The sequence below is a fragment of the Hypanus sabinus genome, chromosome 4, assembly GCF_030144855.1.
Source record: "Hypanus sabinus isolate sHypSab1 chromosome 4, sHypSab1.hap1, whole genome shotgun sequence".
NCBI classification, from domain to species: Eukaryota; Metazoa; Chordata; class Chondrichthyes; order Myliobatiformes; family Dasyatidae; genus Hypanus; species Hypanus sabinus.
In genome coordinates, this window is record NC_082709.1 from 118,164,143 (window position 1) to 118,236,231 (window position 72,089).

The 72,089-nt window shown below is 42.0% G+C and overlaps 1 long non-coding RNA gene across 1 annotated transcript; it reads left to right on the forward strand.

The window, feature by feature from the left end:
• Positions 1-5,062: 5,062 nt before the first annotated feature.
• Positions 5,063-40,752, forward strand: LOC132393143 (uncharacterized). The gene is made up of 4 exons (XR_009511765.1): positions 5,063-6,103; positions 32,926-33,333; positions 33,682-33,770; positions 39,091-40,752. It is a non-coding gene; the product is annotated as an uncharacterized LOC132393143 (long non-coding RNA).
• Positions 40,753-72,089: the final 31,337 nt, after the last annotated feature.

The following is a 72,089-nucleotide window of genomic DNA, read 5'->3' on the forward strand; positions in this document are numbered from 1 at the left end:
ACAACCTAAAAGTAGGTTAATTGGCTACTGTAAATTACTCTTAGAGGTGTGCAGTATTTGATGTACATGGGAGAGAGAACAAGTTGCAGGGAAATAAGTGAAATTAATAGACTGCTTGGAAAGACATGATGGGCCAAATGGTCTCCAGCTTTTTCATGAGAAAATGTGAATAAAGACCCAATGGCACTGCTTTGAATAAGAGCAGGGGAGTTATCTCTAGTGTCTTGACCAAATACTATTACTCACTCAAAATTGGATGAGAACATAAGAAACAGGAGCAGGAGAAGGCCATCCAGCCCAAGAGAGGGTTCCTTCTCTCGTTACGATAATGGCTCATCTTTTAGCTCCATATATTTTTCCTGTACTTTGCCATATTGCTTGATTCCATTTATGTTCAGATGTTTTAATTTTGAATGAACACAATGACTGAACCATCACTAGCATTTCTGATAGAGAAATGCAAAGGTTTATCATTTTATGAATGAAGAAAAATTTCCTTACCTCAGTCTTAAAGCATCTACCTTAAGGCATCAAGCATCTTAATACTTGTGCCCTGGTTGTAGTCTCCTCAGTCAAGTAAACATCCTCCCTGAATCCAGCCTGTCTAGTCTTTTACAGGGTTTGCAAAGTTCAGTAGGATTCTATCTCAATTTGCTAATCTCTTGAGAATCCATGCACAGTCTACTCAGTCTTTCCTGTTATGGCCAACTTGCCATCCTTGGAAACAACCTAATGAATTTTCTCTTCATTTCTTCTACAGCAGGTATGTTCTTAGCTAGGAGAGTAAAACTACATGATACTATTTGTAGGTACACAATAATCCTGGTAACCAGAGCGTAAAAGGTTGTACTTAGTTAATTTGAAGAGAAGTTGGGAGGCTTTCTTTGGTATCCAGCTCAAGATTTATCTGTCAACTAGCTGTTGTTTATGGAACCTTGGTTGCTTTCAAATTGACTACCAATGTACTGCATGGTGTATGATTTATTCTGAGCTAATGAACGGTTCAATACTTTCTGGTAATTTCTCCCTCCTTCTCTTCTTACATTTTCTTTTTTTTCCATTCTGGTTCCCCTCTCACCCCTTCTCTTCTCACTCGCCCATCATCTCCCTCCGGTGCCCTTCCTTCTTCCCTTTCTTCCATGGTCTACTGGCCTCTCTTATCACTTCAACCTTTCTTTTTACAATTTTTTTTTCAGAAGAAAAAAAACAAGATTTACAGAGTGCAACACATAGATACATCTCAACATAACATGTACATTCATATATTGTGATAAAACTGATCAAAATGTTATAGCATAATATATAAAGGTATACCACTCTGTAATCAAAAATTTAAAGATAGGTCATACATTATAAAAAAATTATATAAAAAAAGTCAACCCCCTACCAACTACCAAAGAAAAAAGCTGATGGATGATAATGGATAAATTAGAAAAGAAAACATATTCACTTAAGAAGAGATGATAAAAATATACATAAAAGTCTGTGCACTGTTAAACTTTATAAATTGGAAAAGTAATTTAGGAAAGGTCCCCAGATATCATAAAAAGATTGATTCGAATTTAAGACTGAGCAGTGGATCTTTTCTAAATTTAAATAAGACATAATATCACGTAGCCATTGAAGATGTGTAGGGGGTAGACTCCTTCCATTTAAGCAAGATTGCTCTCCTTGCTAAAAGAGAGGTAAAAACTAAAACCTGTAGGTTAGAAGTATTTAAAGTTACATCTTCATCTGCAATAATACCAAACAAGGCAGTAAGGGGATTTGGGTCAAATTGGACCCTAAAAAGTTGTGAGAAGGTATGGAATACTTCCCACCAAAACTTTTCAATTTTAGGGCAAAACCAAAATATATGAATTAAAGAGGCATCAGCAGAGTTACATTTCACTTCAACCTATCACCTCCCAGCTTCTTATTTCACCCCCTTCTGCCACTCCAACCATCTTCTCCCTCACCTGGTCTTACTTACTACCCGTCAGCTTGTAGTCCTTCCCTTCTCCCACCTTCTCACTCTGGGTTCTTCTTACTTCCTTTCCAGTCCCGATCATGAGTCTCAGCCCAAACCATCAACCGCTTATTCCCCTCCTTAGATAATGCCTGACCTGCTGAGCTCCTCCAGCATTCTGTGTGTCTTGTTCAAGATCTCCAGCATCCACAGAACCTCTTGTGTTTACGGAGTGTTTCTGACTGTTACTATTGAGGAAAATTAACACCTGTGTTCTTGTAAAATTTCTTGTGTGTCATTTCAATACTGCTTGTTGATCTTTTTGAACAGGAACTTTCACTAACAGGCCTGTCAGAGGGAACTAAATTACCTGATAGAAAATTGTTTGTTGTAATATGTACTTGGAGCATCACATTATCAATTTTACTTTCTGTTCCCCTGTTTGTGAACACTTCACAGCAGGGCTCTGCCACATTCAAAGAGCTTGTGAGATTTATTCCTATATGACAGATGTGGATGCAGAGTGATTGTGACAGGAATACATGGAAGCATTTTATGCTTCATACTTTCGAATGATATATTGCCACAATTCTTGAACACCAAACCCTTAAAGGGATGCCTCCAGGCAAGCCATTAGATCTTCAGAATTTGCCTCTGCATGAATGCTTACATACTGGTTAAGAAGGAATTAAAGTATATTCTAAATAAACATATGTACCTGTGGTTGGTACAGTGATTCCCAGTGTGAAATATGTGCTCTCTCATTTAAAGAATGTTATTGTTTTGGTCATTTTTATAAGTGTATTTTATAAGGAAAAGAATTTTCAGGAGTCACAAGGGCAGAAAGCATACTAAGTGTATTTTGTTTATTTTTTTTATTTTTGTAAACATCTTAACTAAGTTATTTCAACTATATTACAGCCTTGTGACCTTTGGCATTCTTTCCCTTTTCCTCCCCAAAGGACCTCAATACAATCTAAATTGGGAACCACAGCTCTAGAGCATTTCCCCAGTTTTGACAGAATTCAATCCTAATTTGTAAATCCTAAATCAAGCCTTGGATGCTACATTTTTTTAAATGTGTGCAAAGCAGATGTTCATGTAAGATCACAGTTGGAAATCTTACTTGGAGGCAGATATCATAAATGCACTATAGATTGGAGATAAGTGTGTCTTGACACATTATGAAGACTACATTAAATGCTGAAAATAGTCTTTCAAATGGAGATGTTAATTTTTCTGGAATGCTTGAATAATTGTGTTTCTTCTTCCACCCACTCTCTGTCCCTTTGCTATTGTACATCAACCTCCACTATGAAGTACAATTAAAGACAACACACAACCAAATTTCAATTACTTAGTAAGGGCAAATTAAATAAAAACTGTGAGAATATTCCAAATTAGCTGTTCATAATTTCAGATGTTATCATGGAGCTACATTGTCAAAAGTTTTAAAAAACAATTTGTAAAATTGCCTTTGCCATTACAGCTCCTCCCCTGACTCAAGCGTGGCTTCTTGTGAAGTGGGAAATTAAGTGTTAGAGGTACTGTAGATATCAACAAAGTGCTTGGGTGAGGTTTGTTGTGCCTTGGACAGCCATAGACAAAAAATGGAATTTGGGCTTAGACTGTTTTTTGTATTCCTTGTGTATAGAAAAGGTTGATTGACCCCATTGTATAGTGCAAATTGCAAAGATCCCATGATAGCTACACGTAGTGGTCATTTATAAGTAGTGGTAATGAATTTCAGGTGGAGATTCACTTCTGGTGCATTCAGCTATCTGGGAACAAACAGACTTTAATATTGTGTTGGCTTTTCTCAGTGAAGGTTTGCTACAAGTTTCTAATGATCCATTTATTGATTCATGGATGTTCACTGACATGCATGGGAATTTAACTTCAAAGCACTTTTGGAGGAACGTGTTAAGCATACAATTATAGATAAATGATCGTAGGTACATTTTCTCAGCAAGCTTAATGATTAGGATGGTAGTGATACTGGTAGCTCAGGTGGAGGTGTTTGATGTTTTGGTGTTCTCCAACCTTTGCAATTAGCTTGCAGATCATTAGCTTCATTTTCATCAATTAGCTTCATCACCAGTTGAGGTGACGTCCTCAAGTGTGCAGTTGTTGATGTTTCTCTCTGGGAGTGCTCGTATTTATGTAGCCACCCCCCCCCCCCCCCCCAATTTTCTTGCCTTGGTCCTGATTGGCTACCCCTTCAGTTGACCTTTGAATTCTATTGGCTCACATTCTTTTGGCTCTTAGGGGTTCGTAGATGGCGTCTATTTCGATATCAGTCAACGTTTTGGACTGAGATCCTTCATCAAGACTGGAAAAAAGATGAGAAGTCAGAGCAACAAGGTGGAGGGAGGAGAAGAAGAAATACAAGTTTGTAGGTGATAGGTAAAACTTGGAGGGGGAGGGGTGAAATAAAGAGCTGAAAAGTTGATTGGTGAAGGGCGAGTGGGGAATGACCAGAAGTACAAGAAATCGATGTTCATGCCATCAGGTTGGAGGCTACCCAGATGGAATATAAGGTGTTGCTACTCCAATCTGAGTGTGGCCTCTTTGCAGTGTTAGAGGAGGTCATGTACTGACATGTCGGAATGGGAGTGGGAAGTTGAATTGAAATGGGTGGCCACTGGGAGATCCCGCTTTTTCTGGCAGGTGGAGGGTAGGTGCTTGGCCGTCTCCCAATCTATATAGAGTATCACTGATATACAGGAGCAACAGGTACAGTAGATGACCCCAACAGGTTTTCAAATGAAGTGTTGCCTCACCTGGAAGGACTATATGGGGTCCTGAATGGTAGTGAGGGAGGAGGTATAGGGGCAGGTGTAGCAGTTGTTCTGCTTGCCAGGATATGTGCAGGAGGGAGATCAGTGGGGAGGGATGAATGGGTAACGGAGTCGCGTAGGGAACGATCCCTGAGGAAAGTGGAGTGGGGGGGAGTGGGGGGGGGTGAGAAGATGTGCTTGGAGATGCTGGGTTCCAGAGAATTATGTGCTGGAGGCAAAGGTTAGTGTGGTGATAGGTAAGGACAAGAGAGAGCCTGTCCCTGGTGGGGTGGTGGGAGGATGGGGTAAGAGCAGAGGTGTGTAAAATGGAAGAGATGCAGGTGACGGCAGTGTAGATGGTGGAGGAAGGAAAGCTCCTTTCTTTGAAGGAGGGCATTTCATTAGCTCTGGAATGAAAAGCCTCATCCTTGAGCAGATGCGGCGGAGACACAGGAACTGAGAGAAGGGTATGATGTTGCTACTCGTATCAGGGTGAGAAGAGGTACAATCCAGGTAGCTGTGGGAATCTATGGGTTTATAAAAGATATCAGTAGATAAACTGTCTCCAGAGATAGAGACAGAGAGATCAAGAAAGGAGAGGGAGGCGTTGGGAATGGACAAGGTAAATTTAAGGGCAGGGAGGAAGTTGGATGCAAAGTTGATGAAGTTGACGAGCTCAGCATGGGTGCAGGAAACAGCACCAATGCAGTCATTAACGTAGCATAGGAAAAGTTGCGGGGGGGTAGATACCAGTGCAGGCTTGGACTATAGACTGTTCCATGCAGCTGACAGAAAGGCAGGCTTACCGGGGACCCATACGAGTGCCCATGGCTATACCTTTGATTTGTGGGAAGTGGCAGAAGCCAAAGGAGAAATTATTGAGAGCGAGGACCTGTTCCACCAGACGGAGGGGAATGGTGTGGAAAGGAACAGATCGGGTCTGTTATCTAGAAAGAAGTGGAGAGCTTTAGGGCCCTCCTGATGGGGGAAAGAGGTCCATAAGAACTAGACGTCCATAGCGAAAATGAGACGGGGATCTTGAAGTCATTGAAAAGATCCAGAGTGTGTGAAGTGTCACAGGTGTAGGTAGGAAGGAACCGGAGGATAAAACAAAGTTGAGATATTCAGATACTTCACCGTTCCCCAATTCCCATGTCCCTCACTCACCTTATCTCCCTACCTGTCCATCACCTCCCCCTGGTGCTCCACCCGTTCCCTTTCTTCCAGGACATAAACTCTCAGTTTGTTGATGGAAGCACAAGGTGACGGCACGGAGATGGGATCCACTGCCACTGATATCGGTACACAAAGCCTGAGAAGGACACCACTTTAGCTGGGCCACAGCGGGTGTTTGGCGCAGGCAAACATGAAGCAGGTATGAGAATTTTTAGAAGCGTGGTTTTCTTCTGATAACTCTGTAAACCAACATACCGAAATAGAGGCCAGCTAAGATACCACTAAGAGCCAAAGAAACGCGAGCCAATAGAATTGTAAGATCAACTGAAAGGGTAGCCAATCAGGATCGAGGCAAGTGAATGGGGTGGAGGCTATAAAAGTCCAAGTACTCCCAGAGAGAAACACCAGCAAATGCACACTGAGGACGTCACCTCGGCTGGTGATTAAACGGCTGCAAACTAATTGCCAAGCTCAGTGAACACTGCAATTGTTAGAGCTCATGGTCTATTTTAGAGCCTGACCAGCTGTTGGTGTAAGAGCCTAAAGCAAACTCACATAAATTTTCACCACTTTTTATATGATGCCAACCTCACTGGTGTGCTCCCATGTCCCAAAGATATGTGGGCTGCTGCATTAATTGCCACTGTAAATTGCCTCCCAGTGTGTAGGTGAGTGGCAGAACCAGAGGGAGTAGCTGGGAAATGTGCAGAGGATAGAGCAGATTTAATGTAAGATTACTGAGCATGGTGAGTGAGAGGGAAATTCATGGATTTATAGAGGAATAACAGTGCAGGAACTGTTCAACATCAGCCAAAGTCATGGAATAAGAAATAGTCAAAATAATCACAATTAGATAACCAAATTGTATTTGAGGAATTTCAGAGTATGTACTATTGATTATAAATGTTTTAAGAGAAAGAACAGATCAATTCTTTTTAACAGGTGCATTCTGCAGTTTTTCCTCCATTGCCCCCACCCTACCTATCACAATAGTCCTCTAATCCCTTCTTCCTTACATACTAAATTCATGAAATCCTGAGTGGCATAGATAGGGTGAACAATCAAATAGATGGCATAGGTTTAAAGTGAGAGGGGAGAGATTTAATAGGGACCGAGGTCCATCTTTTCACATAGAGGGTGCTCTGCATATAGAAACATAGAAACCTACAACGCAATACAAGCCCTTCGGCTCACAAAGCTGTGCTGAGCATGTCCTTACCTTAGAAATTACCCAGGCTTACCCATAGCCCTCTACTTCTCTAAGGTCCATGTACCTATCTAGGAATCTCTTATCATTTCCACCTCCACCATCACCGCCAGCAGCCCATTCTGTGCACTCGCCACTCTCTGCATAAAAAACTTATCCCTGACATATTCTCTGTACCTACTTCCAAGCACCTTAAAACTATGCTCTCTCATGCTAGCCATTCCAGCCCTGGAGAAAAGTCTCTGACTATCCACATGATCAATGCTTCTATTCATCTTGTACACCTCTATCAGGTCACCTCTCATCCTCCATCGCTCCAAGGAGAAAAGGCTGAGTTCACTCAACCTATTCTCATAAGGCATGCACCTCAATCCAGGTAACATCCTTGTAAACCTCCTCTGCACCCTTTCTATGGTTTCCATGTCCTTCCTGTAGTGAGATGACCAGAACTGAGCACAGTACTCCAAGTGGGGCCCTATATAGCTGCAACATTACCTCTCAGCTTCTAAACTCAATCCCACGATTGATGAAGGCCAATATACCGTATGCCTTCTTAACCACAGAGTCAACCTATGTAGCAGCTTTGGGTAAGTGGCTGTAACCAGAGACATGATGTGAATGCAAGGAGAATAAATTGTAGGGAGAACTAATGGCGGAATGGGGTTTATCCATAACCTGGCACAGATGCAATGAGCTGAATTATTTTCTTTATCGTAGGGAAATATGAAACAGATTTTCTATTTGTGGCCCCTCAATTCTAGTGCAGTGAAAAATAAATCATCATATAAACTCTTCAAAGCACCTTCCTCCTCTTCACCACATCCATGGGGTTATAAGTTGGTTATTTATTTTCCAGAGAAAAAGGTTTCAACATATTCATAAGCCAATTGGAGAAGGAATTTGTTCTGGAGTAATGCAAAAGTATAATGCAATCATGGCCAGGTGATAAATTCAGGCACATAGTTTGAAAGCAAATAGCATTTTGCCTAAATCAGAGAGTAATAATAGATAAACTTGCTGGTGTACGAGAAATTGTATGTGGGCCAAATGTCTTCATTCTACTCCTATATTTTAAGAACTTATGGTCTAAATTGTTTCTAGTGGTGATGGAATAATTATATCTGGATTAACCTGAATACTCGTTGTGCACTTTGTATAGTCAGCTGCTTCTAGTATTAACTCAGTATTTTGCAGAACAATGTGTCCCAAACTGTTCACAAAATCATTACTGTATCTTGACTAACAGTGATTGAGGAAATTGTTAGGGCATCATTGTGACTAAAATAAGTAAGGGAATGATTCAATTAACAAGTTTATTTCAAGCTTTTTACATGTCAACCTGACATATTCCCATTGTCTCTTAAGAAACTGAATTAAGAATAGGTTTTTTACGCAGAGTGGTGAGTGTGTGGAATGGGCTGCCGGTGGCGGTGGTGGAGGCAGAAACGATAGGGTCTTTTAAGAGACTCCTGGATGGCTACATGGAACTTAGAAACATAGAGGGCTATGGGTAAAGCCTATGTACTTCTGAGGTAGGGACATGTTCGGCACAGCTTTGTGGGTTGAAGGGCCTGTATTGTGCTGTAAGTTTTCTATGTTTCTATGTTCTACACTTCTTCAGCCTGCGCTGAAATTCCAATATCAGGGCTGAACCCAATTAACCCTTACCTAATGTTTGTTTCCAACTGCTTCTCATATTGCTTAATACCCTTAATGCCCAAAAATCCACCAGTATCAACCTTTTATTGACTTGTTGACTGAGAGTCCACAATCCACTTGGTAAGAGAACATTAAAGTGTCATATCATTTGAATGAAAAAAAATCTGCTTACTTCACTCCCAAACTCCACTTTCCTTTGCTTAGTCAATTTTCTCTATCAAGCCTTCCTAGAACCTTGCATACCTCAATTAAATTTTATGCTTCTTTTTGGAAGTAGGGATATTGTCCCCAATTTCCCTCTAACCCTTCATCTCAGGAGTTAAACAATCCTATATTGTATTACTTTCATGTCTGCCTAGAAACTCCTCCCATCAGCAGCACAAAATGTGCTTGACCGCTGCATCAGCTTTTTTACTTTTGTTTCTAAGATTTATTTCATTTTAGTTAATGATGCTGTTGTTACTATATGTCATTTTTAGCTTCTGGCAAGATTATTTTTCCAGCCATTCCTTTTTCAAAGCCTTTCATACTTGAGGAGAGCTTTTACAGTCACAGCAAGACTTCCTTGCTGAGAAATTAGATCATGTGATCATAATTAATCACTAGGAATATTGGCATCGTATTTATTTTATTTTACTTAGTGATACATTGGGGAGTAAGCCCTTCTTGCCCTTCAAGCTATGCTGTCCCAGCAACCCCACAAACCCAATTAACCCTAATCTAATCACGGGACAATTTACAATGACCAATTAACCTACCTGGTATGTCTTTGGACTGTGGGAGGAAACAGGAGCATTTGGGGAAAACTCACCCATTCTACAGAGACTTTTTACAGAATGGCACTGAAATTGACCTCTGAACTCTGGAACACATCGAGCTGTTAGAAAGCATTATACAAAGCAGCCTCTTCAAGTGAACCAAAGTGAGCCAAAGTGGGAACTTCCCTTTGTCACTAATGAAATGAATCAATTTTACATTAGATTCCAAAATTATCGCAGAGAAAAAATGTTGCAAAATTTTAAATTTCAATTATTAAACAGCATTTACATTGAAGTGCAATTTGCAATTGAAAACATACCAGACATGCTATTCAGCACACAAAAAGTGCTGGAGGAACTCAGCAGGTCAGGCAGCATCTATGGAAAAGAGTACAGTGGACGTTTCGGGCTGAGACCCTTCATCAGGATTGGGGAAACAAAGAGATGAGGAGTTAGAGTTAAGAGGTGGGGGGAGGAGCGGGAGAAACACAAGGTGGTAGGTGAAACTAGGAAGGGTGGGCAGAGGAGGGGAACAGATGAAGTAAAGAGCTGAGAAGTTGATTGGTGAAAGAGGTACAGGGCTGGAGAAGGGGGAATCTAATAGCAGAGGACAGAAGGCCATTGAAGAAAGAAAAGGGGGAGGGGCACCAGAGGGAGGTGATGGGCAGGCAATGAGATAAGGTGAGAGAGGGAAAAGGGGATGGTGAATGGTGAAGGGTGGGAGTCATTACTGGAAGTTTGAGGAATCGATGTCCATGCCATCAGGTTGTAGGATTCCCAGATGGAATATAAGAATATAAGGTGTAGTTCCTCCCGCCTCATCACAACAATGGAGGAGGCCATGGATAGACATATTGGAATGGAAATGGGACGTGAAATTAAAATGGGTGGCCACTGGGAGATCCTGCTTTTTTTCTGGCGGATGGAGCATAGGTGCTTGGTGAATTGGTCTCCCGATGTATATCCGGTCTCACCCATAATCAGGATGCCACACCAGGAGCACTGGACACAGTAGATGACCCCAAGAGACTCACAGGTGAAATGTTGCCTCAACTGGAAGGACCTTTTGGGGCCCTGAATGGTAGTGAGGGAGGAGATGTAGGGGCAAGTGTAGCACATGCTCCACTTGCAAGGAGAAGTGCCAGGAGAGAGATCAGTGGGGAGGGACAAATGGACAAGGGAGTCACAGTTGCGCAGGAAGCAGAAAGTGGGGGCAGTGGGGGAGATGTGCTTAGTGGTGAGATACCATTGGAGATGGATTATCAGCCATGCTTCTTGCAGTTTGAGCAAAAATTCAATAGAAGGAACATTAGCCGTGTTTGGTATTCAAAATTAACTAACGTTTAGATTAAGATTTTTATTCCTTATTAAATGGCACTTCATATTTATTAGCACTGAATATGAGTTTAGAGCTGGTATGTATTTATCCTATTTGGTCCTCTTACTGTGCTCTCAGTGAGGTCAATAATTGTCTTGCATTGCCTTTGCCTTTGAACAAAGAAGGGTTAGTATTGCGGAGACAATACTAACTTTTTTTTGGAGGGGTTTATTCAAGCCAGGGAAAGAGCTGGATTCAAACACATTTACATTGCAAGTAGATTGTTATCATTTTGTGTGAAGTATGTGTCAGAGATACAATTTTCTAGCTGCACAAAATTGATTGTTTTGGTGAGGGTCAAAGTTGGGAATGACGGAGCAAGGTGATTCAAACAATATTCATTCTTCTGCTTCTCATTACAAGGTGTGACTGGTGTCATTGTATTGAGTCACAATCCTGATTAGCATAATCTGCATAGGTTTGTTATTGCTCAGATGGTTTACCCTTAACTGTCTTCACTGAAATGATGTGGTCACAGACCAGTTTGGTGCTTTGACATGCTACCTAATAGAATTTACTTTCTATTCATAGGCTTCATTACTCATAAAATTCTTCAACATATACTCTTTCCTTTAAAAATAAGGTTAGAAGTAAGTCTATTTTTTAATGATTCAGACTGAATGCAAGAGCTTGATCCTCATATTCATTGCCATCACATTCAAAAGCTGTTATTTCAATAACACCCATCACTATTTACAAACTTGTATAGCAGCTACTAAGAATGTATTGGAGAATATTTAAAAAAATATTTTAGTACAAGATTTGAAGACCATAAAATCTAGGAGCAAAGTTAGGCCATTTGGCCCATCACATCTACTCCACCATTTCATCATGGCTGATCCATTTCCCTCTCAGCCTGATTCTCCTGCCTTCTCCTCCTATACCCTCATGCCTTGAATAATCAAGAATTTATCAATCTCTGCCTTAAAGATACCCAATGACGTGGATTCCATAGATTCACCACTCTCTGGCTAAAGAAATTCCTCCTTATCTACGTTCTAAGTGGACATCCCTCTATTCTGAGGCTATGCCCACTGGTCTTCGACTCCCCCACCATTCTCTCCACATCTACTCTATCAAGGTCTTTCAATGTTCAACAGGTTTCAATGAGATCACCCGTCCCCACCATTCTGAATTCCAGAGAATACAGGCTCAGAGCCATCAAACGCCACACATGTGACAAGCCTTTCTTTTTTTTACAAATTTAATCCAGTTTTATTTACTTCAAAACACAGTTTAGCATACTAAACATACAAAAAAGAAAATATACCTTAGTTACAAGATCATTTGAAGTACAGAATTTTCAGGGTTGTCACTAGGATTTCAATGAAACAATGCTGGGAGCCACCGCTAAGCCCGAGAAGTATTTAGGCAGGTTCATGTAGCACCACAAGCAACATATAATGTTGATCTTTTTAATACATAAAAAGGAAAGTTTAAAAGCATCATGCTCAATTGTTCCCAAATTGCACCAACTGTAAAGTTGCAAACATTTTAAGAGAATGCATATTACCTAGACACTGTAGGTCTATTAGTCTCAAAAAAAATCTTTTTATTTTAATGGTGCAATTCTATTCTTAATACACAAATAAAAATCAATTTGCAGAAATAGGAAAATTCATTTGCCCTTTCACAGCCACTTGGATTTGGCTTTTGCATTCTATAAACCCCTTGGAAGTGCAGCAGAGATTATCTATGTGTAGGCACAGGAGACCAATGTTAAATTATTACCTCCTTTTCCTATACAGCAGCTCTTGTTAATTGTAGTTACTACCAGAGTGTGGCTACCATCTTGCGATTTTGCTTCAATAAACAAAGTTTAAATCCTGAATGAAGTCAAAAGCACATTGTATGATAGTTCTAGTATAGTAGACACAGTGATGTTGTTACAAGCATGGCAGGCTTCAAATATCTACTGACAACTCTGATTTTTTTAAAACTTTGATTGCTTCATTTCTCCTCATACAGCAATCTCAAATTGAATTGGCTACAACGGCACTTTAAACAATACTGCACTTAAACACAAAACACCACATAAATACAAGCCTCTCAATGCTGGAATCATTTTCCTGAACTTCCTTTGAACCCTCTCCCATGTCAACACATCCTTTCTTAAGGGGTCCAAAACTGCTCAGAGTATTCCAAGTGAGGCCTTAGTAGTGCCTTATAAAGCCTCAACATTACATTCTTTCTTTGAAGTAGAGTTCAAACTCACCCAAATTTAACACCGAACAAACATAATCATTTGTTTGTTCACCTAAATCACCTGGCAGGGTCAATGTTTGGAAAGAGCTTTGAAAAGTCACTACAGTGGCTGGTTTGTGTATTGTTCGATAAATATATGTACACACAGTGCAGCACTGAGCAGAGGGAAAGCTACCTTTTCTTAACCTAGTGATCAACTGGCATTTAGAGTAACTGTACATGAGCTACATTGTTCTTTAACATTGCTGCCTAGGTTCTGGCTACCTGCTCTTATTAATATGCAGCAGTACCAGTCATGCTCTTTTACATTTCTAGCTTTTCTAATGAGACAATGTGTAGAACAATGTGTTCTAACGTGTGGTGCCGTACCAATCTTGTGGTATCACACCTGGTGGACTGGAAGCAAACCTTTTGCCATCATCTCTGCAAGTGGTGAATTCTGTGTCCAGTGTTGCAAAAGGAGCATAACACTGCAAATGCTCTACTTCCCAACCAGTTCCCCTCCACCGCCACCCTCCTCCGTTAGCCAGATTGGTTCTCACCCTCAACAATTTCTCCTTCAGCTCCTCCTATTTTCTCCAGACTCACAACCATGTTCCCAGCCTTCCCTGGTAATGCTCACCAACTCTTACTCCACAACGTTGATGATTGCATTGGTGCTGTCTGATGTGCATATGCTGAGCTCAATAACTTCATCAATTTTGCCCCCAGCTTCCACCCTGCCCTTAAATTAACTTGGTCCATTTCTGATTATCTACCTTCCATCTCTACATTTCACCGTCTCCATCTCTGGAGACAAATTGTTGACCCACATCTTTTATAAACCTACTGATTCCCATGGTTATCTTGAGTATACCTCTTTCCACTGTCTCCCGTAAAAATGCTATTCCCTTTTTTTCAGTTCCTTCATCTTTACTGCTTTCCTTTCCAGTACATCAGAACTGGCCTCCTTCTTCAAAGAATAGGGTTTCCCTTCCTCCATCATTGATTCTGCCCTCACCTTCCTCTCCTCCATTTCCCAAACAGATGTTTGGCTCACACCACCTTCCTGTGGCCTTAACAGTGATGGAGTTCCTCTTGTCCACACCTACCACCCCATGAGTCTCTGCATCCCTCACATCATTATTTGCAACTTCGCCATCTCCAAAGGGATCCTACCTCCTGATACTCATTTACCAGCCCCCTCCTTTTCTGCAGGGATCACTCCCTCCATGATTCTCTCCCCAATAATCTCCCTGCCAGCATTAGGCCCTGCAAGTGGCCAAAGTACTACATTGCACACTCACCTCCATTCAGGGCCCCAAACGCTCTTTCTAGGTGAGGCAACACTTCACCTGTGAATCTACTGGGGTCCTCTGTAGTACCTAGTGCTCCAGATATGGCCTCTACATTGATGGGACCAGAGAGTCACCAGTGGCCATGGAGATTTGCATAGGTGTAAAGTTATTCCTCCTTTCAAAACCTGCATAAAAGGCATTGAGTTTACTGAGCATTGAAGCATCACTGCCATTTATGGTGTTTGGCTTCACCTGTTTAGAAGGTGAGAGGAAACCTTGTCACAGCTGTCGTGCAGGTCCAGATTGTGTCTCTAATGTCACAATGAATTGCCTTTTTGTTCTCACAATGGCCTTCTGTCGATTATAACCTGGACTTCTTGTAGGATTTTGATTGCCGGCTTGAACAGCATAGATCTAGCCCTCAGCCAGCTGTGAATTTCATGGTTCATCCAGGGCTTCTGGTTTGGGAAAACTTGGTATGTTCTTAAAAGCATATGGACATCCAAACAGGTCTTAATGAAGTCATTGATGGAATTAGCATATTCATTCAGATCCAAAGGTGAATACTGTATTTCCTGCATATAGTTTTATGAATAAAGTTTATCTTTGAAGTATATAAAATGTATTACATAGAAATATACTAATTTATATTATATTATAACATATATTATGAATATATAAACACAACTCAGGTAGCACAGTAAGGAGCAGTTAAGGATAGGCAATAAATGAAGATAGGACTGCATGATGGTGTAGCAGTTACATAACACTGTTACAGTGCAATGACTCGGGTTCATTTCCACCATTGTCTGTGAGGAATTTGTACATTTTCTCCACGACCAGATGTGTTTCACCGGGTGTTCCAGTTTCCTCCCACCTTCCAAAGACAGAAGTGATTGGTTACATGGGTACAAATGGGCGGTATGAACTCAATGGGCTGAAAGACCCTGTTACCATGGTGTATCTCTGAATAACAATCAGTCACATGGTTGTAATTTGACAGCAGGAACTCACTGGGTTTGAAGACCCTGTTACCATGGTGTATATCAAAATAATAAATAAATAAATAATCAAGTGAGGTTCACAATCCCATAAATACAAGAACATGACAATAGCGTGTTGATTTGATAGGTTTTTAAAATTATTTTTGTTTATTTACTACTTAAGAATGCTGTGTATTTCCTCTTTTTGGTCTGAACATGCCTAGTATCTCAGGTGTGGAGATTATCTAAGTAGCCATGGTTACGCCATGTTTGGCACTAATCCTGCATGATCAATGATAAATGCAGTTGCTGTTAGTTTCTGTGTGTAACATCCACAACAATTGTTTGCTCCCATTTTTGATCCTATAGGTAAGATTTCTTGAAATTGTACTTGATGACTTCAGGTCAAGATGGTGCCAATGTACAACACTCCCTCAGTCAACATCTTCCAGATAGCCCATGTAGATGTTTTTTTTTACTTCTTTTCTGTCTACTTTTCACCTTAAATGTGTTTCTGACACTGTTAGAGCATGTGATTCACAGTTTGGAGATTGATTGGGTGATCCGGCAATTCGCTGCCTCCGAGAAGTGAGCGTGCACTTGGACGGCCTTGATGGCAAGAAACTTTAAGATGGGGCGTGAGGCAATGTTTTGCCAATTAAAGTGTCCATTACTCACCGACTGAGGAAGCACTGAGGAAGATTGAGACATTGAGCAAATGCGGAAGGCGAGTGAGAGTTCAGTTCATACTGCCTTCCTTTTGATCACTGCTGAGAAGGAGTCTGTTAATGGACTATTGCTGTGTGGCTTGCTGTTGCAGGCTGGTAGGCCTCACTGCGTTCATGTGGTGTCCCTCTCTCGATAAATGTCAATGATATTGGAGGATGGTGTTGTTCTGCATTTATAGATTGGACTACTGTGTTTATGGACTGTGGCCTTTTTCAAACTTATGTTTTTTATAGTCTGTGTTTTTTTAATCACTTATTCCTTTCCATTTTGCTGTGTGAGGGAAAGGTATTTGGGAGTTGATGATCTGTTAATATTTTTTTGTGTGATGGAGGGGTTGTTTATTGGTGTCCATGTTCCTGTTCCAGTTTGTGCAGTGGGAGGAGGTTTTTGGGGTTGATCATTGAGATGCCATTCTTTTTTGTGTGTGGGGGGAGGGTGGGTTTGATGTTTCTCTCTGAATGACTTTTGTGTTATGTCTTTGTTTTGTGGCTATCTGGAGAAGATTAATTTCTCAGTTGTATATACATACATATGTGCTTTGATAATAAATTAACTTTTGAACTTTTGAACTTTGATGCTAAGTCAGCCTGCCAATTTAAGTCACGTGCTCACACAGACAGGACTGATGGTCAGGATTGAATCCCAGTAGTGAGACAACCGTTCTGCTAGCTGCACCACAGTGCAACGTGTTCCATTGTGCATGGCAATAAGCAAAATAACACTTGATCAGCATCACATGCTTCATTTACCACAAACTGCAAATGTTAAAAGCTTGAACAAAAGCCACCAAACACAGATTGTTGAAGAATGTAGATGAAAGTATTTGTGGACGAAAGCCTTTGGAAAGAGTATGAACCTCTCAGCTGCTTGAGCTAGCAAGATTATTGTCACTCGAGAATACAGCAGATGAAATGGAAAGGTCACAAAATCTTATTGTGAATTGGATAGGAAAGAAAAGAAATACCAGGGCCAAGCTTAATACTTGAAGAATTTAACAAGAACAATCCCATGCATTAATGAGATAAGAAATCAAAACAGTGTGGGTATTGTAGTGGCAGCATCTCCCATGGAGCAGAATGTCCTGCTCAAGGAAGATGAAGATAATTCATGTGAAACATTCAATCATTGTTTCAGCCTGTATGTTTCGTCAAACCCAGTGCATTCACATTTATGAAAGCAAGTATTGAATGTTGAAGCCATTGCAGAGATTAGCACCAGTTCTGATAAACCCGAGTCTGCTTTTGTTAATTTTTACACTTGTCAGAGTCCTCAGCTGCGGATGCAAGTAAACATTTAGAACATAGAACATAGCAAAGTACACAGATGGACAGGCCGTTTGGCACATGACATGATATTCTTGATGCTAGTTTATACTTAATTCCCCTACTCTTGAGATTCATCCACATTCATTCATTCCACTCATATTCATGTCTGTAATAATCCACTAATACCCCTTGTACTCTATTCCAGGCATCTACCACTTTCTGTGTGAAAACACTTGCCCCTCACATCACCTTTAAACTTCTCCCACTAACCTTAAAAACATGTCCTCCAGTATTTGACATTTCTACCTTGAGGGAAAGATTTTGATTATTTACTCTATCTATGCCTCTGATAATTTTAAGCACATCAGTCAGGTCTCCCCCTAGCCTCTGATTTACAGATCATGGATTAATGTTGATACAAGCACGTTGGTCAGTTCAATGAGTGAGCAGGCTTCCCACATTGTTTCAGTCAGAGAGCCATCATCAGATCCTTCATACTGTTTTCAACTCAAAGAGACAAAATATCAAGCAATTTCCTCATGATGATACTGTAAACGTATCACAAATTATATTCCAGTTCAAGACTGATAACAAGAGTTTCTCCTCTTACTGTGATTCTCTTCTGAGTTTGACATACAACTAGCAAATTGCAGAAGTTCAACTGCAGTGCCTATAGCTAATCGAATAGTCATGAATAAAAGGCTGCAGAACAGCGTACAAGTTTTATGAGCATTGTTAGGGAGTATTCTGGAGTTATGTGAATAGAGAAGATATTAATACAAGCAAGGACCAGGTTTCATATCTTATTGTAAATGTAAATAATTTAAGGAAGTTTGCAAATAACCTTCAGTTCTTATTGCAAATTGCAAGCCCTAAATTGATTAAACAATGTCATTGTAACTATTGAGATTGTTTTGATTCATCTGCTGTTACCTTTGATCTGAAGAGTATAAAAATGTGATGAACTTTTGGGTTTGGGATCCTCTGCCAATAATGTCTCCAGAACGATTCCTGCATGTTGTGCTGAATAAAGACTTCAATATCACCAGCTTCAGTGTCTCTCTGGTGACCTTGTTCACAGTCACAACAAGCATGAACAGGTACCCATCATGATAATAGAAATTACATAAATGCTGCAAAAACGCAAGATGTTGCTCTCACACTGAGCATGATAGTTTCAATCATGGAAGTGGAACCATGTCATGGAGAATATGCCTCTCGTGATGTTGTGTATAGACAATGTGCATCAATATCTCATGGTCCAGCTGACCTCAGATTTTGTGCTATGAAGCACTTGCATTGTCATTGCATATTAACCAGAAGAACTTAAATAAGGGCTAGGACCATCATAAGATGGGATGCCCATAGCAGGATAGTTCACAAGGACCATCAAGACATGTGGAAATAAAATACTTGTTAAGGGAAAGTACCTTCTCAGGTATAGATTGGTTGATCACAAAGTTGACAAATCCTGAGTTTGTCAAACAACAATGGTATCAATTTTTAAGAACTATTACAAATATGCGAGTGACCCAATGGAGCATGGCTTTACACTCTGGTGATTGTGTGTTAACAATTGTCTACAGCTTTCAGATTCCTTGCCGGGGAATTTGTCAGTTTCACGTTCACAGATGCAGGCTCTTGAATACATGATTGTCTCTTTGTGCTATCTGTTATGCCGTCTACAAACATTGAGTTCAGATAGGGAATGGAGCCCAACAGAGTGAGGGGATTAGAAAAATTGCGCCTGACTTAATATTTAGACACCACAGAATTGCACCTCTTTACCCCTGTGATAATGGAACTGAACATTTGTGCAAATACTAAATAAAGTCATCTGTACTGGTTGTAGATCATTGAAGCATTAACTTTATTGTTTCGTATGAAGGATATAAAGTTGAGAATGAGACCTCCAGAGCCTAGACAGAGTTCTGGTGAAACACAATAGTGTCATAGGGAAGCCAAAATTCCAAGTGGTGTGAAGCCACTTGACTGGCACAAAGTGAACATGTTCACAGGGTGCACACTGTGCAAATCATCACATGAAGATTGTAGCAGGTTTCACTATAAGATGCCACAGAATTTTGAACAAAATCTCTATTGGGAATGTTTTAATATGTCACATAATAAGCCCTTAATTGACAAACACAAGGAAATCCGCAGAAGCTGGAAATCCAAGAAACACTCTCAAAATGCTGGAAGAACTCAGCAGGCCAGGAAGCATCTGTGGAAAGGAGTACAGTCGATGTTTTGGACCTTCATCCAGATAGGAGAAAAAAAAGTGAGCCATCAGATTTAGAAGGTGGGCGAGGGGAGGAAGAAACACAAGGTGATAGGTGAAACTGGTGGAAGGGGGGAGGGTGAAGCAAAGAGCTGGGAAGCTGATTGGTGGAAGAGACACAGGGCCAGAGAAGGGGGAATCTGACAGGAGAAGACAGAAGGACACAAAAGGAAGAAAAGGGGTAGGAACACCAGAAGGAGGTGATATTTGTTCTGTTGGTAAAGGTGACAGTTCAAGTTTTCAATCCATGCTAACGTTTTAAGGTAAACCTCCTTTGAATCAAAAGCTGATAACTGACCTTCTTAAACAAGTGGACATAAAACTAATTCAGAACTCATGATTTTCAACATTCTGTTCCTATTCTGATCTTGGCCTAGGAACTGCTGTGTTAAATATAGTTCTCCATGCTTCTTACGAGAGTGAGAGAGTACAGGTAATACAGGCTAGAAAGTGATTCTGTGACAACCCACCACCCTCAGGTCCCAGTGTCCTTAGGCATTTAATCACTGTGTTATTTGGGTGATAATTGCCTTTATTTATTTCCTTTTGGGAATCTTTGTAATTAAGTGGACATATATGTTCTCGAAAACAAACAATGTTATGATGTTCATAATAATGAACACTACTCATAGTTTAAAATGCAACTTTTTTGACAAAAGCATATTATACAGACTGAACATATACAATTTAATAACTGAGGGAATATTAGTTCTGAATATTCCAGGGATGGTGGATTACAGCTCTAACGTTAAACTGGAGAAGCAGGATTGTTTTCTCTGTAGCAGATTGAGGAGAGATGAGAATTGCTCAGAATCAAGTCTGGTTTAGACAGGGCAGCTGGAGGGAAGCTCCTCATAGTATGCGTGGTTTAAGGATGATGGGTGGGGTGTGCCGCAGATTTAATGCGATGGTAAAAGACACCACTGAGATGTATCTAAGTAGTGTACAGCAGGAGTCAACAAAGACAAGATCGTGCTTATCTATAAAGTCAGAGCAGCCTGTGGCAACCATGCACTAACTTTACTGCTTATCGAATGGCGTACATCAGTCACAATCTTATAGCAACTGACCAATTAAACCATTATATCCGCTACAAGATCCATGCAACATACATAAAATTTACCCTTCATTGGATGAAGAAATAAAGAACATGTATTAAAGTTATTTGTAAGTTTATTGTTGGCTGAAGTATCGCTTTCTCGGCTGCCATATTTTTCCACTACAAAATGTTTCCAGTTTGTCTAGACTGCTGAGGAAATCTATCTTTGAACTGATTCATGAATCACTTCTTAATAACCACTTTCAAGAACATTGAATGAAGGCAGAAGATTCTTAAAACTTTCACGAAGCAGCCCACAGCAGTTTCTAAAATTCCATGACAGCCTGTTCAGTTCCATGCTGTCCATCACCCATCCACCGGTTCTGTATCCAAGGGCACATTTTCTGACTTCCAGAAGTTTGTATTTCACATATTCCAGCACCAACAATTCCAACAGGAAATGTCATCAGGAATTTTCCAGGCTTGCTGTAGAAGACCAACAGCAGCTTAAAGAAAAGCTTCTCTTCTTTGTCAGCGTGCAGGGTGCTGGAGCAGATTGAAAATGTTCTCTTGAAACTAAACTTTTTCTTATTTTACATTATCCATAAATATCCCAAGATCAACAGTTGATGTCTAGTGAAGCAGTGAAGTTGTCGGAGAGTGAGTAATATCAACATATCATAACTCACTGTCTGCAATGTCATTATTTTATTATACAAAGATTATAATAATATAGTGGGTTATTTTCTCAGTAAACCCCATAAATGAGCAGTCTGAGGGCAAGCTGGAAATAGTGGCTGAGATTATTTGCGTTGGATTGCTTCCCACAATATATGTGAGAACTGTTTTTCATGATGTATTGTAAATGCTTCTTGCAAAAAGATCCTCCCAGAAATAGATAGAGGTCTTGTAGCTCCAGCAGGTTCTCTTCAATCCTGACCTCCAGTGCTTTTTGTAAGGGTTTCTTCAAGGTTGTAGGTTAATTGGCCTATAAATTGCCACTCTTATGTAGGTGATTGAGAGAATCTGGGGAGAGTTGAAGGAAAGATGGGGAGAATAAAATGGGATTAGTATAATTGGGAGCTTGACTGTAGCAAAGGCTGTGAGCCAAGAGACATGTTTCTGTGCTGTATGACTCTGTTTTGTTTAAATACGTGACTATTCCAATACTCTCCTCACCTCAGTCTCCCACTTTACAATCTCCATGATCTTGGATCCATCAAGAAACTCTTATCTGTTAGTCTGCTTACTCTTCACTCAGCTAGCCGCAGAGCCTCAGTGGCTCTTTTCATAGATGGCTAATTTTATTTAAAAAATCCTTGCAGTCAAGTTCCTCCATATGCTTTTTACATAATCTCGACAAGCAGTCCTGTTCTGGTCTTCAGTGTACTGTTTCTGTCACTCCACCACGGCCAGACGTGCCTTCAGCTGCATGTCCACAAATCCCATCCTTTTCCTGCACCTTCATAACCCCTCATCTGGCTGAATGTCAACACTTGTTTGCTATCTTGCTGACTTGAGCAAGACTGCAGATGCTGGAACGAGGAAGTGGAATTAAAATGGTGGCCACTGAGAGATCCTGACTGCTTTGGAGGATGGATTGAAAGTACTTGCGCTGAAGGTCCCCCAATCTGTGCTGCGACTCACTGATGTAGAGGAAGTTACATCAAGAGACAACAAATGACATCAATGGATTCTCATGTAAAAATGGCGCCTCACCTGGAAGGACTGTTTAGGGCCTTGAAATGGTAGTGAGGGGAGAGGAGGGAGGCAGGTCTGCATGGTTATAGAGGTGCCTGATGGGGGATAGGTGGGGAGGGATGAGTGGACAGACAGTTGTGAAGAGAATGATCCCTGAGAGAAGTGAAGAGGGAAGGGAGGAATGGTGGAATCCAGCTGGAGATGTTAGAAGTTGCAGAAAATGCTCTGTTGAATGCGGAGACTCAGGGGGTGGTCAGTTAGGACAAGGGAAGCCCTTTCCTTGTTATGTCAGGGGAATAGACTATGAGGTGAAGAAAGATGTGCATGAAATAGAAGAGATTTAGATTGACAGCAGTGGAGGAAAATCCAATCCCATTCCCACGTGGACATATCTGTCCACAGCATCTTTTATTTCAAAGGTGCAGCTAGACACAAATTAGATGAACAACACCCATATTCCATCTTGGTAGTCTCCAAACTGATAGCATCACCATTGACGCCCCTAAATTCCTATAATCCTGCTCTTCTGTTCCCTTAACTCCTTTGTATTTCCTTATTGCTCTTTTCCTTTTATTCCTTCGCTTTCCCCTACCTCAACCCCATGACCTTCCCATCACCCAGGACTGTATCCCTGTGGCTTTCCACCCCCTTCTCTTTTTCCATGGTCTGCTGTACTCTCCTAATACATTCCAACTTATTGAGGTCTTTGCCTTTATGTTTCTTTCACCTGTCACCTCCCAGCTTCTCACAGTGTTCCTATTTCTCCCCTCTTCCTCAACAACCTACCTTCTCCTTTTCCCCTGGATTCATCTATCAGCTGCAAACTCCTCCAACTCCACCCTTTTATTCTGGCTTCTGCCCTCTTTATTTCCAGTTCTGATGAAGGATCTTGGCCTGAAACATTGACTGTTCATTCCTGTCCCTGGATGCTGCCTGAGTTCTTCCAGCATTTTGTGTATTGCTCGATTTGTTTACTGTTATTCTCTTGAAGCATCTACTGCCATCTTCCTTCATTGAAGTATATAAATATAAATTGTTGCTTTTACTGAGATAATCTCTTTCGTTATGATATTAATCCTCTTTTTGGAGGTATCTTGATATTTACTGTCATTCCTATGATTGGTGTGTGCAGAATTAGGATTGAATTCAAAGTCAAAATATAATTTATAATATTTTATTGCATCACCCAATGGTGTTTGAGGTGTGTTTCAGTGAATCTAGTTTTGCAACTTCCAGATGCAATGAAATTTAATCTTACAGAGTTCATTTAATCCTATGGAGCTGCTTAATCATCTTGAAAGACATTAAATATTTTATATGTGAGAAAGCCTAGTTTGATAGCTCTTACTTTTTGAACCAAAATTATTTGGTTACAGAGATATCTTGTTTTCAAGGAGTTTGGCAAAACTTGTTATAAGTTGTATTTAAGCAAAGTGGAGTCACTAAAGACAGCAAACAATGGTATTGCCTGGTCTGACTTGGCAGTGGTTAAAATTATGGTGTTCTTTAGTTTTTAAGTTATCCATATGACTCTTATCTTTCCCCCACCCCGGCTCTACATTAACAAATGCCTAGTATTGCTAACAAGGTTGAACAAGTTAGGTCTTTATTCTTTGGAGCGTAGAAGGTTGAGGGGGGACTTGATAGGGGTATTTAAAATTATGAGGGGGATAGATAGAGTTGACGTGGATGGGCTTTTTCCATTGAGAGTAGAGGAGATTCAAACAAGGGGACATGAGTTGAGAGTTAGGGGGCAAAAGTTTAAGGGTAACACAAGGGGGAATTTCTTTACTCAGAGAGTGGTAGCTGTGTGGAACGAGCTTCCAGTAGAAGTGGTAGAGGCAGGTTCGGTATTGTCATTTAAAGTAAAATTGGATAGGTATGTGGACAGGAAAGGAAAGTAGGGCTATGGGCTGAGTGCCGGTCAGTGGGACTAGGTGAAAGTGAGCATTCAGCATGGACTAGAAGGGCCGGGATGGCCTATTTCCATGCAGTAGTTGTTATATGGTTATACGTAACTGTTGCCAAATGCATCAGATTTAAAAATTCCCCTTATACCATTGGCTACATGGATATCATGCAGTTGTCCCTTTTCTCTTCTAACCCAGCACAAGATATTTTAGTGCATACCCAGATAGGTGATAATTCCCTGCAAAGATCTCCAGCACAAAGCCAATGTATAGCCGATGCTGGAAATCTGAAGTCAGATTGCTGGCGATCAGTTCCTTGGAGTGGGATGCAGAGTTGATGTTTCCAGACAATGTCCTTTCATTAATACTGAGAGCAGTCAAACAGGTTGAAATTCAGTGACCTGAAAGGACTCCTGGAGTACTCTCTCCGCACATGCTGGCTGACTCCATGAATCTTCTCTTTTAACATCAGTCTCATACATTTCAAAAAACTAAAGTAAAATGATGCACGAATAGAACTACAATCTCCCAAGACATGATTCTGAAATTAGTTATTTGTATTCTTCCAATGTCCTTAATCTTTTATATGCAAAGAAGTACAAATTCAGTGTGTGCAGCTGATTGTGATCAGTTAACCTTTTCAGACCTTGTCTAATTATTACAAAACTCAGCCAATGTAGCCTTTTAATGCAGAGAGATGAATACAGTAGTCCACATGTTTAATCAGAGGTTTATATAACTCTAATATAATTGCCACTCCATTGTGCTCCAGGTCCCTTGGGATAATTATCTGCTCTTATATGGCTGACAGATTACATGCTGCAAGCTCTTTTCTAACTAGGCCTAGCTTGGATGTGGATGGTTTTTTATTTTTCTTTGCACACTGATGCAATACTAACAGTCCAATGGTCAAACTTTCAATTGGAGCTTGCTAGCATCTCTACTCAAGACTGAACTCAAAAATGAATACGGTGAACAGCCTGATTCAGGTCCCAGTGGAAAATTAGATCACGTGTCTCTCCAGGTCTTCATTAAGTTGACCGGGCAGAACGGTTATGCAGACAACTCCCGAATTACTGTGGGGGCATGAAGTTGCATTCTGAGAAAATGACTTTCTGTAACGTGAAGCCTCATCATCTGTATGTGTCAAGAAATGCTGGCTGAAACAAAAAAAGAAGAGTGATTTATTTACCTTTTCACATAAATTCTGTGAAAACAAAATGATTTCTTGGTGCTTGGGGTCTTCCTTTGACATGGACACTAATGGTAATTCTGACCTTGCCTCACATTCCTAGTGCACTGTGAATGGCTGAATAGACTTAATGACATTTATTACTAATTGACTCAACTCTTATTAGCACCCTGCTGATTTGAGGCTCCTTGTGCACCTTTCCTGACCATACATGAGAACTCTTATTGGAATTACTGACTACTAGCAGCGAGGCACCTACCTATTCATTATCATGATGGTGCCTCCTCCTCTGGTTTCTATTTAGAACAAGGACAGAACAGAAGTTTCCAACCTTTTTTACATCATGGTCCAATACCATCAAGCAAGGGGTCCGTGGACCTCAGGTTAGGAACCATTGATCCAAAACATAAAACATAGAACAGTACAAGAGATGCATAATGTTGTGCCAAAGGAATTAAAGGAAAATAACACATAGAGTCTATATCCCTCCATTCTGCACCTGTCTAAGAATGCCTTAAATGTTTCTACCCTATCAGTCTCCACCATCTCGCCGGCTGCAAATTCCAGGCACCCGCCTTTCTTTGTGTAAGATACTCACCCCGCACATCTCCTTTGTTCTTGCTCTACTCATCTTAAATGCACACCCTCCATTATTAAATAATTCAGCCCTAGGAAATAGATACTGGCTGGCTATGCTAGCTGTGCCTTTCATAGCCGTCTAACAGATCTCTGCTGTTCCAGAAACACTAGTTTGTCCATGTTCTCCTTATAGCACCTACCCTCTAATCCAGGCAGCATCCCATTGAACTACTTCTGCACCCTCTCTATATCCATCCTGAAATGGGTTGACCAGAATTGAATACAAAACTTCTGTTTCCCTAAACAGTGTTTCATAAAGTTGCAACATAACTTCCTGACTTTTGAACTCAGTGTCTCAATTAATAAAGACAAGCTTGTGATACATCTTCTTTACCACCCTAGGAATTTGTGTGACCGCTTTCAGGGAGCCATAGATTTGGAACCTCTTGGTCCCTGTGTACATCATTGCAGTAGATTTCAAGATTGTTGCACCACACTTGCATCAATAAACAACGTTAATATCCTGAGTGAAATTACAATGCTTTTGTGATGATGCTCATGAATCTTCATTGAACTCACTTTCAGATTTGTCTGTACATCTCTGAAATGTTCTGAGAATTTCAGTTCTGGCAGACTGAAAAATTGCAAATGGTACTTCACTCTTAAGAAGGGAGAGAATCAGAAGAAGGAAGTTAGCCTGACTTCAGTGGTTGGGAAGATTTTGTTGATCATTAAGGATGAGGTTTTGGGATATTTGGAGGCACGTAATAAAACAGGCTGTAGTCAGCAGGGTTTCCTTAAGGGGAAATCTTGCCTGACAAACCTGTTGGAATTCTTTGAGGAAGTAACAGGCAGGATAGATAAAGGAGAGGCAGTGGATGTTGTTCACTTGAATTCTCAGAAGGCTTTTGATAAAATGCCGCACATGAGGCTGTTTAACAAGGTACAGCCCATGGTATTACAGGAAAGATACTACTATGGATTGCAGATTGGCTGACTGGCAGAAGGCAAAGGGTTGGAATAAAGGGGGCCTATTCAGGTTAGCTGCCAGTGACAAGTGGAGTTTCGCAGGGATCGGTTTTGGGACTGCATCTTTTCACATTATGTATCAAAGATTTGAATGATGAAATTGATGACTTTGTGGATCAGTTTGCTGACGATACAAAGCTAGGAGGAGGGGCAGGTAATGTTGACGATGCAGGGAGTCTGCAGAAGGATTTGGACAGATTGGGAAAATAGGCAAAGAAGTGACATATGGAATATAATTCAAGGAAGTGTAGGGTCATGTACTTTGGTGGAAGGAAAAAAGGTGTACACTATTTTCTAAATGAGGAAACAATTCAAAAATGGACTTGGGAGTCCTTGAGCAGAATTCCCTAAACGTTAACTTGCAGATTGAGTAAGGAAGCCAAATGCAATGTTGCATTCATTTTGAGAGGACTAGAATATAAGAGTAAGAATGTGTTACCGAGGCTTTATAATAAATTTTTCAAACTGCACTTGAAGTAATGAAAGCAGTTTTGAGCCCCTTACCTGAGAAAAGATATGCTACATTGGAGAGGGTGCAGAGGAAGTTCCCAGGAATGATTCCGGAAATGAAAGGGTTAACATATGAGGAGTGTTTGATGGATTTGGGACTGTACTCGCTAGAGTTTAGAAGAATGGGGGTGGGGGTGAGGGTTTATTTCATTGTATCCTATCAAATATTGGAAGTCTTAGACAGAGTGGAGGTGTGGAGAATGTTTCCTACATTGGATGAGTCTAGGACCAGAGTGTGCAGCCTCAGAATAGAGTGATGTTCATTTACAACAGCCATGAGAAGCTATTTATTTAGCCAGAGGATGGTGATTCTGCAGAATTCATTGCCACAGATGGCTGTGGAGGCCAAGTCATTGAGTGAATTTAAAGCAGATATTGATAGGTTCCTGGTTAGTCAGAGCATCAAAGCTTATGGGGAGAAGGCAGGAGGATGGGTTGAAGAGCAATAATAAATCAGCCATTATGGAATGGTGGAGAGGCTTGACAGATTGAGTTGCCTAGTCCTGCTCCTATGTCTTAAGGCCCTGTGGTCCAATTTACCAAAAAGCACTAATAAGTAAAAGTCACCAGTTCCTCTTGATTCCTCCTTTGGGAGTTTAACTTGGATGAACCATCTGCTGATGCACCATGCTTGCAGTGCATCCCTTGGCCCTGCATCTTTACTGTCAAAAAGTTTATCAAAAGACATCAAAGCTGACAGTTAAAAAAAATCAAAGCTCACATCCGCTTTTGTGAGATTCCTTTGGTTTGTGCATCTCATGGACATTCTAATGATCTTCATTTCTCTGAGTCATCCAGTTCTAATAATCGATAAATTTCTTTGTTATTAATAAACCTTGTCAAAGAAAAATAATAACATTTTCTGCAATATGTTTGTCACAAATATTGAGTGAATTCTCATAAATTCTCAAGGCAGTCGTCTCTGGTGTTAAAAGTCGTTGAATTTACTATTGATTATCTATCATCTGATGTTATTGTAAGTTGTTCTGATTCATACTTATCAGTAGGAAGGACTATGTACCAATTTCTGCAACCCAGCATGATATCAATTGAAAATGGCAATGGTGAAAAAGCCAGTGTAGGGATCTCATGCTAAACTATTACCACTGTGGAAAGACTTCGTGAGTGTCCCAATATTTTGCAGACAGATTGGTCCGTTTCCTGCTAAGTATGCTGAGACGGACTATTATCTAGAGTGGACCAGTGCTGACTATTCATCATAATGGCAAAGCACACAGCAGGGATATCAAACCAATCATATTGAGTCTGGCATTGTGCAGTCTCATTCCATCTATAAATGCTCCAACAAGGTAGAATGATGGAATGGATCACTGTTGTTAATGTGCTACCTGGTAGACGATCCATTCAGTGAATGACTTCTTCAAACTTTAATAAGCAGCCAAGCTGTTTCAAATTCTGAAGATCATACAAAACAGTTTGTATTAATTGTATTCCTCAAACTTCATGCATTTTCTGAATGCTTAACCTTAAAGTTATACATAAGGGTAGTTTTAAGTACATGCGTTGTTTAATATTATATGTTGCGACTTTTCGAGTAATTTTTGCAAATTGACCTTTTAACATACCAAGCTGTGGAAGAAAACCAGAATGCTCAGGAAAAAATCATGAGGTCTCTGAAATAACATGCAAACTCCACTGGAAGTCAGAATTTGAACGCAGGTTGCCAGAGCAGTGAAGTAGAAACTCACCCAGCTGCGACACTGAGTTGTCCCAATTTGAAATACAAAAGAAGTCTTTAGATGTTGTTGCACTGTGGAAAAAGTCTATTTAGAAAGGAGCATAAAAACTGTTGGCAATTAAATGTGGAACAGTTTGATCTTAGAAACGCTACAGCACAATACAGGTCCTTCGGCCTACAAATCTGTGCCGAACATGTCCCTACCTTAGAACTACCCAGGTTTTACCTAAAGCCCTCTGTTTTTCTAAGCTCCATGTACCCATCCAGGAGTCTCTTAAAAGACCCTATCATTCTTGCCTCCACCACCAATGCCAGCAGCCCATTCCATGCACTCACTACTCTCTGTGTAAAAAAACTTACTCCTGACATCTCCTTGGTACCTACTTCCAAGCACCTTAAAACTATGCTCTCTCATGCTAGCCATTTCAGCTCTGGGGAAAAGCCTCTGACCATCCACATGATCAATGCCTCTCATTATCTTGTACAACTCTATCAAGACACCTCTCATCCTCCGTCGCTCCAAGGAGAAAAGGCTGAGTTCACTCAACCTATTCTCATAAGGCATGCTCCCCAATCCAGGCAACGTCCTTGTAAATCTCCTCTGCACCCTTTCTATGGTTTCCACATCCTTCCTATAGTGAGGCGACCAGAATTGAGTGCAATACTCCAAGTGGGGTCTGACCAGGTACTATATAGCTGCAACATTACCTCTCAGCTCTTAAACTCAGTCCCATGATTGATGAAGGCCAATGCACCATATGCCTTCTTAACCACAGGGTCAATCTGCGTTACGATCCCTCTGATCCTCCACACTGCCAAGAGTCTTACCATTAATGCTCTTTTCTGCCATCATATTTGACCTACCAAAATGAACCACTTCACACTTATCTGGGTTGAACTCCATCTGCCACTTCTCAGACCAGTTTTGCATCCTCTCGTTGTAACCTCAGACAGCCCTCCACACTATCCACAACACCCCTAACCTTTGTGAATCAGCAAATTTACTAACGCATCCCTCCACTTCCTCATCCAGGTCATTTATAAAAATCATAAAAAGTGGGGGTCCCAGAACAGATCTCTGAGGCGCAAAACTGGTCACCGGCTTACATACAGAAATGACCCCTCTACAACTACTCTTTGCCTTCTGTGGGCAAGCCAGTTCTGGATCCACAAAGCAATGTCCTCTTGGATCCCATGCCTACTTACTTTCTCAGTAAGCCTTGCATGGGGTACCTTGTCAAATGCCTTGCTGAAATCCATTTGTACTACATCTACTGCTTTTCCTTCATCAATGTGCTTAGTCACATCCTCAAAAAATTCAATCAGGCTCGTAAGGCACGACCTGCCTTTGACAAAGCCATGCTGACTCTCCAAATTTTCATAATCCTGCCTCTCAGGATCTTCTCCATCAATTTACCAACCACTGAAGTAAGACTCATTGGCCTATAATTTCCTGGGTTATCCCTACTCCCTTGCTTGAATAAGGGAACAATATCCGCAACCCTCCAATCCTCTGGAACCTCTCCCTTCCTCATTTATGATTCAAAGATCATTGCCAGAGGCTCTGCAATCTCTTGCCTCACTTTCCACAGTAGCCTGGGGTAGGTCCCATTTGGTCCCGGTGACTTATCCAACCAGATGCTTTCCAGCACATACTCTTTTTTAATATCTACATTCTCAAGCTTTTCAGTCAACTCCAATTCATCCCTACAATCGCCAATATCCTTTTCCGTAGCGAATACTCAAGCAAAGTATTCATTTAGTACCTCCGCTATCTCCTCCCGTTCCAAACACACTTTTCCACTGTCACACTTGGTTGGTCCTATTCTCTCACGTCTTGTCCTCTTGCTCTTCACATACTTGTAGAATGCCTTGGGGTTTTCCTTAATCCTGTCCATCAAGGCCTTCTCATGGGCTTCTGGCACTCCTAATTTAATTCTTAAGCTCCTCCCTGCTAGCCTTATAATTTTCTAGATTCATATCATTACCTAGTTTTTTGAACCTTTTGTAAGCCCTTCTTTTCTTCTTGATTAGATTTATAACAGCCTTTGTGCACCACGGATCTTGTACCCTACCATCCTTTCCATGTCTCATTGGAACGTACCTACTCAGAACTCCATGCAAATATCCCATGAACATTTGCCACATTTCATCATAGAGAGAAAAAAAACTAAATTACTGCAGATGCTGGAAATCTGAAATAAAAACAGAAATGTTGGAATAGTCTGCAAGTCAGGTAATGTTGATAGAGAGAAATGAAATAATATTTTACATAATTCCAAGATTTTCTTTCATACTAGGCTCCCAGTAACTGGCACCATTGCAGTATTTCCTTCTCTCTTCTGCCCTTACCCATCTTCTTCTATTTCCTTCTTCAGGTGATCTGCAGTTAACAAACCCTTACCATCCTTTCTCATCCAATACTGCCATAGGTTCATATAGTTTCTTTTGGTCTTTGTTGTGACTTTGAATATAAAAGATCTTTATTCAAAATGGCAAAGAGGCATTTTGGAATGATCTCTCTTGGTGTATCTCTGAACTCAAAGTTTATACTCATTAAGATCACAGCTGGTGATTAAGTATTGTATCAATTCTTTAGCATTCTGGGTGGAGACCTAAGACTCTGTAGAATTATAGTTTTGCAATGGGTGCACATATCAACTGTCAAGAACAGCCCTGCATATTTTGGACACCTTTGTAGTGAGTCCAGACAATCTTACCACTGCATTGAGAGATGTCTTTTTCCACAGATTATTGCAAATTTATGCACCTATCCTTATATCAGATTAAATATTGGTTCTCTTTTATAAATCTGGCTGCTGCACCTATTCAATGAAAGATATCCCTTGCCTAACAACCCTTAACAGTCTCTGCCTTATCACAAACATTCCCTGTGCTCTTTACACGCTTGCCCCTTCTTCTCATACTAAAATACACTTGTATTCTAATGCTGGCTCGCTCTGGCAAAAGGTAATCAAGCTGAAATGTTAATTCTGTCTCTCTCACTACAGATACTGCCTGACTAACTGAGTACTTTCAGCATTTTCTGCTTTTGTTAGTGTTTACAGTCAATGAGCTCTTCTTAGAACTGAAGGGTTTTTAGGGACACTTTTACTGTTAGAGAACGTACAGTTTTGGTGCTTCAGGATTGTGTGTTGGCCATGGCTAACATCTTTCTTATGGCTCAAAAAGATCAGTGATGGAGTGTTCTGTTTTGGTGATCCCAACTGGTTTGTAGGTAACAACCTGCTGGCTGGAGGAACACAACAGCTTGAGAACCACCTCTAGGGGGTCGAGCTGTGCCCCGAAGCAGAATTTTGACTGAAGATATAGACAGTTCCTCGCCCACCACAGATGCTGCTCGACCCACTCAGTTTCTCCAGGAGATAATTGGTTGCTCTGTATTTTTGTATGTAGAAGGGTAAGGGGTCATTAGGTGCTATCAATCATTATAAAGCATGGATTAGAACTAATTCTGTGCTTCCCTTTCTGTACAACACTGCTGGTCTGGCATACACCAGCTTCAGAGCTTAAGGTGATGCCAAACAGTGACTCCTTTGCTTGCATCTTTGGAAACAGCTCTATTTCTATCTTTGATATCTCTCTTTTTCCTTTTCAAGGTTCTCTTGACGACCCTGACCTGGATTAATACTCTGACTCCGGTTCTTTGAGGGAATGAGACTTGCTCTCAGGGCCTCATGACCGGCCGCTTTCTGATATGTCAAGGACGCGGCCTGGAAGACTAGCATGCCTTCAGGGTGCCAGACTGTCCTTGCTCTGGAGGTGGGCTCATTCAAGGCCGGTGACCCTGTTTGAGGTGTCGTGGGAGAACACAGAACATCAGGAGTTGTGTGTTGAGAGACCTGTGCCTTTCTGGGGCCGATTCTCTGGGAGAAGAGCTCAGAGGAAGCAAAGCAACAGACTTTTAACACCATAAATCAGCAAGTTGTTTGTTATGCCTCCCCTCTCGCTGTGAAATGGGACACCTCTTTTTCCCTTATTAGGGAAAGAGAGAGAGAGAGCCTGTGGTATGTCAAATTACAGGGTGAATGAGTAGTCTTTATTCATGCATTGTTGCACGCTTGAGTGCTGAGTGGAGGGTGCTGATGCTTTTTTTTGCTGGTGGGGTGTGTGATTGTTGCCTTGCTGCTACTTGTGCATGGGAGGGGGAAGCTGGGGGGCTTTGGGGTTCTAACATTTAACTATCGTTCATTCTTTGGGGCACTTCTCTGTTTTCGGGGATGGTTGTGAGGAAAAAGAATTTCAGGATGTATATTGAATACAATTTTTTGACATTAAATGTACCTATAAAATCTACTTCACTTTCAGCAATTAGTCTCCTTCTAGTAATCCTGATCACCCGCACTATTTTTCAGGTGCTTCCTTTCATCGTCACCCACTTTGCCTCTCACTTCTAAGTATTTAAACTTCTATCCATTGAAACATGACAGCCGGGAGATGTGAGGTAAGCTTTGATATTAAAAACAAAGAGTTACTTGCGGGCATAATCCTGTCCATTTAACAGAACATGTTGTAAAGCAATCAGTCTGAAAGCGAAGTATAAATGAAATGATTAGTTTTTGGATAATCTAAAAATCTTGCATAACTGTTAATGAAACATAATAAGTATTGCCAAGAGATTAGCAGAGAAAATGTTCAGAATATCGCTTTATGCAGTAAACAGTGGATTACTCTGTAGGTAATATTTGTTACACTCCATTAAATGCTAGGCAGGCTGAATTAGAAATCATGAAGATCGATTCCTGGCTTTACACACACATTTTTTGATGACAACATGAAGATAACATTCAGTAACCTTTCGAAATGAGATGCATTATTGATGGTTCCCAATTAACCCTTTGTTGTTGACTGAAACACATGCAGGATGTTTACCCATCATGGGCAAAACCCTCCCTACTACTAAGTATATCTACAGGGAATGCTGTTGCAGGAGGGCAGCATCTATCATCAAGGACACCTCTGATATCCAGTCCACTGCTGCCATCAGGAAGAAGGTACAAGAGCCTTAGGCCCCATACCACAGGTTCAAGAACAGTTATTGCTGTTATGTTTTATAATTTCAGAACATTGAACTAATTCAAAGGAAGATACAGGAGTCTGAAATACAGGTCTAACTTTGTGTCTACTTAAAGAGAGGCGCTCATGTATCATGTGGTAGCATGATGACATATGCAATTCACATATTTACGTATATAACCCGCAATGAATTATGTAAATGAACAAAAATGCAATTATGTATATAAGATTACTCAAGTATTAAGGAAATATTAAACACACTCCTCCCATTTAGCTATAAACTTCAACTTAATAGACAATGCACCTCAAAAATCTACACAGCATACTATATAAACAGATATTCACAGCATAGCAAAGCTTTAACATGTACCACTCAGGCTCAAAGATTTAATCACTGTGGAGGATTTCTTACTCTTTGGGATAATGTCTTTCCTTGCCAGGTGAGACTCATGACTGTGAAACATTCTCAGATTCCGGGGCATTCTCTGTGGTGATTATAGGAGTTAACTCTGAGACTGCAGGAAGCGGTTCTTACAGTGGCAACCAACTTTCTTCTGTAACAATGGACTCTTCTCACCTCAACTGATCAGTGTGTCATCTCCAGCTGATGTCAGACGCAATATCTACGGTGTGGGAGAGTGTTCCAGTTCTCTCCTTAATCTTTCCAAGTACCCATTTTTGATCACCTCTGTAGTCCCTCACCTGGACTTATTGTCCAGGAGTGAAGCATTGAACTTCTTGTTTGAGGAGCCTTCAATTTGTCTCAGCTGCTTGTCCTGCGTACTCCTCCTGATATTGGGATTGAGAAGATCCCAGCATGAGCACAAGGGACGACCCAGGAACAGCATGGCTGGTGAGTTGTTAGTAGTGGATTGTGTTGCATTACAGTAAGCAAGGAGGAAATTGGGGAGCTTCTGGTTTAGTGTCAATGTAGTGTGTTCTACTGACATTGATTGCAGTGCTTCCTTTAGACTTTGGAAACAACTTTCCACCAAGCCATTTGTAGCTGGGTGGTATGGTGTGATGTAATATGTCTATTCAATTCATTTTTAGGAATGACTGAAACTGATTCCCCACGAGCTGTGGTCCAGTGTACCTGACTAAGTGTTCTGGAAGACCGGTCTTTACAAAGAAGCTTTTCAATAGATCAACAATGTGTGAGACTGTAGTGGAGGCTATTGGGAACACTTCTGGCCACTTTGTAGCTGCATCCACTACTATCAATAAATTTGTGTCCATGAACAGTCAGGCAAAATCCACATGAATCCTCTGCTGGGGCAATGCAGGCCATTCCCAGGGATGGAGAGTTGCTGCTCATGGCATCTTTTAGACATGTTGGCATTCCATACAGTGCATGGCAAACTGCTCAATCTGCTGATATAACCCAGGCCAACAGACAAAGCTTTGAGCCAATGCTTTCATTTAACAATGCCTAGATGACTCCTCCTACACTTCAGCTCTCAGATTGGATGGCACGATACTCTTAACCCCTACATAAGGCAATTTCTTTCAAGGGCAAGTTCGTCTTGGCACTGGTAAATGAGGGAGAACTGGGGTTTCTGCTGTACATTCCAACCATTTTGAGTAGCCATGTGGATCTGAAACAGCCTGGGGTCTTTTCTGCTTTCCCTTTGGATTATCTTTGCTGTAATAAGGAGACTTTTGATTTATGTTAGGGAGAATATGTCAAGAGGAGTGTAAATGTTTTTGTGTCTTCCTTTTCCAAGGGTAAACAGGGCAATCCAACAACTTTTCCATGATTATTTATCCTCTTGAATTCATTCTTTTAATTCTGTCCTTCAAGAAACAGAGCTCATCTCTGTATTCATACTGCTGCTCTTAGTGGAGCACCTTCTGTGGATTGGAAATGGACACCAGTAGTTGACGATCAGTAACAAGGATAAACTCTCTCCCATACAAATACCAGCTGAAATGTTTTACACCCCAAAACAGACACAAGGTCTCTCTGTCAATCTGTGCATATTTTTCCTCTGCAGCAGTAAGGGAATGTGATGTAAACCATTGGTCTACTTTCTGTACTGGGTTGATATTAACCTTAAACTCACCACTGATCCTGACAGACCCATTCTTCTTGGCTACCAGACCACTTGCGTTTCCCATGGGCTCCACTCACCTTGGAAACAATTCCTTCAGCCTTCATGTGATCTAGCTCACTGGCTACTTTATCATAGATGGTGTAAGGAACTGGATGGCTTTGCAAAACTTGGATGATAATTTCATTTAACACTATTTTATCCTAGATATGTTTGAATCTTTCTAATGCCATCCTTTAACACTGCTGTGGCATCATCCAGTATCTTTCTTAATTCTCTTTCATATGGCTTCATTGCAGAGGATGTGGCATGCAAATTGTAGACGAATCTCCAGTCAAGTTGGAATTGTCTCCGCCAATCACTTCCCCACAATGTTGGTCCTCCTGTTTTTACCACATACAAGCTCAATGTGGCTTGTTGGTTGTTGTATTCCACAATTATGGATGCCATTCCCACAGGTGTTATCTTTTTTCCAGTATAAGTTCTTGCTGGGATATCTGCAGGCTTCAGTTTAGTATCTTTGAAATGCCTCTCAAACTCATTTTGTGGAATGGTTGAAATGGCTAAACCAGTGTCCAATTCCATTTTAATTAATTTGCTGTTCACTTCTGGCAAAAGCCACATTGCTTGTTTATTGTTTGTTTTCACATTGTAGATCTCAAGGCTACTCAATCATGTCTCACTGTCATTGTTATCAGATTTTTCTTCAACAGCATGCAGATTAGTGCTCTATTTGAAACTTAGAAACTTGACTTTTTAGCTTTTTCTCTTCCCTGTGTAGTCCATTTATTTTTGTCTGCCCAATATGCTCTTTGTATGTGACCTACTTTGTTGTATCTTCAGCAAGTTTCAACTTTAAATCTGCATATGAATATGAGCCCCAGCCACAATGGTAGCACAAGTTGTTTGGCCAGCCAGGCCTCTGTCTGGATGCTGAAATTTTGTTCACACAGACTTTCCATTGGAACAGCAATTTCAACTGTTCCTTTAAGAGTAAGTGTGCTTCAGTTAGGGACCACTTTTGAATGCTTTCTTGTAAGATTCCATGAACTAAATGATCTTTCATTACTGAACTGAAAATGTTCAGACAATCTCTTCAATTCAGCCATGTATGCTTAAATTGACTCTACTTCATTTTAATTCTGCTTATAAAAACCTAAAGAGTCCTGCAATAAACAATAGCTTTGGTTTTAAATGTTCTTGTATTACTTTGACAATATCAGCAAAACTCATTTCTGCTGGTTTGGTTGGAGCATTTAAACCTTGAAGCAAACAGTGTGCCTTTAAATCCAATGTAGTCAGCAAATTGGCACTTGTTTCTCATTGTCTATTTCACTTGCTTCAAAATATTGTTTAATTAGCTCAGTATACATATTCCAGTTATCTTTTGTGGAAACAAAGGCACCAATCTTTCTAATGTAGCCAGCTACTTCTATTCTTTTTTATGATTACACCCCCAGTACTCATTGCTTATGAACGTGTGAATTGTTCCATTTTCTGCCTTTTTTTCTAAACTTAATCATTTTTTCTCTTTTGAAGAACATGTGCTGTTCTGTTTCACTGTTCCTCGCTACACGTTTTTATAAACTTGAATGTCTTACTGCGTTTCAACAGGATGTTAGCTGTCTTGGGTTTGTTTTAAAAATAACTCATTGCTAATGCTATATTTTGTAACTTCAAAGCATTAAACTAATTTAAAGAGAGTCTGAGATGTGTATCTAACTTTGAGTTTACTTCAAGTGAAGACTGCATGTCTCATGTGGTAGTGTGATGATATATACAATTCATGTATTTATACATGTTTGTATTCAATGGTTCCATTCAATATCAGAGAATATATACAATATGCAACCCAAAATTCTCACTCCCTGCAGATTCTCTGTAGAATCTCAGGTGGTGACGAGAGGGCATATAAGATTGAGATACGACCACTAGTAGAGTGGTGTCACAGCAACAACCTTGCACTCAATGTCAGTAAGACGAAAGAGCTGATTGTGGACTTCAGGAAGGGTAAGACGAAAGAACACATACCAATCCTCATAGAGGGATCAGAAGTGGAGAGAGTGAGCAGCTTCAAGTTCCTGGGTGTCAAGATCTCTGAGGATCTAACCTGGTCCCAACATATTGATGTAGTTATAAAGAAGGCAAAACAGTGGCTATACTTTATTAGGAGTTTGAAGAGATTTGGTATGTCAACAAATACACTCAAAAGCTTTTACAGTTGTACTGAGGAGAGCATTCTGATAGGCTGCATCACTGTCTGGTATGGGGGTGGGGGTGGGCTACTGCACAGGACTGAAAGAAGCTGCAGAAGTTTGTAAATCTAATCAGTTCCAACTTGGGCATTAGCCCAGGATATCTTTAGGGAGCAGTGTCTCAGAAAGGCTGTGTCTATTATTAAGGACCTCCAGCACCCAGGACATGCCCTTTTCTCACTGTTACCATCTGGTAGGAGGTACAGAAGCCTGAAGGCACACACTCAGCGTTTCAGGGACAGCTTCTTCCCCTCTGCCATCTGATTCCTAAAAAGACATTGAAGCTTTGGACACTACCTCACTTTTATTTTTAATATACAGTATTTCTGTTTTTGCATGTTTTTTAATCTATTCAATATATGTAATTCATTTACTTGTTTATTTATTATTATTATATTATATTTTATTTTATTTATTATTATTATTTTCTCTCTGTTAGATTATGTATTGCATTGAACTGCTGCTGCTATATTAACAAATTTCACGTCACATGTCGGTGATAATAAACCTGATTCTGATTCTGACATCCTCAAAACAGAAGAGAAACCCCAAAGAATGAATGAGAGAAACAAGGTGAGAACACAAAAGCCTCTGCTCCCCTAACACGCACAACAACAGCAAGTAGCGTCAACCCTCCCCACTCCACTTCCCCCCACTTATTCTAGCAGAAAGCATGAACGATCCCACCACCTACCATGCAAGCAACAGCAAAGCCCCCAAAGAGAGACCATGGTCTATAGTCCATTAAAAAGTGTTAATTCCAATAATTCAACATCCCTCAGGCTCTCTCTCTCTCTCTCAGAGACAGATATGACTCCTTCCACAGTGAAAGGGGAGACAGTCACTGTTTTGAAGTTATAGTCAGACTGAGGCGTTGCTTTTTATTTTGAGTTTCCTGACTTGATAATCGACAGCAAGCTCTCAGTAACCATCGAGAGCGAGAGAGATAGTGTTCACCCAAGTGCTGAGGACACTGACAGCCGCAATGTTCCAGCTTCCCATGACGCTTCAGATCGCAACATCAGCGAGCATTTGCATCCACGGGGCCATGCGAGGTTGCATCGTCAAGGTGCCCAGTGTCAGGCCACACCTGGACATATTGAAAAAGCGGCCACTCAGCGAGCTCCAAGAACGGGAATACACCGCTATGCAAAACCGTACATATAAATTGTAATGAATTACTTAAATGAACAAGAATGCTTAATTAACCAATATATATACAAGATTGCTCAAATATTGTGTAAATATTAAATACACAACAATTACCCCTCAACCATCTGGCTTTTGAACCATTGGGAATAACTTCACCCAACTTCACTCATGCTGTCACTATATTTCTCCTACCACTTACAGACTGACCTTCAAGCACTCTTGATCTCTTGTTCTTGATATTATTTATTGATTGTTGTTTATCTATTTATTATCGATTTGTTTTAGAGATTGTACAGGTGTTGTCTTTTGTCATATTGGTTGTTTGTCCATCCTGATGGGTATGGCCTTCCACGGATTCTATTGTATTTTTTGTATTTGGTGTGAGTGCCCACAAGAAAATGAGAGATTTGCAGTATTATATATGATGACATAAGTGTGCTTTGATAATAAATTTATTTTGAACTTTGAACTTCAGTGCAATACCAGGCTGCGAGTAAAACGTTTAATTCCATCTCACTGATTAAATCTTCCATTGTTTGCCTATTAATGTAATGAGGGAGATTGAAACATGAAGGTCCATGCAGAAGCACGGAGAGTGGAGAACGTTCGGGTGTTCCAGCACTCTGCAGTCTCCGAGAGGATTCTGGCAGACAGAGACAGCGTGCGCCGAGTTCATGGAAGGACGGCTGCAGGATGGGGCGCAAGCTGTGGTTGGACTCCATTTCACTGATTAAAGCTTCCAATGTTCGCTGATTAAGCAACAAAGGAGATTGAGGCATTGGGGAAAGTGTTGAGGATGAGTGCTGGCTGCTTGTCTTTTGATCGCTCTGTACCAGAGAGGGAAAGGTCTGTCACTGTGCCCAGAGAGTGTTCCCTAGGCTTTCTGTGTTTTGAATATGAATTTGGACTATAGACTTTTTTTCCAGTCTTATGGGGTTTTATATTCAGTTTTTCGCCCGATCTTTCTTGTTTTTTTGTGTGGGGAGGGGGATTTGGGGAGTTGATGTACCTGTTCCGTTTTGCTCAGTATTTTGGGTGGGAAAATGCCTGTGCCACTTTTGTTTGTCTTTTGGGTGGGGAGGGGGGATTTTGGGGGTTGATGATTGTGTTACTTTTCTTTTTTGTTTTCATGGTTACCCAGAGAAGAAGGATTTCAGGTTGTAAACTTTGATAATAAATGAATCTTTGAATCTTTGCCCCTTTGATATATGCTGACTGTAACATTCAGTAGCTGCTGTCATAAGCAGCTGCCCAGTATTTTTACTGATATACTCTACCTATAGATACCCCCTGCTTTTGCAAGGGGAGATGCATTGTGATTGCAGAGATCATTTGAGAAGTGTTTGGTACAACAATGAAGAGAGAGAGAGAGAGAGAGAGAGAGAGAGAGAGGGAGAGGGAGAGGGAGAGGGAGAGGGAGAGGGAGAGAGGGAGAGAGAGAGGGAGAGAGGGAGAGAGGGAGAGGGAGAGAGAGAGAGGGAGAGAGAGAGAGAGAGAGAGAGAGAGAGAGAGAGAGAGAGAGAGAGAGAGAGAGAGAGAGAGAGAGAGAGAGAGAGAGAGAGAGAGAGAGAGAACTCCTGCCTTGCTATCAATGCTGGGGATCTCAAAGTGAAGTTTATTAGACAAAAAGATGTGCAAACTCTGCGTGATGTCACCATTGAACCGCTGTTCTTGTAAGATTAATTGTGCATTGCACCAAGCCATGATACAAATTTATAAATTAAATTGTACTGTGCACTGGTTTTTTTCCTTTCTCTGGGTAATGCGATGGTCATGATGAAGGAAGGGCTTGTTAGTTAAAGAGAGGAATCACTCATCAATTATTTGTTTATGTAGTTCATGCCCAAAAGGATAGGTCACACTCTCAGGCTCCATCTTCTTTTCCCTTCTCCTTTTCCTTTTAGATCACAGCTTCTGAGTTGATGTAGCAGTAGGGACTTTTCCTTCATATTAGTGAGGGTAACCATGCAGCATGCCATGACAAATGTTGAAACCTTATATTACTCAAAGACATACCTGTAGAAGGAGCTATTTGGCCCATCAACACTATGCTAGTATCAGAGCAGTCCATCAGTTCCGTTTCCCAACAACCCTCAGTAACTACCCTCTCACACATGCCAAGCAACTTTGAATTTTTCTGCCATCCACCCAAATTAGGGGTAATTTACAGCAGCCAGTTAACCCACTATACCTTTGGGAGTTAGAAGGAAATCAGCACACCAGGAAATGCCTACAGGTCAAAAGGAGAAAGTGCAAACTCTGTGCTCTCAGCACTTAGTCTGCTGGAGATGTGAGGAAGCTGTACTACCCATTGCACTTCTGTGCCACCTGACATATTAGCAATGCAAAGCTCTCTCCTGACCCCCTTGGACCCCGTTTGCATTCCTGTTGTGCAGACGTATGTGGATTATGGACTAGTGTCATGACTCACATCATAAATGAATACTCTTCGTTGCCCAGGAGCTGACCCTTGGTTTTCTATGATGACTGAAGGCAGTTGGGAATGCGTCATGGCGGCCACCAGGGTACCAGGCAGCATTCTGTACAACTCCCTACTCGACGTTGAAGCAGAAAAATCCCTTTGATCTCCATTATGACCAGGCACTGATGAGCAAGGTGTACAGAGTAAGGCTCTGCCCGCTTTACAAGCTGCCGGGCGGTGTTTGGCACCCACACAAAAGACATTATGAAGAAGTCATTGATGCACTTCGCTGAGGAAGGGTGAGCACACATCACCCACATCTGCAATTGATTTCAGTGTTAATTTTTCTATTTGCAGGGGTAACTGTACCTCAGAAAGCTGATGGACCTTACATTAACTTTCCCTCTTGTACAAATTTGGACTTCATTGCAATTGGTTAAACAGGGCTGCTTTGCAGGGACATTCCAATTGTTCCTTTAATTAACCAAAGGAGGGAAATTTGCCTACAACACCCACTCACATACTGAGCTACATGGTTCATAATAACAATTCTGAAACTTTAATGACCTTAATTTATTTATTTCCACATAATTTCCCTAAGCGGGAACATCCACTGACAAACTTGAGTTAGTCACGAATAGTCTGTGCTGGAGTTGTGGTGCCAGGCATACGTTCTGAAGGTGAAGCTGGGGAATTTTTTTAACCGATTAGCTTCATGGGAAAAGGATACCCTGAATGTGTTCTCGGTGTACAGGTATTGGAGTGTACAGGAAGATTGGTATTAAAGAATGGCTCTTAACCCTTTTTTCAATCCCCAAATGTATCAGCTTATTTCTTGAAAATCTGGAAGAGTGCGGGGAACAAGACTAATTAAGTTGGCACATAATGGGCTGGCATGGACTCAGTAGGATGAATAATCTTCAATGATGAAACAATTTCTGGATTCTGTGTATTTTTGAAATTGTATACTGAAACAGATCTCAAAACTCCTTGGTAATCAGTCTGAGGAACTATCTGTTGGTTGGATAATGCCGAGATTGTACTGAAAAAAGATTCAAATATCCAGCTACTATTGGCTACATTTTTGTAACCTGACTTCCTCTGTCCCTTGTTCAAACGCTGATTAAGGCAGAATAGGGGCAAAGCAATTTCAAATGAATGCTTGCTGTGCCTGCTACTAATGTCACAGTGTGCTTTCAACTTCACCAGTGTAATCGACGTCGACTGCATCACCGGCAGTGCCTGGAGCTCTTCAGAGTTCAGCTCGCCCTTTCACTAGAACCACTAGTTGTTATCTAACGTGCTTATAAAATTAGCACTGATGTCTGGAGGCTGGAAGCTGTTCACTTATACAGCCCCTAATACATATAATCAGAATCTAAAATTTTTAAAGAACATTTTGAAGATGAACTGCTAATTTAAAGTCATATATTTTACAGCAGCTCTTGGTCCGTTCTAAACAGCAATAATATTATTTTCATTCTGAAACAATCTGCTGGGCCTGTTGCATTTCAAAAGGCATTGCAGACTAATGGGATGAGATGAATTTCCATGTGAGTTTTCTCTTGCTAGTTATCTGAAACATCAGGTGCTGGTTGAAATTCAACAGCATTCAAATGAAGGCATTATCGATGCTGTCATGATAGTAGGCAATGGTCTGCATGATATGCTGCCTCTGCTTACATGCTAATCAGACAAGAACCTGCAGAACTATTTTCCTAATGTTGCTTCAGTCACAGTAAATAATGTCGTTTAAGTTACAGTGAGTAACAGAGAGGCTTCCCAGGGGAGCACTGCCTTGTCCTACCAATAAGATATTCATCTCAACTGACTCTAAAAGACTTCACAAAATTATTTAAAAAGTAGTAAGGGAACTATCCCCAGTGTCCTGTCTGATATTTATCCGTCACTTAACATAACTCTAACAGATTACCTCGTCTTTCTCTGACACTCAGTTTTGCGGTGGCAGTGCATTGCAATACTTAATAATAATAACAACTATAAATTACAATAAAAAGTATACATAAAAAGAAAATTTAATTAAATAGGTAATACAGATGTAAAATGGTGGGGGGGGGGGAATACTGAGGTAGTGTTTATGGGTTCATTGCCCATTCAGAACTCTGATGGTGAAGGGGAAGAATCTGTTTCTGAAACATTGAATGTGTGTCTTCAGGCTCCTGTACTTCCTCCTTGATGGTAGCCATGAGAAGAGGACATGTCCTGGGTGATGGGGGTCCTTAATGATGGAGGATGCCTCTTTGAGGCATTGCCTTTTGAAGGTGTCCTGGATGCTGGGGAGGCGAGTGCCCATGATGGAGCTGGCTGAGCTTACAACTTGCTACAGCTTGTTCTGACCCTCTGCAGTGGCCCCTCCATTCCAGACAGTGATGCAACCAGTTAGAATGCTCTCTAAGGTACATCTGTATAAACTTGAGAGTGTCTTTGGTGACATACTAAATCTCCTCAAACTCCTAATGAAACATAGTTGCTGTTGTGCCTTCTTTGTAATTACATCAATACTTTGTGCCCAGGATAGATCCTCTGAGATGTTGACACCCAGGAACTTGAAATTGCTCAACTTTTCCACTTCTGATCCCTTAGTGAAGACTGTTGTGTGTTCCCTCACCTTCCCTTTCCTGAAGTCCAAAATCAATTCCTTGGTCTTACTGATGTTGACTGCAAGGCTGTTGTCGCAATACCACTCAACCAGGAGCTGATCTATGTTGCTCCTGTATATTTCCTCGTCACCATTTGAAATTCTGCCAACAATAATTGTGCATCTGCAATTTTATAGATGGCATTTGAACTGTGCCTAGCCACATAATCATCAGTGTAGAGAGAGAAGAGAACTGGGCTAAGCATGGATTCTTAAGGTGCATCAGTGTTAATTGTCAGCGAGAAGAGATGTTATTTCTGATCTGCACAGACTGCTGTCTCTCCGTGAGGAAGTGGTGGCTTATCTCTACAAGGTAATGTTAAGTTAGTGAATCTGACAACAGTACAATAGCTATCTATCGAAGCATCATCAACGTTTTGTCTGAACTTTCTATTTCCTCCTCTGGCTGAGAGCCTTGGTTCAGGTCGTGGAAAGGACTCAGTGTTCCCTAACACAAGTTCTCCTTAAATATCCAAATCATTGACTGAGTGGTTGCAAAGTGGCAAGCAACATGCTTGTAATATTAATATAATTTTGTATTAATCAACAGATAGAAGCTGGGGAGCTTTGGGTCATCACAAATGATGCTGGAGGAAGTCAAATGGACAGGTGGCCCCTGTGGAGGGAAATTAGCAGTCAATCATTCAGCTGGACTGTGCAAGCTGAGGCTATCGGCCAGTTTGCTCATCGTCAGTTGGCTTAAATTTAAGATAGGGGTGTGTTAGCAGGTGAATTAAAATAGGAAAAGTGCCAGTATTTAGAATGTGGATCTAACACCTTGAATTGTATACATATTTATTGATGGCGTATTATGACAGGTAATTGATAGTTTCCATTAGTTAATTATTCATTTGGAGTTACATTAACATGCACAGCTAACAAGGTAAGTGGTCAGTAGCAGTGGAGGAGAGAGGTTCGTGCAGTAGCAGTAAACACTCAGTACACAAAGCTACATTCTTACTTGTGTGAAAGACACAGTCCACTGTACTTGTGTGGAGATGGTGGTCCCTAAAATTTAGAGTTTTGTTGTGACCTTATTGGAGGTTTGTCACGCTCCACACGGAGGTGTGGCAAACCATACCAGCTTTAGTTGGATTTAGCTTAAAGACGGAGAGAAACCGACAATAAAAAGGCGAACCTTGCCTGAAGCAGTTCACACAGATGTGTACAAGCAGAGGATGAGTCCCTCAGAGCAGCTAGCATTACTGTTGGCCTCTCAGTTTTTACCTCCGTCTTTTTCCAGGCACAATGGCAGACTCTTCCAGAATCAACCACTCTGATGCACAAGAAAAGTAAATTAAGCTTTAAGTTTGCCACTTTTGATAATTATGCCATTGTTGCCTTCATCAAGTTTGTGACTCTGGCTTGCTTTTAACAAGTAACATTAGCTTACTAGAGGCCGGTGGTGGAGGGTGCGGGATGGACTGGTGGGTGTGAGAGTTCAAATCCCACCATAGGAACAATTTAAATTCAACTAATTAAATAAATTTGGATTAAAAACTCACCAATATGCTTCAGGGAAATTGTTCTACCATTCTTACCAATATGTACTTGCAGTCCACCTATAAGGTTCTTAACTTGTTCAGTTTGAAGGGAGAACTGTGAGAGTCCAGGCACTCTTTGAACAACAAGGAGAGTTTAACAATCCCCTTCCACTCCATCAGCAGGCAACCAGGGTGGAAATATTGAAAGATATTTAACAGTTGTGTACAAGATTTTTAGGAAGGTGTTTCTGTCCAGCACCAGTGCACTGGTCATTGGCAAAGGAGTTGGACAAACTGAACTTGGTGTGGACTGCGTTGTTGCCAGGCATCGGAGCTGTTGGTTTCAGCCTGTGTGCAGTCTTACAGTGAGTGTTTGTTTAGTCACTTCTCTTGCCATCCAAGACTTTGTTACACATTGGTAATGTGGAATGCTACAAATTCAGTTCACTGAATTATTGGTGGAACTGATGGCTGGGGAGGTGCATGGCCTCAGTTGTAGTGTGGACTAGGTCCTGTACAACAGTGTCATCTGTTGAAGCAGCCCAGGAGAAGTGATGCTGGAGGTGGTGGGGCGCAGTGACCATGCTGGTATCGATGCTGCCTTCAGTATCCACTCGAGCACCCCTTATCCAAAGTTCCAAATTCTGAAAACCTCAAATTTTGGAGCATTGACATGACATCACAAATGGAAAATTACACAAGATACTGAGAAAGCTCCCAGATGATGTGTAGGTCACTGTGCACCACGGACAGTTCTGAGAAAAGTAAAATCTGTTCAATGCAATGAACAGAAGTTAAAGAAAAATAGAAAAACATGCATAAAAGATCTATGAAGATGAACTGAAAATTGAAGGTAATTTTGAATATTCAGTAGGCTGGGTGCAGAAATTTAAGAAAAACCACAAATTAAAGTTTCTCCTGATCGTTGAAATGTAGCTGATTCTACAATGCTGATTGTTTTTATAGCTTACATAAATCCTAAAGAAAAGAATCCTACCGTTGTTTGTTGTTGATTCAGGTTTTCTCCCGATGCTACCCTGCTGCTTTTGTTACCCTGCACACATTATATTTTCATTATATTAATGGTATGTAATCATTTTTACATACAATTTTAATATTATGTGTGATGAACAAGTGTAAACTTAAGGACAGTGTACAGTGAACTCAGAGTCAGAAATTTTGGGGATCCCGAGATATCGCATTATATATTTAAAAAAAATCCAAAATCCAAGACCTTCTGGCCCCAAGTACCTTGGGTAAGGGGTACTCAACCTGTATTATTTGTTTTGTGTGATTGTATGTTTGCTGCTATCTTATATGTGCTATACAGTATGTGGATTGCACTGTGTGTGACTGTTGGTTCTGTGTTTTATATCTTGGCCCTGGATTAACGCTGTTTCATTTGGTTGTATTCTTAAGTATTCATGTATGGTTGAATGACAACGAAACTTATCTTGAACTTGAGTCCTGATCTCTGGTGCTCATATCTATGTGGAGTTTTCAAGTTCCACCACTAACTGTGTGTATTTATTCCCATATCCTAAAGATGTGCAAGGCATCTTCTCTTATGGCACATCAGTGGAGAAGGGAGCAGTTTTTGTCCGTAACACCTCCCATAACTCCACCAGTAGTCTAAAAACCAGCTCTAACTCCTGAGACTCCAACTCAGCCCATGGCTGAGAATATCCTTTTAAATACTGGATTTGAGATTGAGTCAACTGAACTTTACTTTCACCCACTGCTACCAATTAGATGGGAAATCCAGAAACAAGGAGGCTGAGTTAACTTTCCACTGGGCTTCCCAATGCCTATTCCCAATGCAATTACAAACTAAAGCCTACTCATTAATGTCCACAAATTAATATTTAAGATGGATGAGATAGAATGATGCATTTTCCAGTGTCAGAAGGATAGACAAGCAGAGAATAGATTTAAGACAATTGGCTGAGAGCTAGGAAGTGAAGAGATGATTGCACTTTATGCAGTTGTTCTGATTTGGTTTGTAGTTCTACCAACTAAACTAATCCTTTCAGCCTACCAAATGTCCATATCCTTCCACTTTCCTCACATTCATATGTCTATTAAAAATTCCTAATTGCAATTGCCTCTGCCAGCACACCTGGCAGCACATTCCAGGCACCCACCAGTTTCTGTGTAAAAGAACCTGCCCCTCACATCTCCTTTGAACGTAGCCTCTCCCACTGTAAGTGCATGCCCTCTGGTATTAGACATTGCAACCCGGGGAAAAGATATAATCTGTCTACTTATTCTATGCTCCTCATGATCTTATAAACCTCTATCAGATCTTTCCTCATCCTCTGCAGCTCCAAAGAAAACAACACAAGTTTGTCTAACCTCTCATGATAGCACATGCCCTTTAATCCAGGCAGTATCCTGATAAACATCTACTGCATTCTCTCCAAATCCTCACATCCATCTGATACTGGGGTGAGCAGAGCTCAATTCAATATCCTAGATGCAGCCTAACTAGAGTATCATAAAGCAGCAACATAACTTTATGACTTTTGAACTCAATACTTCGACTAATAAAGGTAAGCATGTCATATGCCTTCGGAACCACCCTGTCAACCTGTGTAGCTACTTTCAGGGAGCTGTGAACTTGGACCTCAAGATCGCTCCCATCAGCTTATCAACACTGTTAAAGGCATTGCCCTTAACAGTGTACAGTCTCTTTACATTTGACCAACCAGTGTGCAACACTTCACAGGTAGTTAGGTTAACCTCCATCTGCCATTTCTCTGCCCATATCTGCAACTGATCTATATCCTGTTGCATACTTTGCCAGCCTTCTATGCAATCTATAACACCAACAATCTTTGTATCATCTCCAAATTTACTAACCCCCCCCCCCCCCATTTACATTTTCATTCAGGTCTTTTACATACATCTCAAACAGCAGAGGTCCCAGTACAGATCCCTGCAGAACACCACTAATCATAGACCCCCAGTTAGAATAAGTCCCTTTGACTACTACCCTGAAGGGCCTACTCCACACTGTATTGCTAAATAAAATTTCTTACTCCATGTAGACAGCATCCACAGCTCTACCTTCATCAGTTACTCTTGTCACCTCATCAAAAAAAAACTCAATCAAGTTAGTAAGATCCAACTTGTCCCATACAGAGCCATGCTGGCTCTCTCTAATTAGGCCATAGTTTTCCAAATGTTCATGAATTCTATCCCTAAGAATTCTGTCCAGTAACTTCCCTATCACTAATGTAAGACTCATCAGTCTACACTTTCCTGGATTATCTCAGGTTCCCTTCTTGAATAATGGAACAGCATCAACTATTTGCCAATTCTCTGGGACCTCAGCTGTAGCTAGAGAGGGCACAAAGATATTGGTCAAGGCCCCAGCAATCTCATGTCTTGCCCTTCTCAATAACCTGTGTATATTCCATTAGGTCCTGGGGACGTCCACCATAACGTTCTTTACAAGACCCATCACTACCTCCTCCTAAACCCCTAAATACCCTAGCATATTAATATCTTCACACTCCCTATCCTCATGTCTTTTGCCTTGGGTAATACTGATGTAAAATACACGTCTTGGACCTCATCCACAACCAAGCACTTATTCCCTCCTTTATCCTTCAGTGATACTGTTCCTGATTAGTAGTACCACCCACCCCCTTTACCTCCCTCTCCATCTTTACTAAAACATCAGAACCCTGGGACATTAAGCAGTCATTCCTGTCCCTCTGCCAACCAAGTCTCTGTAATGGCCAAAACATCATAGTTCCATGCTCTGTTCATCACCTTTAGATATAATACTCCCAGTATTCAAATACACACACTTCAAACCATCTATCCCATCATATCAAGTACTTTACTCCTGCCTGTTCTTACTAGTCCTTCCTCTCCATCTCACCACATTCTGACCTGGTGCTCTATCCTCCTTCCTGTGTAGCACTAACAAACGTCCCAGTCAGGATATTGGATCCCCTCCAGTTTGGGGGCAATCTCTCCCTCCCGTACAGGTCATCCCTTTCCCTGATGATTCCATTAATCCAAGAACCTGAATCTCGGGTTTCAGCCACAATTCATCTATATTATCATCCTATTCCTGCTCTGACTAACATATAGTACCGAGAGAAATCAGAGATTATTGCCTTGGAGGTCCTGCTCTTCCACCTCTTTTCTAACTCCCTATACTCATTGCACAGGGCCTCTTCCCCCTTTCTACCTATGTCATTGGAGCCCATATGCCTCATGACAGGCTGCTCAGTGTCCCCCTTGAGAATGTTCTACAGCTGCACTGAGACATCCTGGACCCTAGCACCTGGATGGCAAAACACCACCCTGGCATTTTCTTTCCAGCCACAGGATCTCTTGATTGTCCTGCTAACTATTGAGTCTCCTGTCACAATGCTCTGCCTGACTTTACCCTTCCCTGCTGAGTTTCAGCTTGGCTGCTACTTTTATACCCTGGTAGATCATTCCCCTCAGCAATGTTGCTAAGGGAATGACCACAGAGAATCCCTGCACTGACTGTTCATTCCCGTTTCTTCTCCCATTGGTCACCCATCTATGATCTGAAGCCTGCCCTTTGGGTGTGACCACCTCAGTAATCGATGAGGTCTTCAGCTTTCTGGATGATCCTGAGTTCATCTATCTCCTACTCCAGTTCCTTGACCAGAACTGTCAGGAGCTGGGTGCACTTCCTGCAGATGTAGCCATCAGGGAAACGGTTATATTTTGAGATCCCACATTTAAAGGAGGAGCATTCCACTGACTTAACTACTATCCTGCCTAGACAAAGTTAAGGACTAAGGATTTAAGGATTTATATGGGAGCATGTTTGATGAGAACCTGAAAATAATTGGGTAACTAACGGAAAAAGGAAAAATTAGGCTTTGAGGAAATGGCAGAAGTTCATTGGAACTTTCTTACAAAGAATTACCACAGACACAATGGGTCAAGTGGTCTTCTTTAGGCAACTGTAATTTTAAGATTAAAATGAATAAAACTATCAGATTTTCTGGTGTTGCCAAGGCAGTGAGAGCAGTGCAAATGCAAAGTTGAAGTGAGTCAAATAAAGAATATTCATTGAGTTTTATTGGGCTATTAAAATGGATGGATTTCATTTCCCAATCAAATTGCATATATGATTATTTACAGGTCATACTGCTTCCATTTGGGGTTTATCCACAGGTGACAAAATCAACCTTTACAACTTTCAGCCCGTGAAGGTGGAAAATGAGAAACCAATAATTTAGAAGGTTGCTACAGGTTATAGCTCAAGCAACTTGAATTTATACTTGAATGTCAGTTCTAACTGCAGTAGTTTTAAAGAGTTAGCCTTTAAGAAGATACAATAAATAGGATGGAACTAGATTGTTGAGTCAATGCCCGATTTTGTGAGGCTTGCAGTGATCTATGTAGTTGCAGCAACCTAACAACTGTCAAAGCAATTAATAACCTGTATCATTCGAGTTTTTTTAACCACAGGCACAAAATGTTTTCTCAGTTTTTATTAAATACAGAAACACAATTGAACAGAGGAAGAGGGAAAAGCTGAAATATAAAAGATAGATGCATTTCTAATATCTGAAAATTAATTTCCATATCTACTGTAGAGCTCCTTGTATCTTTACAAATGACTCATGACCAGGCTGTGATTTTCTGCAAATGGATCTGTTTGCTATTTTAAGGATATGTCTGATTAAAATAAACATGAAAACACTATGAGCTACGGGAACTCAACCCTGAACAGTTTTGTTTTGTTGTAATGGCACAGTTCAAACACCATAAAATTAATTGGGTATTATAATGACTTGCTTGCAACTTTCCGTTACACTTTGTAGCTCCAAAACATAAAACTAATTGAAAGAAAAACACAGGAGCCAGGGATAGCTTGTGCGTATTTAGTTTTATTTTTTGTGAAGTGCTCACGTGTGACAGAGTGGCGCAATAACATATGCCATTCATATACTTCATACATGTAATTATGTAAACAAATGAAGAATGCTTAATCAGACAATATATTTACAATATCACTCAAACATTGCTGAAATATTAAATACACAAATTGTTCTACAGCTTTTAAAATTAAGATTTCATGATGTTAATGGGATGCAGAATCTAATGGGATCTAATGTGAAATCCCATGGAGATGTTTTGATGTATTGGAGACATGTGGATCAGCAATTTGGATAATACACAGGGCTGAAGCAGTATGGAGTGCTTTTACTGTTCAGGCAATGAGCGCATCCAACCAAATTATTTTTCTAAATTTTAGTTGTTTGCTGCTTTCTTAATTCTTTAGAGCTTTTGAAATTGTTATTACAGCCAAAAGATACTTAACGTCGTGTTGGATCTCATTCAGCAGAAGCAAATCTAATTTTGAGCTCAGTTAACAATTAAAGTCCAAAGCACACTGAGAGCCCATTCAACTTGTTCTTGTCTCAAGCACAAGTTGGATTGAGAAATTTTGCCTCACTCAGTGAAAGCAGCAAAATCAAAGAAGAGGAAAACTCTGTCCTCCTGTAGGGTTAGTGTTTGTTTTTTTTAAATTATAGCAACTCTTATCTTGGATTCTGTTATGTTTTGTAACTCCAAAACTAATTGAAAGCAAAATATGGGAGCCCAGGAGATGTATGTCTACTTACTTTATTTTAACTTAATGAGGTGCTCACTTATGATTTGATGGTATGACATATGCCATTCACATATTTCTACATATAACCCGCACTGAATTATTTAAACTAACAAAAATGCTTAATCAAACAATGTACTTGTGATGCTACTCTATTATTAAATACACAACTCTCCTCTCTGCTTAGTAATAAACTCCAACTCAGTATAGAATGCATCATAACATAAATATGTAACATATTGCTCTCCAGTCATTTTATATACTTTATACTGTCCTCATGGAGTACTCTGAGCAGCTTTGGGCCCCTAATCAAAGAAAGGATGTGCTGGCTTTGCGGAGGTGTTAAGAGGAGGTTTTCAAGAATGATCCCAGGATTGAAAGGGTTAATATATGAGGAACATTTTATGGCTCTGGGCCTGTACGTGCTGGAATTTAGAAGAATGAGGGGGATCTCATTAAAACCTATTGAATATTGAAAAGGCTAGATAGAATGGATGTGGAGAGGATGCTTCCCATAGTAAGTGTAGGACCAGAGAGCACAGCCTCAGAACAGAAGGACATCCCTTTAGAACAGAGATGCGGAGGAATTTCTTTTGGTGAATCTGTGAAATTCATTGTCATGGATAGCTATAGAGGCCAAGACATTGGGTATATTTAAAGTGGATGTTGATAGGTAAGGATGTAAAGGTGTCAAAGGTTGTGGGGAGAAGGCAGGAGAATGGGATTGAGAAGTATAATAAATCATCCATGATGGAATGACAGAGCAGACTTGATGGGTTGAGTGGCCTACTTCTACTCTTGTATCTTATGGTTTTTTATATAAAATCTCCACTGTCCAGGAGCGTGGTCCAGTTCTATTTTTAACATTACCAAGTTCCCACTTTTGAACACTGCTGTGGTCCATCAGCAGGACTGCTTGTCCAGGAGTGAAACATCAAACCTTGTTTGAAGGACTCTCAATTTGTCTCAGCTGTTTGTCCTGTATAATCCTTTGGAGACTGGGTTTGAGGAGGTTCAAGCGTGTAGACAAAGGATGATCCAGGAACAGCATAGCTGGTGATTCCCTGGTTGTGGAGTTTGCTGTATTGTGTTATGCAAGGAGGAAATTAACATGCCTCTGATTCAACGTTAGTGCAGTGTGTTCTGCTGACATAGCTTACAGTGTGTTCCTTCGAATCTGAACAAACCTTTTCACCAAGCCATTTGTAGCTGGGTGGTACAGTGCAGATGTAAAATGTCTTTTTCAATTCATTTTCAGGAATGTCTGAAAGCATTCTGCAACAAGCTGTAATCCATTGTCACTGACTAAGTGTTCTGGAATAACAGTCCTTGAAAAGAAGCTTCTCAAAACATCAACAGTGTGTGAGGCTGCAGGGGAGGCTATTGCGAACACTTCTGGCCACTTTGTAGCTGCATTCACTACTGCCAAGAAATTGGTGGCCATGAATGGTCCGGCAAAAGCCACATGAATCCTCTGCCAGGGCAATGCAGATAATTCCCAGGAATAGAAAGGCAATGCCCATGGCACTTTCTGGAGCTGTTGGCATTCCGAAAATGCTGTTCAATATTTTGATTTATCCCAGACTACCAGAAGAAAAATTGAGCCAATGCTTTTTGACCTACTTGACTGACCTGTAGCTCCCCCAACAGTTAAACTCTTACCTTTGATGGTACAACAGCTCTCAATCCCACATAAGTCAACCTTTGTCAAGGGCAAGTTCATTCCGGCGCTGGTTAAAACGAAGGAACTGGAATTTCTGCTGCGCATTCCAGCCTTTTTGGGTTGCTATCTAGACCGGAGACAGTTTGGGGTCTTTTCTGGTTTCCCTTTGGATCACCACTGCTGTAATAGTGAGACTTTTGATTTGCATTAGGGAGAGGAGAGTCCTTTTTAGCAAATTCTTCAGGTATTTCATTTTCAGGGGTAAATGGGATAATCCATCACCATTTCCATGATTAGTTGCTCTCTTGAACTTGATCTTGTAAATATGTCGTCAAAGATATAGAAGTAATCTCTGCACTGATACCATATGGCAATGTGCCACAGGCAAGCTTTATGGGATGATGCAGATCAGAATATGTGAGTACAGTGTCTGATATCACCATTTGCTTTGTCTTCTGGAAAACTACCTTGCACTGCTTTGTCCATTGCCATTTCTTCCCGATCTGCAGTAATGATTTTCAGGGATGGAGCACAGCAGCCTGTTATAGTAGCAGGACACTATTATAGTAATTGACAAATCCTAAAAGTGATTGTAACTGTGACATGTCTTTTGGCCTTGGGGCACCCATTACTGCTTGCATTTTCTCAGCACACTTGTGTAGTCCTTGTGCATCAATGGTGTGACCACAGAAAGTGATGCTTCGTTTAAAGTATTCACACTTGTAATCTTCATATCTTTTTTGAAGATGTTTCTTGTCATCCCTACCAGTAACAATTATGTTGTCCAGGTAACACTAAGTATGTAGGCAGCCTTGCAGCACCTGATTGATAGCGTTCTATCAGAGTGCAGGTGCAGATGCTACTCAAAAAATAAGCCTTTTATAGTAATAAAGCCCTTTGTGAGTGCTTATAGTGAGAACACTTAGGACTCTTCTTCCTCCTCCATCTGTAGGTAGGCCTCACCTAGGTCCACTAGGAAACACCTAAGTGTTTCCCTCCAGAAAAGTTTGCAGAGGGTATTGATGTGCATTCAGTATTGGGTTGATGGTGACATTAGAATTACACAGATCCTGATAGACCTACAGATTCTTCTTGGCTACCGGGACCAGTTGTGTTGTTCATGGGCTGTACATAACCTTGGAAAGAATCCCTTCACCTTCCATGCCATCTAGCTCACTGGTCACTTTTTGGGTTGTATAAGGAACTGGACAGCCTTTGTAAATCTTGGGTGTGGCATTTTCATTTATCACTGTTTTACCCTCGATTACTTTGAGTTTTCCAATGCCATCTTTCAACACCAGCGTGGGATCATCCAGGATATTTTATTAATTCACTTTCTGTTGACTTTGTTGCAGGGCATGCTGTATGCAAGAATTTCCAATAAAGTTGTAGTTGTGTCAGCCATTCATGCCCCACAATGATGGCCCTCCTGTTTTTAGCATATAAAAGTCCAATGTGGCTTGCTGATTGTTGTATTTCACTGTTATAAATTTCTTTCCCACAGGAGTTAACTCTCCTCCAGTCTAAACTTTTAGTTGGATATCTGCAGGCTTCAGTTCAGTATCTTTGAAATGCAATTCAAACTCCTTCTATGGAATAACTGAAACAGCTGATCCAGTGTCTAACTCCATATTAATTAATTTGCTGCTCACTTCTGGCATGAGCCATATTGCTTGTCTCTTGTTAGCTTTCACATTGTAAATCTTAAGGCTCCCAGTCCTGTGTCACTCTCAATATTAGCAGATTTCTCATAACAGCACGTAGATCAGTGCATGTAGACTGAAGCTACAACTTGATATTTCTTTTATCTTTTTCTCTTCTTTGTGCAGTCTATTTATTTTTCTCTGCCTGACTTTCTCTTTGTATGTGATCTAGGTTGCTGCATTTTCTGCAAGTTTCATCTTTAAACCAGCACTGGTCTGGTGTATGTGAGCCCCTATCACAACAGTAACATAATTTGTTTGGCCAGGCTGCTTTCTGTTTAGACATTGCAGTATTGTTCATGCTAACTTTCAATCCTCATTTAAACTCAACAGCATCTCTGGACGCTGTTTCCATTGATGCAGCTATTTCAACTGCTCTTTCAAATGTCAGTTGTGTTTCAGTTTGGAACTGTATTTAAATCTTTCTTGCAAGATTCTACAAACTAAATGATCTCTCAGTACATCATTAAGCTCATTACTGAGCTCAGTTAATCTCTTCAGTTCAGCCACTTAAGCTGAAATAGATTCTCCTTCTTTTTGATTCTGATTATGAAATCTAAAGTGTTCTGCAATCAACAATTGCCTCAGTTCTGAATGTTCCTGGATTACCTTCATTTTGGCTGGTTTGTTTAGAGCAGTTAAAACTCTACGGAAACTGTATGCTTTTCAATCCATTACACACAGTAAAGCTGACACTCGGTTTTCCTTTGCTTCAAAATACTGCTCAATTTGTTCGGTATATATCATCCAATTATCTATTATGGAATCAAACACATCTGTCTTTCTTATAGACAAATACCTCTGCTATTTTCATTTATAAATATCATGTGGTACTCACTGCACATGAACCCATGAATTTCATCTGTTTTCTGCCTTAGGTTTTTTTTAACCTTGACCATCTCTCTCTCTCTCACCTTGCGATGAAATGAAAACATATTGCACTTTGACGGATAAATATTCATCTCAGTTTGTTTAAAAGCTTCCACATCACCATTGTTACATTTTATAGTTCCAAAACTAATCAAAAGAAAAAAAGCCCAGAAGCTCAGGGTATGTGTATCTACTTAGTTCATTTCACTTTAGTAAGGTGCTCACTTCTGACGTGGTGGCATAATGATGTATGTCATTTGTCTGCTTTTACATATAACCCATAGTGAACTATCTAAGCAAAGAATGCTTAATAAAACAACATATTTACAATACTGCTAAATAGTACTGAAATATTAAATACACAATGCATTTCTATTGCGTGACTACTGATCAAGACTAAACTTGAAGGATTCTGCTTTACTAACTGATCTTTACTGGCTGTGAGAGACGAACAGCCTTTAATCCTGTAGCCCACTTCACCACACGATGCTGGGAGAGGAGCTTTTCATTCTACCTTTTTGTAAACATTGGTCTTCTCAAATGGGCAGTGAATTCACTAAACATTTTATCTCCCTGTGGTTGTTCAGGAAACGTAGAAGTAAAGAGCATCAATGATTCACCACCGCACCAGACCTTGCAAACTGAGCCTGACTGTCTTGAGTAGAGACATCTGCACCCAGATTTTCTCAGAATGTCGTTGATTGTAAATTATATTTTATAGCTTTTTAAAAGAATATTTGCTTCGATTTTAGCAGTTCAGAGGTTTATTAGACTGATACCAGGCATAAGCAGGTTGCCATAGAAACATACAACACAGAAATAGGACCATTGGCCCACCACATTCACACCAACCATTGCAAATTTTACAAGTTATCTTAAGAGGAAAGGTGAGGTTTATATCCACTGGAGAGTGGAAGGTGACTTATTTGAAATGTATTATCTCCTGAGGGCTGAACAAAGAGAATACATTTCTTTTGTGGTGGAATCTGGAAATTCACTACTTAAAATAAGAGGATTGCAATTTAAATCAGAGATTAGAGGATTTTCTGATCAGGGTTTTGAATCATTCAAACTCTGTTGCTTAAAGGATGGTGGAAAGAGTCTCTGAGTATTTTTTAAGGCAGAGCGAGATAAATTCTTGAATAATCAAGGGAACGGAGGTTATATACACAATGATAAACACAAGCTATTCTGAAGATGCTGGAAATCCAGAGCAACACACACAAAATGCGGAAGGAATACAGATGTAATATTTTGTGCTGTATGTAAATTAATATTTTATATGTGCTTGTATATGTGAAGACTGGGCCTCAAAGCCTTAGGGTCACGGCGGGTCAGATGATATTGGTGGACTGGGTGGTGGTGGGGTGTCTGGGAATATACATGCATATTCTGCTTCATTTCACATGGGTCTGTTGACTTACATGTGCGAAGACTGGGCATCAAGCCTTAAAGTTGCAGGGAGGGTGGAGGGGTACATCAGGACTCTTTTATTCTGTGAATGTGTTCTTGAGTGTATCTGTTGGAAATGGATTTTGACACCTTGACCCCGTAGTAACGCTGTCTTGTTTGGCTGTACTCATGAGTATTCATGCATGTTTGCACGACAAATTAATTTGAATTGTTCGATTTATTGAACTCAGCAAGTCAGGCAGCCTTAATGGAAATGAATAAATGGTCAGAAGTTTTGGGTTGAGACCCTTTTTCAGGACTGGAAATGAAGAGGAAGATGCCAGAATGAAAAAGGTGGGAGGAGAAAGAGGGCTAGCTGGAAGGGAAGAGGTGAAGCCAGTTGGCTGGGAAAGGTAAAGGTGAAGTGCTGGAGAAGAAGGTGGAATATGGGAGGAAGTGAAGAAGGAGGGGCACCTGGAGGAGGTGATAAGTAGGTGAGGAGAAGAGGTAAGCTGCCAGAGTTGGGAATAGAAGAAGAGGGAAAGGGGAAGGAAGGAGAAATGTTCATACCATCAGGCTAGAGGCTACCTAGATGAAATATGAGAGTGGCTTCATCATTGTAAAAGACGAGGCTAGGGACAGGTGTGTTGGAAAGGTAATGGGGATAGAAATTAAACTGGTAGGCCACCTGGAAATTCCACTTTTGGCAGATGGAGTGGAGGTGCTCAATAAAGTGGTCTCCCAATTTAAGTTGGGTCTCATTAATGTAGAGGAGGATGCATCGGGAACACCAGATACAATAGATGACTGGTCTGTCTGGGTCCCTGAATCGAGGTAAAGGGGGAGGTGGATAGGCAGGTGCAGCATTTCTGTCATTTGCAGGGATATATCTGAGATGGGAGATTAATGGGAAGGAAAGAATGTACAAGGGAATTGCAGAGGGAGTGGTCTTGTGGAAAGCGGCGGGGGAGGTAAAAATGTGTTCGTTGGCAGGATCCCATTGCAGATGGTGGAGGTTGTTGAGATGTGGAGACTCATGGGATGGTAGGGGAGGACAAGAGGAGCACTATCACTGTTAAGGTGGTGGGAAGATAGGTGAATGTATCTATCTGGGAAATAGAGATGCGGGTGAGGGCAGTATCAATGGTGGAGGAAGGGAAACACCATTATTTGAAGAAGAGCAACTTCTCTAATCTTGGAAAGGAAGGCCTCATCCTGGGAACAGATGTAGCTGAGACGATGAGGATAGCGTTTTCACATGTTGGGAAGAGGTATCCTCAAAATAGCCCAGATCTTATTAAATTGTGGAGTAGTCTCAAGGGCAAAGTGGTCCACACATGTTTCAAAGAGTTATATTCATATGTTTTGCTATCTTACTTCATCAAAAAACTCAATCAAATTAATTAAGCATGATTAGCCTTTAACAAACGCCTGCTGGCATGTCTGTACTAATCCATATTTATCCAAGTGACTGTGCATTTTGTTCTGCGTTTGTTCCTGTCTCACAAATTCTATCGGAAGCTACTCCACTGGGAAGAAGCATAAGGGTCTCATGTGAATTCAGGACAACCCAACTTTAAGTTCTCAGATAAACTGTACTTTTCTGCCATTTGCAGAAGAATGCACTGTTCAACTTTGCATAGGGGTAAAGGTAGTTCAGGGATTTATCTGGAGAGCTCTGTCTACTGGCCTTATACAGGTGACAAGGAGTTTCTTGTGTTAATCAACACTTTTCTCATGACCTGGCTGCGGTGCTGAGCTACATCCTCCGACGTTCTGGGACGCATCATCAGTGATGTAACCTGTGCTCATTGGTATTTTGGGATTTTCAACATCAGACACTCTCTCCCAGGTGACCCAGCCAGGGTTGATCAGGCCCTGGCTTGTGTCCCAGCAGCACTGGTCTACGAGGCTCGATCAGCAGCCTCTGTGATGGTCCTGATAGCTCTTTCCTTTGCCGTCCCTGTAATGCCAAGGAGAGAGTAGGTAAATCTTTCCCTTCAAATGTGATGAGCTGAAAGAGCAGCTGCTATCTTTTTCTTGTGTGTATAGAGCACCTTTCCACATGACAGAGGGGCTGGATATAGAGTACAACATTACTAAATTGATACCTGTGACTATGTTAACACCAACGTACTTTTTTTGGTATGAACAGCATTGTTGCAAATATAACAGCTAATTTTAGTTTTTTGCTGGATCTCAAGAGAGAAATTTTACTTCTCACTCCTGTAAGTAAATGTGTTGCTAAGTAGAAATTCTGGTTGACTGTAGTGTAATGATCTATCATCAGGAAAATTATTTTGGTGATTACAGAGCATTGTGTGGTAGGCACAGAAGAAATTCCATAACCTTTCATGACAGCTTGTAATCAGCCTGAGAGATAAATATACAATCACTCACATCAGAAACTGGAAAAAGTGACATAAAATTAGAACATATTGAGGCTGGGAATGGGAGGTGTGCCCACTCTATGCCTACCATTGTGATACTGTGCTGAGAAATATCACACAGGAAAGTAACGCAAATTCACTAGGCTGACAGCAAAAACTGGAAGCAACAGCCACTGTTGATGACCTGCTACATCCATCCCTGGCAAAGTTAGAACTACCCAAACAAGCAGTGGGTAAGTGGCTGGCAGAATTCTTTGTTTTGTGTTCAAATTGTAGAAATCAGCTACTGTGCATTTGGTGACAAAAGGTATTCTGCCATTAATTCAGGTGTGGATGCAATATGCCACTATTCTGTGATTATCACCCTTCCTATTAAAACAGGTGATGTTGGCAGACTTAGTCTAAACCGTGATACAGTTTTGACCTGCAATGAGAACAACTCCTTTCCTCCAACAGTTGCTGCTTGATCTGCTGAATTCCTGTACCAGGTTGTTTGATTCTAGTATCTGCAGACCTTTTTGTCTCTGTGTAAGCACACCTGTTGTTCATGCTCCGCTCTTTTCCACAGGTAGAGATAAAAGAATGGCCTGAAGGTATTTAACCAAATATCTTATACATGAGCTTTCCTCTGGCAGAGATCATAAGCTTCATTAAGCCCGCCTTCTTGCAAAGCAGATTGTTGGTGTAAGGAGCCCAGCCGCAAGAAAAACTCAGATTCAGAATCAGACTTATTATTAATAAGGGAAAATCTGCAGATGCTGGAAATCCAAGCTGAGGAGTAGATTTAAAAGGTGAATGGGGGCATTACTCGAATTACTCAAAGTGGGGGGGGGGGATTTCTCGAACTTCCGGTAAGTCCTCACACCCCTTCACCATTCCCCATCCCTTTTTTCCTCTCTCCATGCACACCCATCACCTCCCTCTGGTGCTCCCCACCCTTTTCTTTCTTCCATGGCCTTCTGTCCTCTTCTATCAGACTCCCCCTTCTCCACCCCTGTATCTCTTTTACCAATCAACTTCCCAGCTCTTTACTTCACCCCTCCCCCTCCCAGTTTTTCCTATCACCTTGTGTTTCTGTCTCTCCTACCCTCATGTTCTAAATCTACTCCTCAGCTTTTTTCTCCAGTCCTGCCAAAGGGTCTCAGCCCAAAACGTCGACTGTACTCTTTCCCATAGATGTTGCCTGGCCTGCTGAGTTCCTCCAGCATGTTGCTCACACTTTTTATTGCTGTCTTATATGACAAGAAGCTTATTTTATAGTACAAAGGTAAAATACTATAAATTACAAAATATAGAAATAATGCAATAAAAAGAATAATGAGGCAGTGTTCATGAATTCATGAACCATTCAGAAATCTGATAGCAGAGAGGAAGAAGAAGTTCCTAAGTTGTTCAGGTTCATTTACCTCCCCCCTGATGGGAACAACGAGAAGAGGACATGTCATGGATCATGAGGGTCCTTAATGATAGGTACCATCTTCTTGAGGCACATGTCACCTATGTTGGAAAGGATTATGCCTGTGGTGGAACTGGTGCAATGTACATGCCACTGCCGCAATATTGTGCATTGGAGCCTCCATAACAGGCAGTGATGCGGCTAGTCAGAATTTGCAAACAACTCCGCAGCTAACATTAGAAAGTCAGCCTCTTTCAGAACATGTAGAAAAAGGCTTCCACCATTCTCATATAGAGGGAAGTAACTGTAGTGCCATTAATTGAAAGGATTATATTTTATAAATAGTCTAAACAAGCTGGATGAACTCAGCGGGTCGGGCAGCATCCATTGAAAGGAGCAGTCAACGTTTCGGGCCAAGACCCTTCGTCAGGACTGAAGAAGGAGGGGGCAGGGGCCCTATAAAGAAGGTGGGGGCAGGGGGAAGATGCAGGTGAAAAACCAATCAGAGGAAAGATCAAGGGGTGGAGGAGGGGAAGCAGGGAGGGTATAGGCAGGAGAGTGAAGAAGGAATGTAAGGGGAAAGCACTATGGGTAGTAGAAGAAGGCAGAATCATGAGAGAGGTGATAGGCAGCTGGAAGAGGAGGCAGAATGAAAGTGTGATAGGGGAAGGAGAGAGGGAGGGAATTACTGGAAGTTGGAGAATTTGATGTTCATACCAAGGGCCTGGAGACTACGCAGACGGTATATGAGGTGTTGCTCCTCCAACCTGAGTTTGGCCTCATCATGGCAGTAGAGGAGGCCAAGTATGGACATATCCAAATGGAAATGTGAAGCAGAGTTGAAGTGGGTGGCAACCGGGAAATTCTGTCTATTGTGGCAGATGGAGCGGAGGTGCTCGATGAAGTGGTCCCCCAATCTGCATCGGTTCTCGCTGATCTAGAGGAGGCCGCGACGGGAGCACCGGATGCAATAGACGACCACAACAGATTCACAAGTGAAGTGTTGCCTCACCTGGAAGGACTGTTTGGGGCCCTGAATGGTGTTAAGAGAGAAGGTGTAGGGACAGGTGTAGCACTTACACTTGCAGGGCTAAGTACCCGGTGGGAGATCTCATTCTGGGAGCAGATGTTGTCTTTGCTACATTGATGACTACATTGGTGCTGCTTCCTGCACCCATGCTGAGGTTGTCAATTTCATTGACTTTGCCTCTAACTTTCACCCAGCCCTCAAATACACTTGGTCCATCTCAGACACTTTTCTCCCCTTTCTCGATCTCTCAATCTCTGGAGACAGACTGTCCACTGACATCTTCTATAAACCCACTACTGACTACCATAACTACCTTGACTATACCTCTTCCCACTCTGCCAAATGTAGAAATGCTATTCCCTATTCCCAGTTCCTCCGTCTCCGTCGTATCTGCTCCCAGGATGAGGCTTCCCGTTCCAGGACATCTCAGATAGATGTCCACTTTCTTTAAGAATCGTAGTTTCCCTTCTGCCATCATCAATGATGCCCTCACCCGCATCTCCTCTATTTCACACACTTTGGCCCTCACCCCATCCTCCCGTCACCACAACAGGGACCGTGTTCCCCTTATCCTCACCTACCACCCCACCAGCCTCCGGATCCAACATATTATCCTTCGTAACTTCTGCCACCTTTAACAGGACCCCAACACTAAGGACATCTTTTTTGGGGTAATGTATTGCATCCGGTGCTCCCGGTGCGGCCTCCTCTACATCAGCGAGACCCAACGCAGATTGGGGGACGGCTTCGTCGAGCACCACCGCTCCATCCGCCACAACAGACAGGATCTCCCGGTTGCCACCCACTTCAACTCTGCCTCTCATTCCCATTTGGATATGTCCATACATGGCCTCCTCTACTGCCATGATGAGGCCAAACTCAGGTTGGAGGAGCAACACCTCATTAACCGTCTGCGTAGCCTCCAGCCCCTTGGTATGAACATTGAATTCTCTAATTTCCGTTAGTATCCTCCCTCTCCCTTTCCCCATCCCATTTTCACTCTGCCCCCTCTTCTAGCTGCCTATCACCTCTCTCATGATTCTGCCTTCTTCTACTACCCTTAGATTCCTTCTTCACCTCTCCGGCCTTTCCCCTCCCTGCTTCCCCTCCCCCACCCCTTGATCTTTCCTCTGATTGGTTTTTCATCTGCACCTTACCCTCCCTCCACCTTCTTTAAGGGCCCCCTGGCCCTCCTTCAGTCCTGACGAAGGGTCTTGGCCTGAAATGTTGACTGCTCCTTTCAACGGATGCTGCCCAACCTGCTGAGTTCATCCAGCTTGTTTGTACGTGTTGATTTGACCACAGTATCTGCAGTATACTTTGTGTTTATAAATAGTCTATTTAGCTCTGAGAATGGCCTGCTGCCACTCCAATTCTGAGGAATATAGATGCCTGTGTATGAGCTCCTTTAACACGGAGCAGCCCTGTAAGTCAGCACCCACACAGGCATGCTCTTCTTGACCTAACAGAATGCTCCCATGAAGTCAGTTCTGACTCAGGGAACTCTGCTCTTCATCAAGCAGAGTCTTGGTGATGTAGATAAACACTGAAAATCATCGACAAGTCAGGCAGAGGAAAAGAGTTGATGCTACAGATCGTAACAGGCTTTCGGCACTCTTTCCTTTTCTCCTGAATGGGGAAGCTTCACATTCATCCAAAGCAGAACATCTCTGACATCGCTGAGCTCCTTCAGCAACAGATTGATGGGAGAGGCATGGCTGTGTGCTGAAATTCGTGGATCAATACGCAGCTCTGTTTCAGGGTTCCACACCCCCCCCCCCCATCCCCTTTTGATGGCATTAGCAATTTAAAGTCTGGTGTCGGAAACAATGCTCTTCAAAGGAAGCAGAGGAAGAGAGTAGGAAGTAACTATGCTTTATTTTCCTGCTGCCCAGACTTGCACCTCTTTCCCCTGCCGTTGCCATGCTAATGTGGCATAGATCATCACCTTCAGCCTGCTAACCCTGGATTCAGAGCGAGAACTCAGCAAAGACCAGGTCCCAGTAGTTGGGCTCCTGGAGCATTATACTTGCAGTTGACAGCTCACCACAATGAGCAGGTGCTAAAACAGAAGCATTTAAAACAAAAATATATTCAGGTTTTTAAATAAAAATGCAAAACATTAAAAAAACAAAAGTAGATTAAAGTAATCATACATGCATACATTCACTGGATTTTATTCTCAGGACTGGTCATCCTATTTAAATGAAATGGGTTGCCATCTCAAAGTCAAGTTTATTGACCTCACAATGGATCTCTAGGCAACTATGCAGTGAGCTAAACAGTGTCTCAAAATCACCTGAGTTGGAAGCCTTCTTCAGGATTTTTAATGAGATCTTTACTTTGTGAAATTGCAGTAAGTTAAGTAAAAGATGTATTAATTTCAATACCAGATTATCATGCATCTGAATATACTAATACTCTCTACTGTTGATTATTCTGTGTAAGTGGCCAAAATGCTACACCTGCCCACTCACCTTTTCACTCACTCCATTCAGGGACCCAAACAGTCCTGCCAGGTGAGACAACACTTCACCTGCGAATCTGCTGGGACATCCATTGTACCAGGAGCTCACAATCTGACCTCTACATCGGGGAGACCTGTCGTAGATTGGGGGACTGTGTGGTCGAGCACCTCCGTTCCATCTGTCTAAAGCAGAATTTCCCGATGGCCCAACATTTTGCTTCCGATTCCCATTCCCATTTTGACGTCTTGACCCATAGCTTCTTCTTGATCCACAATGAAGTCACCCTCAGGTTGGAGGAGCATAAATATCGATTTCGCCTTCTGTAAAAATACTTTTCCCTCCCACTTCCCTCTTCTTCTATTCCCCACTCTGGCCTCTTACCTCTTCTCACCTGCCTATCACCTCCCCGTGGTCCCTTCCCCCTTCCCTTTGGTCCGCCTCCTCTCCTAGCAGATTCCTTCCTCTCCATCCCTTTAACTTTCCTACCCACCTTGCTGCACCTTCCAGCTGAACAGCTTCCCCTGCTCCAACCTTTTTATTCTGGCATCCTCCCCCTTCCTTTCCAGTCCTGGAGGAGGGTCTCAGCCTGAAACGTCAACTCTTTGTTCACTTCCGTGGATGCTGCCTGACCTGCTGAGTTTCTCTAATATTTTGTGTGCTGCTCTGGATTTCCAGCATCTGCAGCATTTCTTGTGTTTATGAATATTCTCACAACTGGTGTTAGCCAAGGTGGTACATATGTGCAACACTCCATGACTATGCCGAGTAAACTGGTGGCAGAGCAGTATCTTAATAATGATAAATGATAAACATAATGCTTCCTTCAAAATCTATCTACTAAATATTTACCAATAGTAACAAGACTCAAAGAATTTGCCATTTCAAGGTCATGGATGTCTTTCCACCAATCCAAGTTTACTCAGGCAGGAAATGATATAAATACAGCTGAGATACAGGAAGCCATGTTCATACAAAATGAACTGTGCCTCTGGAGGCCAGAACATTAAGTTTATTGTAATATGTGCAGGTATATGCATGCACAGGTGCAATGAAAATTTTAAGCATCACAGGCACAGAGTGCTAGATACAAAACAGTCATACGAGAAACAAATTAGGCATTATTTACATAAAATTGTGCAATATAAAACACAATTAGAACAAAAGAGGACGAAGTCCACTGTCGTGCAAAGTGGTCTATACTGAGGTAGTGACAAGGGTTGTGTAGATGGGTCTTGAACTGCATGGCTGAAGGGAGGTAGCTTTATTTGAATCTGATGATGTGTGACTTCAGGCTTCTGTAGCTCTTGTCGAATAGTAGCTGTGAAAGTATGGCCCGGATGGTAGGGTTCTTTGTTGATGTTGCCTTCCAGAGGCAGACGTGGGGAGGGATTGGTCCATGTGTCGAGCTGAGTCCACTACTCTCCGCAGCTTCTTACATTCAAATCGCTGTACCATCCATGGTGAAACCACTTATCTCAGGCATAAAGCCACGATGTGTAATGGGGTTGTCTCCTCAGCACATTAGAACTTTGCAGCTAAAAGAGGAAGTCAAATTCATCAGCATCTGACTCTCACCTCTATCCAGCTCCTTACATTTAAAGTGCCCCAGCAGAAGTCTGAGACTCACTGAATGTAGGATTGCTAATCGCCAGAGGTTTCATGCTGAACTCTCAAGTGCCAGCAAGAGAATCTACCATTGAAATAACCACTTCAGCACTGAAAGATTACACTAGTACACCTTTTAGCACCATGCCGCAAAATACTAATTCATTAAAACATTCTTTGTCCTCCAGTGTGTCACTGTGCATCTTTTCAGAATCTGAACATCAAGAACCTGCACACACCTCTGTCCTCTACTTGCAAGCTTTCAGCACTGAATAACCCATGGCTCAATGTGGAGAGGTCTCTGTGAAGGCTGGAATAAGCATTGTGTCCTCCCAGAGCCGAGTTATGGGGACCGGTCTGCCCCCTGTATAACATGGTGAACATGAGCAGGTAATGCTCTTTGTATAGGCCTACATTCATCTAGAAGGGAGATGAGGATGAATTTCTCTAGCCAGAGAATGGTGAATTTATGAAATTCCTTGCCACGGGTGGCTGTGGAGGAGAAGTCATTTGGAATATTTGAGGCAGAGGTTGATAGATTCTTAATTAGTCAGGGCATGAAGGGATATGGGGAGAAGGCAGGTGTGGTGAACTACGTGTGCCTGTCTGGACACGCCCCCTGCTGACTGCTCCTGTGGCTCCTCCCACAGACCCCGGTATAAAGGCGATTGAGGCCTAAGCCCTGCCCTCAGTCTCCAAGATGTAGTATGGTGTTCAATTACTGCTTGTTCTTTCTTCCAGTCAATAAAAGCCAATATCTCGCCTCACGTCTCAGAGAGTTATTGATGGTGCATCAATTTTATTGACTGGAAGTTTAAAACATGGACAGCATTTTACGTCCAGAAAAATTAGACCTTGATCCGCAAGACTCCGAAGCAGCTCTTGCCTTTGCACTCTGGCTTGCATGCTTCCAATCATACTTGGAACAGATTCCAGTGACTGAGCCTGCCACAAAGTACTAATTATTACTATCTAGAGTAAGTCCAAAAGTATTCTCCCTTATCAGGGACCTACCGACCTACCAAGAGGCACTGGATGCTCTTAAAAGACAGTACCTGTGGCAGGTGAACACCGTCTATGCAATACATTGCTTAGCGACGCGGCAACAGCGACCCGATGAGTCGAGCGGGCAGTTTCTTTGAGCCCTACAGACACTCATGCGAACCTGTGACTTCAAAGGACTGACGGCGGAACAACATGCGGAGCTGCTAGTACGAGAAGCCTTCGTTACGGGGATCAGGTCAGTGTACGTGCGCCAGCGGCTGCTGGAAAATGCTGATCTTCCCTTACGCTCGGTGATTGAGACGGCCGACTTGCTGGATGCTGCTCTGCACAACGCTGATGCTGTCCAGCCATGCGACCCCCCCCGCCGTGGACACCTCCAACCCCGCCGCCGCCGGTTCCCGCGAGCAAATTCACCAACATTGCTGCCAGTCGCGAGTCCACGAACTCCCTGAACCCGACCACAGCTGCTGCCAGTCGCAAGTCCGCACAGTATTACTTCTGCAGACTCGAAAAGCACCCTTGAAAATGCTGCCCGGTCTGAGAAGCGAACTGCTCCAGCTGCGGGAAGAAGGGCCACTTCGCCAAGGTCTGTAAGTCTAAACCACGAGCGTGGTCGGGCAGCGTTGCGTGTGAGGCATGGGGGCCGCCATCTTGCCTGCCCGCCTTGTGCGAGACATGGGGGCAGCCATCTTTGTCGGCGCCTCATCACCCCGCCCCTGACCTACTGGTGCTTACCGGGCACTAAGACGGCAGTTCAACTCTGGCCTCCGTAACCCTCGACCAAAGCGCCCCACACCAGCTTGCAAGGTCAATGATGGACATCCTGGTGGAGGGGCACAGGACTAGCTGCCTGTTTGACATGGGCAGCACTGAGAGTTTTAGTGACGTTCACGTGCAACGCTGTGGACTCGTGACACGGCCGGTAAGCCAGAAGGTCACCATGGCTTCTGGGTCGCATTCCACAGACATCCGGGTGGGTTGAGTAGCGACATTGGTGGTGCACGGCACAGAATATCGGAACTTTGCGCTACTGGTCATGCCTCAACTGTGCGCACCTGTGCTATTTGGGCTGGACTTCCAGAGCCACTTCAAAAGTTTGACTATGGCATATGATGGGCCCCTCCTACCACCCTCTGTCAGGAATCCTCAGTTTGGTGGGACTTCGTCACATACCCTGCTACTGACCACACACACACACCGAACCACACGTACCACCCAGCACCATGCTGACAGCTGCACTACCGACACCACTTGCAGCCTCTCCACCCTCAAGATCCCTCCCCCATCGCTGTTCGCCAACCTGACCCCCGACTGTAAACCTGTGGCAACTAAAAGCAGGAGGTACAGCGCGGGGGACAGGGCCTTCATTCAGTCAGAGGTGCAGTGGCTGATCAGGGAAGGGATCATTGAGCCAAGCACAAGCCCTTGGAGGGCCCAGGTGGTTGTTGTTCGGACTGGGCAGAAAAATAGGATGGTGGTGGACTATAGTCAAACCATCAATAGGTTCACGCAGCTTGACGCTACCCCCTACCCCGCATCGCGGATATGGTCAACCAGATAGTTCAGTACAAGGTGTACTCGACAATAGATCTGAAATCCGCTTATCTCCAGCTCCCCATCTGCCCAGAGGTCCATCCCTGCACCATGTTCAAGGCAGGCGGCAGGCTCTATCACTTGCTGCGCATCCCATTCGGTGTCACAAATGGTGTCTCGGTCTTCCAGAGGGAAATGGACCGGATGGTGGACCAGTGCCAACTGAAGGCTACATTTCCCTATCTGGATAATATCACCATCTGTGGTCACGACTGGTCGGATCACAATGCCAACCTCCGATTTTTCCAAGTGGCCAAAGCCCTGAACCTTACTTATAATAGGGACAAGTGTGTGTTTGGAACCACCCGCCTCGCTATCCTTGGGTATGTCGTGGAAAACGGGGTCATTGGCCCTGATCCGACCGTATGCGCCCCCTGTTAGAACTCCCTCTTCCCACCACTCTCAAAGCCCTCTGACGGTGCCTGGGCTTCTTTTCCTATTACGCCCAATGGGTCCCCCATTACACAGACAAGACCTGCCCCCTGGTCAAGTCTAGCACATTTCCACTCTCTGCCGAGGCCCGCGGGGCCTTCAACTGCATTAAAGGGGACATTGCCAAAGCAATGATGCATGCGGTAAACGAGACCATTCCCTTCCAAGTAGAGAGTGACGCCTCCGATTTCATGCTTGCTGCTACCCTCAATCAGGCAGGCAGGCCAGTAGCATTCTTCTCTCGTACCCTTCAAGGCTCTGAAATTCGGCACTCCGCGGTGGAGAAAGAAGCCCAGGCCATAGTGGAAGCTATTAGGCACTGGAGGCACTATCTCGCCGGCAAAAGGTTCACCTTGCTGACTGACCAGCGCTCGGTTGTGTTCATGTTCAGCAACCAACAGCGGGGCAAAATCAAAAATGATAAAAATTTTGCAGTGGAGAATAGAACTCTCCACCTACAACCATGATATCCTGTACTGGCCTGGAAGGCTCAATGAGCCCCCTGGTGCCCTATCCCGGGGAGCATGTGCCAGCACACAGCTCGACCAGCACATCTTTGCCACCCTCCATGCACATCTTTGCCACCCGGGGGTCACCCGATTTTACCATTTCGTGAAAGCCCGGAACCTGCCGTACTCCCTTGAGGAAATCAGGATGATGACCAGGGACTGCCAAGTCTGCGCTGAGTGCAAACCACACTTCTACCGTCCTGAAAAGGTGCAACTTATCAAGGCCACCCGCCCCTTTGAGCGACTGAGTGTTGACTTTAAGGGCCCCTTTCCCTCCACCGACCGCAATGTCTACTTTCTCAACATTATCGATGAGTACTCACGGTTCCCCTTTGCCATCCCCTGCCCCGACACCACTGCCACGTCTGTCATAAAAGCCCTGCGCCAGCTCTTCACTCTGTTTGGATATCCCTGCTATATCCACAGTGATAGAGGGTCCTCCTTTATGAGTGACGAGCTGCGCCGGTACCTGCTGGCTAGGGGCATTGCTACTAGTCGGACCACGAGTTATAATCCCCGGGGAAATGGACAGGTGGAGCGGGAGAATGCCACGGTGTGGAAGGCCACACTTTTAGCCCTTAAGTCAAAAGGGTTGCCGGGCTCTCGATGGCAGGAGGTCCTCCCCGAGGCACTCCACTCTATCCGCTCCCTGTTACGTACATCCACCAATGCCACCCCTCACGAGTGCCTATTCTCTTTTCCCAGGAAGTCTGTCACTGGGACCACCCTACCAGCTTGGCTGACGTCCCCAGGGCCAATGTTGCTCCGGAAACATGCGCGGAGCAATAAATACTCCCCGCTGGTCGAGAGGGTTCACCTACTACATGCAAACCCCCAGTATGCTTACGTGGTCTTACCTGATGGGCAGGAGGACACGGTCTCCGTCCGCAACCTGGCGCCCGCAGGAGCAGCAGACCACTACCCCGAACACTCCCCGGTAACTATGAACCCTGTACCTGAGGTGACACCGCACACACCGAGCCCTACACAGACTCTTCAGGACACTCCTATACCAGGTGTCTCGTACGCGCATATACCAGGCACCT